We start from the raw sequence: 71,457 nt of genomic DNA on the forward strand, positions 1-71,457 counted from the left end.
ATAGTCTTCAAATGAGGAATACTGCCCTGACAGTTTAAAAACTGTCCATACCATAAAAATGACAGTTTATGGTATCATGCCTCATTTTCTATTAAAAGAAAACAGGTTAATTCTTCTTTAGGAAATTTTCATTAATCCTTCTTTTTTAAGGCATTTATAGATACTTGGAGATTTATCAGACTTGGATAAAGTTTTCTGAGGATTTAGCATTTGCTTTGTTTTCTGCTTGCTTGTTTGTTTGTTTGTTTGTTTGTTTTTTTCATTTTCCAATGCTTCTGCAGCCCCACTGCAGAATGCGATTGGCAGAGGACACCTTTGTCCATGTCCAAACAAGCTGAATGCCCAGAAGGACTGCTCGGAAAGGTCTTGTGTTGCAACCTGAACTAGCGTGGCGGTCAGGCTGGCGTCAGGAAAATGCTTCTTTTGCATATGCAAGACATATGTGTACATTTGACCAAGCACTGAGATTTCGGAGGGAAGATGACCACATAAGCAGAAACACGTCTCAGAATTTAACATCACTACATATGTACATTATGCCTTGCTTTTCTTTCAGTGGGACCCCTGCCTCACTGAGTACAAGAAACTGTCCTGTGCTAGGAGTGATGCAGGTGAGGGAAATGGAGGAGGCAGCTTGGTGCTGGATCCTTACTTGCTTTGCTATAGCAGCAGAAAATATAAGGGAATGGATGGTTTTCAAGGCAGAATTAATCCAGTGCCAGCCTGGAGAATCAGATGTTGGTGTCACCTCTCAGGTTCCCAAATGATGCCACTAATATACTGCAGCAAATGGTCTGGCTTGGTTTTCTGGATGCCTGACCTGACACTGTGATGTCTGGCAAGCGCAATGAGTACCTGAAATCAGCTGTGCTCTGTGCAGAACATAAATGATGTCTTGGCAATGACAATCCCTAGGAAATACTGTGCTGGGAAGGTTTCTGATGAAGCAATTTACATGACTGCACCTTTTCAACACTGACATCTCAGTGCTTCAGCTACCCATTTCTAAGCTGTCACCAAAGTGTTCAAAATATATCCAGCCTTATGCTAAAACCTATTAATATTTGTGAGACACACAAATGTTGAAATTATGAAAGCTATAAAAAATAATGAGAAAACAAACACTTCTGTGGTGAATAAGCCACAAGTCTTTCCTTGAAAGAAATAAAATGGAATGGATGCTCATTTACTGAGTACTGTCTCTACCGGATACTGAACAAGGCAGGAGTCCGGGAAATACGGATGGTGTTTTGCTAGATTTCGCTTGCATGGGCAGATTTAATTCATTTTTTTTTTTCTTAAATTTGAAATGCTGGATTGACCTTGAATAGCTTTCAGTGTAATTTTTGTGTGTGTACTTACAATTACACTTTATTACTAATCCTTCAGTTTTATTGTGGGTAGATGCACAAGTAATCATTTTCAATGACTCCCCAGGCTACACTGACCTTCACCATTGCTCATTCACACTACTTCGTATACGTTAAAGAAAGTGATTTAGCAATGTTTGTACCAATTAACATATTCCAGATTGAAATTGGCTGCTAATCAGGCTACCTCTGAAGTACAAATCGGATCTTTATCAGCTTAAAGGTATTTGGCAAGTGTCAAAGCCACTTGGTAAAACTGTGGTTTCTGGTGAGCTGCTGTTTACATCCTTCCCCATCACCTCCACAGCTGTTTGCTGCTGGTGCCGCCGAGGAGGGTGTTTGCAATGTCAGTAGGGCCTAGGCAGCTGCTGAACATTGAGAAAGAGGGTGCCTGTGAAGGAAGAGCCACCACCATGGCAGCAGCGAGCAGGGACAGGCATGAGGAACAGGGGCCTCCGGGACCCTGGCTCATGGAGGGTTTGAGGGGGAGTTTAAAGGAAAGAAATGCAGAAAAAAAATGAATCACTGCACTGCTCGGCTGCCCGCGCGCTCGGGTTTGCCCGCTGTACGTACCTCCCCAGTGTGGCGGGGTGGCCATCTCCTCAGGGGACCTGGCGTTGGAGGCCCAGCCTCGACGCAGGGTGATGGGGGCAGCTGCACGCCAGGACCACACAGCCTGGGCCCACTTCCAACTTACGCAGTGGAGCTGAGCAGGGCAAGTGGCGGCGCGGGGAACCCAGCAGCAGCCTCGCTGCCTCTGTGGCTTCCTTGGGAGCCCAACTCTCCCTTGCTTCTTTCTTCCTTTCTTCCTCCTCTCTTCCTTCCTCTACCTCACTCCCTGCCCCCTCACTTCTTTCATGAGCAGCTTCCTTCTGCGAATGCCCAGAAAAAAAATGATTCAATACCAGCATCACTCTACACTTCCCATTTTTGACACCTTTTCCTCTTGTTTTGTCGCTATTCTTTTCGGCCTCATATCTGCTTGCAGTGTGTATTTACTCCTCTCTTCTTATTTTTCTTCGTTGTGTTACCTCCACTTGCCATTCCTTCCTCTGCCATTTTCTGCTCTACTGAGATTTCTTCAGATTTTATTCTCAAGGCTTTATTCATCTGACCGAGGCCAAAGCCAGTTAAAGACTCCAGCTTTACCTAGGCATGTACATGGATCTTGCAGCTGTAATGGATCAAAGCAATGTTCATGCAGATTCTAGGAACATTGGGGCAATTTGTGTTTATATCTGACCATGTGACTCAAATTCCTTCCTACGGATGTCGACATGCAGGGACTCTCTGCTGTACTGTTGTCAGGATGGGTCTGTTTACTTATTATTGCGGTCAGGATCTGCTCTTGTCTTTTGTCACCTGCATCAAGTTCAGACTTCCTTTCAGGTTGCTGCAGAACTTTACCCTGCCCATATTTTATATTCACCCACACGTCTCCTTCTTCCCAAGCCTTTGCAGGTTGTCTCCTGAATGGCTTGAAGTTGCTGTCCAGTTTCTGCAGCTATGTCATGTAAAGGTGCCCAGACCAGCCTTCAGCAAGTTGTGATCCACTCTGGCAGCAAAGAGTAAGATAAGCCAGCCACAAACTGTAAGGAAAGCAGAGTTAGACCATTAAGTGTCTGTATAGCAGTTAGAAAAACATGAAATACAAGTCTTTTGTGCTCACTGATACCATATCAGACATGATTCACTTAATCATATTTGTTTTGTGTATTCACAGCATGGGCAGTTCAGAGTAGGGATTTTTAATATGCTTATCTTGATCAAGTAAAAGCCCTTATGTAGTTGTAGCACTACATAAGTTATAAACACAATTATGATTGTCTTATGTCATATAGTAAAGGCATGCCTTGATGGAATTATGAAAGCAAAATGTATTTGGGGCAGAGAAATGCCTAAATAAGAGGGCAACTCTAGGCACAATCTTGTGTTAAATAATGAGTGCATTTTAAAAAATTGAATACAGAGATGATGCTAAAGACAAATCAATAAGTACCAAAAACGTTACATAATAAGATAAAATCGAAATTCTTTGAGCATGAAGTTCAGAAATGTAGCATCTTTTATAAATTTTTTTTCTAATAATGCTAGAATTACATCCAATATAGTTTCTTGTTTTAGATTCATCAGTACTAATTATTCTGCACTTCATTATTCTGCTTTTTACTATGTAAGCCCAGATTAGCACATTATGCTAGATTGCTTTGCTCTTCATGAACTAGCAGACTATTCACAGGTAACCAGCAAAAACAGAGAACATAAAAACGGGTTAGTTAAAATGTTTTGTGAATAAAGTCTGAAAATACCAACAAATACCTTCTTTGTTAAATTCTAACTAGTTGGACAAAGCTGATGGAAAAAAAGGATCTCCTAATATTTTACTAGCTAACAGGACATTTGGATGAGTAACCCCTAATAAGCAAAGTACTTTGCTTCCTTTTCTGTTTCACGTGTCCGTTGCTCATGAAGGTTCTCCAGCCAATTTTTGACTCAGTTCAGATGAGAAGCGATCACTGAGACTTAGACATTTCAAAATTTGAAATATACATTGCTTTATTGGGTTGTAGAAGTCTGATGGTGAATTGGTACTCACATGTCAGGTGAGTGTGAACTAGTGACCCCTCAGAATGAGGGCATTCGCCTAGTTAGGTTCATATTCTACATCACTGGTTTAAAGCTCACTGAGTTCTTGCTCTTCTGCAGAACAACCACATAAATAAAGCTACTAGGGCAGTTATCAAACGAACCACAGTTAATTTTAGACGAATAGTCACAAACATATTCCGTTCTGATCACCTAGTGACTCTGAAAGCAAAGTGAACATATGCACAAATAAGGAATAGATGCATTTAATAAAAAGCTCTATGTGTTCCCACAGCTTGACCCAGCTACCCATCTTCAGCTACCAGAGTATCATAGTGGCAGGTCAAAATATTCATGCTCACTCCTCTTGGCCACGTAAGCCCCAGGCTTTTTTTTCCATTATAGTTTTGGAAAATTGTGCAGGACAAATTTGCATTTATTCATTGTTTACACTCTCCACAAGTTAATTAAGAAAAATAGGGATGCAAATATGCATCTGCTTGCCTATTTATTCTGCTTCTATTCATAGGAGCATCAAACAATCTCAGTGTGATTCTGCAGAAAGTCCCGTTAGGTTTACAGATGTCTACCAATTTCCTGGGACACAGTCAAGCATATACCTGTACAAATTGCGGCATTAATAGAATTGCCTTTATATGTACCACCAATTAAAAAGTATTCTTTTGTGTTGTTAGTGGGAATGCATTATAGGATCTATGCCTGGCAAAGGAGTGCATGAACTGAAGATCATAGATACACATTTAATGTATAACTGGCAAAGGTTCTTTATATGCTGTACTGCAGGCTCTCAGAAAAATACAGCATTCACAGCTCTATAGCAACCTGTATTTCTGTGTATATACAGATATATAAATATATGTATACAATAATTAGAAATACTTACTTAAAACACCTCTACTGCCTATTCATGTTTTACCTTCAATAGGGATTTTAAATTTCACTGAAACATGCAGCTTACAACTTAGTTCAAACCACTGATGCTAGGGGAGTATCCACTCAATCACGTCATTAAAGAAAATGTTAAAACAAATCAAAATTATTAGTTCTATAACTAGCTGATACAAGCACTTAAAATTTTTGGCTTCTATAGAAAGCTGTTTAATGACACAGAGCTTCTTGGATATTTCTGAGGCTTTCCCATCTGTTTTCTGAAAATAAAATCCACTTGTAAAATAATATAAATAACTAGAAAGGCTAATTTACATTTTTAATAAAAGGAGGGCCACAATAATGTTGGTAAACAGATGATGCGCAACAAAGGATAGCTTGTGGTAAAAGTTTTTCCTTTTTTTCCGCTAAGGAGATTACAAGGTTATCATTTGTAAAATAAGCATATTCCTGATAATTAAATTAAGAACATCATCTGCATAAGCTAATACCAATCACAGGAGAGAGAAGGAGAGTGAGAGAGAGAGAGGGATGCTGAGTTTCACACATAATTTGTCTCTGGCTACTTAGCAGGGTCATGACAGACATTTGCTAAGTAGAGAGAAAACATTTACTATTCAGTTCACCTATCTAGCTAACGCCTATAAGCCTCTATTAGCAAAAGGTGCCTCTTGGCATATTGAACTGTTTGTTGTGAAAAACTTTTACTGAGACAGCTTTAAAGGAGCTTTTGTTGGCAATCTGAAGATGGATCAGCACTGTGTAAGTAACAAAAGTACTCTTACTTTTTTTATATTAGTGTATACTTCATCGTGCAAACCTGATTCAGGTCTACTCAAGTGAGAAGGGAAATTTCCTTTGGCTTCAGCAGTTTGAAGCCATATCCTACATATTGGAAGAAAATATATTCAACACACTCAGCCTAATGTGGGCGTATGATATGTCTGTCTTCATAAAGTTTGAAAAATCTTCCCTGTACCACGTGCCTCTCAAATGCCAAGACCAAGGGCAGTCCCTGTTTTCCCAGGAGCAATGACATTGCCAAGCCAAGCAGCCATCGCAGCTCTGCAATGGTGCCTGAGGCAAAGCGAGCCATCCACCCCAGAGGAGCCAGAGGCTCCTTGCTGCAGTTACTGGCTCTGCACCCTGCTCCTGCCCGGGCCTGAAACAGGCCATGTCAGCTGAGTTAGCTCAACAAGGAGACTTGTATTAGGAATACATTAATGCAGTTTGCCTAAATGTCAGCCCAAAAGAACAGCAGCCAAAACAAAGTGGGAGGAATGCTGTGTCATGGCATGGGTTGCACGCTGACAAAGCGTGCTGAAAACAGCAAAGTGATTACACTAAAATGAAGCTGGAATGCGTTCCTGGGCAGGAGAAGGGCAGGGCAGACTGGCTGACTTGGATGGGAAATGGCTATATGTGAACTTAGCTCATCTCAGGTAACACACTTCCTTGCTGTGCATTAAAATACTTCTTAAAAATCAGGGAATAAAGTAGGAAATGCTCTCCTTTTTGAACATATGTCCATCCATTGTGTTTGCTTGCCTTTCCATTTGTTCCATTTTCTTTCCAGTTTTACCCTGGAGCAAATGCCCAAAGGTAATTAATCACGGGTTATTTGCCTATGATATTTACCGCTGGTTATCAGAGTTCCAGTGAACTCTGATACGCACTGACTGAACTTTAATTGGGATATAAATTACCATGGTTCTGGATTTATCAAATGTCTAACTCGGACACTTCAGCTTGACACCCAATGGAGAGGAGGGACATCATGAGTTTATATCTTAAGTTACAAAACCTTGTGTTTAACATAGCAATTTTAAAGCCTAAAATCTGTTAATCCATGAGGTAGGGAGCTGGCCCTAAGTAATAGCCCCAGCTGTTCCTAGGGTAACGCATTGATGTCTGTGGTGATAGATTGCTTATTCTTTGAAGGTGAGTAAAAAGAAAATGAATAAAACAATCACCAAAGCAAGTAACAAGCTAACAACATACAATTTCAAGCAAGTTTAAAGAAACGAGTGGCATTTGTAAGTGATGTGTGTCCTGCTGATCTTTTGTAAAGCCAGATGTGGAGCAGAGCTGCGATGTCTGTTTATAGCTAGGTGCACAGCCTTCCAGATGTGCAAGCGTCAAGCCCACAGACATCAAAAGGACTGACATTCACAACCATTACCTGAACACCACCTTTATGTATTTCAAAGAAAAATCAGTTGCACTACCCCTGTAATCATTATCTCGCAACATCCCTTTAACAGCGCATGGGGAATGCGGCCAGGGCTAGATGACTGTGTCAGCAAAGCAGAGGTGTTGCTGCTTTCTTTCTCCTCCTAGGAGTCACTCATGCCCCTAAAATGTCTCACAAGGTCTTTCTGTTTTGTTCATACAAGGAACTGAGTGGGATTATACAGCTATATCCAGTGGGAAAGAGCAGACACAGCCAAACCATCCAGGGGTGCAGTGGGTAAAATCTGTGGCATGCACTGGAAATGACAGAAAAGGCACTTGGCATTTTGTAATTTGGTTCCTTTGTTTGCTTTCTATAGAATAAGAAGCCATTTTTTTGCAAGAGATGCTTGAACTTACTGTGAAAGGGTCAAATGCAGCTCTGTGAAGTACCCACAAGCTGATCATGACTTTAATTAATTAATCTGTGATCTGTTGTTCAACTGGTGCTTTGTGCAAACAGTAGCCAGTGGAGACTTCCTAATACAAATTGTCACCAGTATGTGTCTCAAAGAGAAAAACTGTTGAATGTTTAGAATTTGCAAATATTTGGTATTTTCTATCCTTCTGGGTGACTGGATTCCTAATTCATATGTTGATGTTGCTTCTTCTTGAGTGAGTAATATACACATTTAAGGATTACTCATACTTAAGTTTTCGAAGCACTCGTGATCAAATGTTCAAATGAACAATATCTTTACTATGTGCTGTTCACAGAAAATGGTTTTGCATTTACATTTGTAACAGTGAATATTTCAGTGTACAAAAAAAATGGATACTTCATCACATCATTCATCTTGCTTTCTCTTTACTAGTGTGACAACGAAGCAAGATGGAATATAGGTTTTCTGTAAACAGAAGATCTACATGATTCACATTGTTTAGCAGAACTGTTAAAGAAATATCTTATCCTGTGATCCGATGGATGAGAAATTTGATTTAAGAATTAGCTCCAACTTTCTGCATTGCACTCCAGATGTGATTGCTTGATTCTGATTTTTTTTTAAATTGTGTTTCTATGTAGTCCTGGAAAAAACCTCAAAACTGTACAGCAGCTGTAAAGAAAAGCACCTGTCCATGATACTTCTGAGATATGCGACCTTCCCCATTTCCTCATGAGGACTTTGTACAATTTGAAGTCTTCTGGCTGTATAAACTGGTATTTTCCCAAGACGAAATTCAGCTTTCATGCTCTGGACTTCATCCCTTTGATCCATATTTAGCTTTTTATGTAGCAGAGATATAGATATAATTTCTTAAACCTACACTTCAGAAACCTGCAAACAGCACCATCAATCTCCTTGTATGCAGAGATCAGCACATCTGAGGAGGCTGAGCAGGAAGCCTGAGTGCAAAGCCTCTGCTGTACAGAATTCACTGTAGTTTGGGATATGAGCTTCACAACTATCATGGAGGTCAATGGAGAAAAGTAGGACAGAGTCAGACTATCTGGAGATCATAACAAAGTGTTGCCATGTTTCCTGCTGATCAGAAGAGTGAAAGCTATAGCAGAATTTATCAAGATTTGGAATGACTGGGCTTATGGTCTGCCATGCTGAGAAGAAACCATTTTATTTTAGAAAGCAAAAGATAGGAATATTATGAATTGCCCCATATTCAGAACTAAGCATGTCAGATTTCTATCATGAGTTTTCTTTTAATTCTTTTATCTTGGTAGAAGAACCTCATAGCATAGTTTCAAGCTGGACATTGGTTTCGCCTACAAGCACTGCAAGTGCAATGCAATTGCAAGCAACACAGAGCAACTGGAGCAGGTGTGCATGTGTGAGGACATGAAGTGCACCTGGTGCACATTTCAGGGGCGTTGCTTCAGACTAACTCTAACTGCTTCCATGGACTGAATGCACATGAGGGGTTAGAGCATGTTAAGGGAGCTCACTGGGATGGTTTTTGGGTTTAGTTCAATCCAAAGTGAATCCAGTGCACGTTATGATAGCATTTACTCCACACTGCAGACTGAAGCATAATAAGGAGCAAAATTTTTGCTTCAAAAGTTTCCTGACTTAAAATAAAATGCTCTAATGCTCTAAAGAGAGCCTTTTGCTACTGACATAATTCCACACCAAAATATCCAATCACTTGAATGCATTCTCTTCTAAGTCACCCTAACCAGTTAATTGAAGGTAGTTTATACAGGTAAGTGTATCTGCAGATACAAGACTGAGTTTATCTTGAATGAGAACAGCATAATTCAGCCTTATCTGTCAGCTCACTTCCCACTGCCTACTCAGTTCTAGTCTGTAAATTCCAGAGCGTGTTTGTCAGTCCTTGCCCTGTATTTTCTTACTGAAGAATTTCCATCATTCATTGTTCAGATCCAAAATGCACATCAGATAAAACACATTCAACCACCTCCTCCTCTTCTCTACCAAGCAGCCTTCCAAATGAAGGCAGCTTCATTTGCATTCCTCTTCAGGATACCTCAGGCTTGGTCTGACATCCTCATTCTCACAACGAGCAGAGCTGCAGAAAGACTGAATTTTATTTCCTACTGGCAGCTATCAGGCAGGAGGCAGCTTACAGGGCCACAGCCACATTGCAAGGGTGAGGACACAGTGACTCCACTGAGCACTCAAGCAGCCTTCATCAGCACATGCTGATGGTGAAGCTCTCGGGAGCTGGCGGGCCCCAGCCATTAGCCCAGGATCCTGGACTGACAGAAAAGGCCTACAAAGAACCTCAGTTCCGCTGTTGGGGTTCCTGGTGACGTCGCCTGCCTTAAAGATGCCGGCCTTCTCATGATATTTCTCTTCTCTTTTTTTTTTGCTCTGCTCAGTTTTATTTATAATGTGAATGCAACTAAATCAACATGGCTTTGCTGGGCTGCAGACTTACCTTCTGCATTTGCTCATACAAGCAGCTAAGTGCGAGTAATCCATCTGTCCAATTCTGAGAGGAACACTCCTATCAAAAAAAAAAAAAAGACAATTATTTTCCATTGTTTGTTCAATCCTGGTCTTTTTTTTTAAATAAAAAATAGTCATTAGTAATAAAATCTTTTTTATTATTATTTTATTTAACTTAAATCACAAATTAATCCAAAAACATTGGACCACAGAGAGCTGTGAGAGTAAATGCTACGAACTGTAGTCAGCTTCATCTATATGTAAATCCTGGAAAGATTTACATTAAATCCACATTAGAAAACTGGTCCTAAGAAAAGGGCTCCCTCCATTACACCGGGATAAATATTAAATATCCTCGCTATTTTCAGTACAAATTTGCTGAGTGTTTTTTTGTAAAATACACTTCAAAATCGAGCCTTTGAAATTACAACAAAAAAGTTTAAGGTTGAAAAATTCAACACTAACATATAAATGAGGAATTATTCAACAGCCAATGTTGTACACAACGAGGGCCTAGGACTTTATCCTTACAAAGGCAGAAATTATTTTGTAATATTTAGGCTAACAACTATTTGTGGAAACTCTTTGGAGCCTACAGTGTTAGATTTTAGGGAGATGGGGGGCTAAAACCTATCTATATCTCAGAGTTAATATGTATATTTTTATAAGCACATTCTGATATAAAATCTAAGTCAGAAGCATTCAGTGAAAACTATGGGAAGAGGAAATGTTTTGTTCTATGCAAGCAGTCACTGGCTGGCTAATAAAAAGGCTCACAGTAGCCTATTTAAACAACGTAGCAAACACTTTGCATAACATGCATTTTATTATGAAAAAGAAGTATTGAGGAATCAATTATAATGTACACAGCAGGAAAAAATAAATGCATTAACCAACTTTAATGCAGATAAAAATGGTGGCCCAGGGAGAAATTCTGTTTCGGAGAGGTCATTCATTTGCCTCTGCATTCCTTCAGCACATTTACATACCGCTAGCTCTATTCATCAAAGGTCTTCATTATTCTTTGTTGGCATGCAGAAAACAATCACTTTCATATATAATGACATAATCACTCAAATAAGACAAATGAAAAAAAGGCAGTCATTTACTTAAGATTTAGCAGCTTCTCAAAAAAAAATTACAGGATTTATGGCATGTATTTAAAATGGGGGAGCAGGTATCACACAAAAGCATAGGTTTTGTTGAATAAAAACATTGATGATGATTCTCTTTCAGTCTGACCCTCTCAGGCTGTTCTAACTTCAATTTTGCTCTCTGTGGACTCCCAACAGCTGTAGGTAACCATGGACAGCTGAAGAACAAGGACATTTTCACTGTTTCCCCCAGCTCCCCTGTGGTCAATCCCAGCACATCCTGTGTGCCCACAGCTGGGCCAGGAGCTTGTGGCGACACCAGGTAAACCCCTAAAACCACAAGTTATCTTTAAGGTTGGTTTCTGCCTTCTCTGTAATCTCCTTCTATGGCCGCATCAAGACAACAAAGATCAGCTAGAAAAAGAGGGAATTTTAGACTGAACTGAATGCTTAATCAGGCCAATTCATTGTTCAGATTTGCTGTGCCTGAAAAAAAAAAAAAGAGATACGGCCCCAAAAGTGGATCATTATATTTCTTATTTATCATGTAAAGTTCTGTAGGATCCCACAGTAGTAATGATGTAATCACTACCCATAAATGTCACACTCAGGCAATGATTCATCTAGAGCTCTCGTGGTTACAGAGAAAGATGAGATACTGGCATTATTATGGCACTTATCAGTGCTGTGTCATATCCATGGCTGTATTATTTGTCTTGTTTAAAAGAGTTGACTCTGGGGACAAGAATCAGAGCATGAACTTTTGAATCTCCACGCACTTTCCCCTACAGAGATATGTTTTGTTTGCTGTTCTAATATCTCAGCAAGTGTGGACTATATTTGCTTGTATTTTTCCAGATGAGCCTTGATACCAGTCCAGCTTATTATTATACTGTTTTGGCAAATACCACAAATATCACATCTGAGTTGCTTTGAGCCTTTTGTGATCATGCCAGTATTCACCATTATAGAAAAATCTTGCTCATTTCCTAATTACTAAGCATTTTACACTGGATGGCAAATGAAAGGCTTAAACCCCAGTGGGATCGTATGTGTCTGACCCACAAATAATTGTTTGACATCAGAAGGTTTATTATCTCCTAGCAGGAATGAGAAGCATATTTCTTAATAGGTTCCCTACCCTGGGCTGTGCAGGCTTCCCTTTGAAGAGTGTCTCTATGGTAATTGATGTTAATGAGCAGCAAGCCAAGGAGAAACACTGGGTCACCAGGTAGGAAGCCCCCCAAGAGATAATCTAATTACTCTCCAAAACAAATTACTTTCAACCAAAACAAATTACTTTCAATCACTCTGCAACAGATAAGATCAGTGGAGAGAGCTCAAAGGTGCTGACAGCTGGAGACTGAGGCTTCACGACTTCATGGATTGATCGCTTTTCTCTTTGGTCCGGTTTGCTGAATGACAATGGAGTGACAGAAAACTGGAGCCAAGAACTGAGTTCCCTTTCATTTCATTCAGATGAATGCAGAGGATCTGCCAACCCAATGCTGTTTACTGTGTGCCTCATTGATCTAAAATTGGAAAAGCTGTAGCCATGTGTGTTCACATATGTAACATGGAATAAATGTACAGATGGGGAGACTATAAAATCAATTCATTGTCTGTGTATCATCTCATCAAGGAAGCAGAAGGTAAAACATTAGACTCTTGCTTATTGGTGTACGCATGTAAAATGTGAAGCACGGCAAAGCCTGAAGTTGCTACTCAGCTATAAATATTAATTGAGATTGTTTATAATTGATTGTACGCATTATCTATATAATTACGTATAGCATATGCGCATGTATTCATATTAATTATATGTACTAATACAGTATATATATTAATACAGTATATACATTAATACAATATAGTGTGCATTACATATAATTTATTATTAATAATAGTAAGCGTTAAATGTCTGATTTTGTTTCTACTGAAGCCAATGTATTCTTTCCACAGAAGGCCTTCAGTTCTTTTTCTTAACTAAGTATTAACAGTATTTTTCTGAACATGAACTGATCATTACTATTATTAATCAGTACTATATGATGAAGTCAAACTGAAATGCAAACTACCCATGAGCAACCACTGCAATAACCACTGAAAAAAAAAATCTGTAAGATCTGTTACACTGCAAAGTGACAAACAGACATTGTAGCTCTACAGAAATTACACCATCTCTCAGTGTATCTTTCAGGAAGGAACTTGGGTAGGGTGTAAATTATTAGCAAAAGCAATAGTTGATACGTCTGCCACTACCTTTTCAGGAAACAGAGTTAAAATGTTGCTCTAAAGGTACTGTGTGGCAGACAGTCAGTATGCAAAGTGAATGACCGAACTGTGGGGCTTCATATATATATTTTTTTCCCTAAGATGGTGCAAGGAGTGTTTTTATCCATACTATTACTGCTACTTGTCTGTACATTTCAGGGGAAAAAAAAAAAAGGCAGATGGGAGATTGCTGTCTTCTAATAATGGAATACTAGTATGGCTACTGCAGCCATGAATAGGATGCATTTGTGCAGTGACCATTTATAGTTCTGTTGCTCTTCATTTCATTAGTATTGGCTATTTCCCTCTACAATATAATACAATCAGTGACACATCTGCCTAACCAAATCCAAAGCACACTGCTAGCAATACGTGACCAATTAGTCAAAATAGAGGGTAAAAGACGGTCTAATGTCTAGAAATAGAAGCTTCCCTGCCAAATGAGTCTGCAATAAGAGATAGCTGCTTGATGTGCTACAGGCTTTATCTTCTGGAGACTTCTGATAAAGAGCAGTATCTAGATCTCAGTGAGCCTTTACTATTGAAAGAAATCTTGATTCCCCAGATAGAACTACAGAAGGAACTCCTGCCCCATTCTAGAAATGTTCTGAAATTGGTCAAATTCTGAATTAGCATGGGAGTCTATCTTCATAAGCCCCATTGCAAAATGAGTGCCTAAATCAACAGACTCATATTCAAGAGCATATGAATTTTGAGTACCCAGTCCTGCCTTCTGATCAGCAGCAGTATAAAAGTTACATCTTTCTATAGCTAGGCCAATTTGGACTGATGCCTAAGCAAGAGGTACTGAGACTCCACTTTTTCTTACTCAACACTTTGGTCTCCCTTGTTTGCTTCAAGATCTGAGGTGTCCCTGCTTCTTATTATGCAAGGGTCTCCCTTGTACCTTCAGGCAAGAAAGAACCTAGGTCATTTTTGCTCTCACTTTGAGCCAATAATGACGAAGGAACTTGATTTTGTTTCCAAAATGAAAAAGGAAAAAAAAAAAAGAATTTAAAATAAAAATATCTGGAGACTGAAGATGGTAAACTAGAATACTTCTCACCATTATAAATAAGATCAGAATTGTAAATTCACAGAAAAGAAATACTGAGCTGAAATTCTGTTTTTGACATCAGGCCAAAGCACAAAGCATAAAGACAAGGCAGATAGTTGGGGATTTCACATTACTTTGACTGTGGTGTTTAGGTGGCTAAGTTATTTGCTTTAATGCAGGCATTTCACTTTGGGTTTCAGAGATGATTCAGACGTTATCTCATACTGAAGTTATTTGATAAATCTGAATTACTTCCAAACAGATTAAGACATCCATTACCTCCTAGTTTTCTCACTAGTCAAATGTGTAAAACCTAAGTAAACTTGAATTACTTTTTAAAGACCATCCAGGCTTTTTCCATGCTGATTTGTTCTGCTTCTCTTACTTTCAGATGGCCTTTTAATTGGCCATTAAACTAGGAAATTATGGCTAATTAGGATCAATCCAAATGCAATGTTTTGGATGGACTAGCTATTTGAATACTATTCTTCTAGATCCCATGTTACTTCTGCTTTGTCAAATAAAAGTTGATTTTAGCTGCATTGGCAGGATGCTTCAGTAACCTTTGCCCTTCAGTTCTTGACCCCAAATGGCCCTCAGTTACGTTTCTTGGTAGCAAATGTGCCTAGTTAAGAAACTGCAATAAGCACCATCAGAGGAAGCTATTCACCATAAACTCAGCTTACTGATTCCTAGTAAATCACGCAGCTACCCCACATCCATGGGGTAGGCTTCCTTTCAGCAGCAAGTTATTTCATATGACCTTCAAGTGGAAAAACTTCAAAACACAAGTTTGAAGTTTCTCCAAACTTTTGCATGACGAATCTCAGCTATATTAAGGATCGAGCTTGGATATCTTGTGAAGACGGAGTGGAGATATCCCATAACTCTTGGTAAAATCCAGGTGAAGTAACTCTGCTTACTTAAACTGATTTAGATGAATTGCACAAGAATGCTATTTCTTCTTTCTCCTTGTTTGTAGACCTAGAGCCTGGGCTGAGGTGAAAGAAAGGCTTCTATTAAATTTAACTGAATCACTCCACCTTCTAGAAGCTGAGGACTCAGCTATGTGCAGAGTACTCTTAACAGTCAAACTATGACATTGAGAAACTTTGTACCTGTTTGAGTTTACATTTGTTCAAACAGTTTCATAAAGGGCTTCATCATTTCAGCAAAAGTCCTTTTTGCAACACTACAATAATCAAAAGTGATGACAGGAAGTGAAACAGCATTACACCAACCTCCCACTTGTGCACTGACTTGACATTTTGACATAACATTCATCAGCATCCACTGATGATTTACATCTCTCTAACCCTTTATCAGTCGGGTCCCCAGTTTGCAAGTCATTATTCCATGATAATCAGAAAGCTTGGGACATGAAATAACAGGCAACAATAAAATTGTGGACCTTAGCTGACATTTTAAACTGTTTTTATATCTCTTTTACATACATCGTCAGGAAAAATGAGAATCACATTTGATGACATATAGGAGGCCTGACTTTAAGAGAAGATTTATTTTGATATTACAGGAGAATTTTGGTGCCTGATCTTGCCATAGCTAAAACTCTTTCCTACTTCTTTCATAAATCACCCCTCAAGAGTCCCCCACCTAGTGTCCTTGTCAACTAAGAAAACAATTTTGGGCCTCCAGTGCAATGAAGCCAGAGCTTTACAGAACAAACTCACCCCAGACAGGGCTTAGTGAAATCTCTCCACTGTCAGGTTTGGTTTAATGTGCCAGTATAAACTGGGCTTGTTGCTGAAGCCCTCGTGCTTCCCAGCTTCCTAATGATCTCCTAAGCGCTCACCTCCTGACAACTGCTGCTATATCAGGATGGAGCCATGGGATTAACCACATCTCTCTAGAACTTGGGAAGTTTGGACAGAACCACAGCTCTGACCACACACTCTTGAGAGTTGGAAGCTCCACTTTGATAGCAAACTTATTCTTGAAGTACATGATCTTCTTCTAATAGCCTGTTCTCTATCTACTGAAAGAAAGAAAAATATTTCCTTCAGGAGCAGGAGTTGAAACTGGTCACAAAGCAAACACTAGCCACTGACAAGAAAAAAGTGAAATTAATGTTTGATGGATGGCTTTGACTGACATGTGAATGACGTGGAATTACTCTTTTCTGAAAAAAAATGGAGACTTTTTTCTTGGTTTTCACAGAACTGTTGCATAAACAAAATCCAGCAGTATAAATTCCTAGGCCAAGCTAGAAAAGGACATGTAAGCCAAGGACTACCAGGAAATAACTTTGCAAATAGCATTCACTTGTCCAGTACTTAAAGCACACCTACGAACAGAACACAAACAGGAGCAGGCCGTTTCCTCACAGAGCCAAAATGACATCCAAGGTATTTTCAGACTTGTTTTAGATTTAGTGCTGTTTAGTGGAGAGCTATTGTAGATTAAGTGGAGAGCTGCTGTCCAAAGCATGCATCCATAAAATCATTAACACTTCTTAGGCACCAAACCTACAAAAGCTTTCAGAGAATATGAGGTGGATTAAGTATTTCCAAGTTATGAAATAACTATTTTCAATTAGGAAAGAAATGCAGTTTGGCCATTTGAAGCCAAAGGGACTGTGATGAGTGTTAGAGTAGGCTTTATCAGAAGATATTATTTGACTGTGAGAGTTTCAGGTCAATTCCAGGCTAAGTGCGGCTCTCAGGAACACATTCACTGACAGCAATAGTTAAGAAACATTAGATAACAGAATCCTGAGGGAGATTTGAAATTATTCCTTTGCAGGTATTTGTTAAAGAGAACCAGCGATAACATATGTAACTACAAATTACAGTAGGAACACCGCTCTAGGGCATTGATTGACTTTTGTGGAGCAAAGCAGAGACTCCTCAGGAAGTTGATTATTTGAAAATCTTGAAGTATCTGATGCATTTGGATCCTCCTAATTCACTGGGGACTATTGCACTTGTGATATCTAGGAAGAGCTTTTGTGAATGCCTGTCCTATTGTATGACACCCCATCAGCGGGAGATGGCAGCAGGAACTGTGGAATCTTAATTCTGCCCTCATTCACAGCCCAGAAAGAAATATTGTCACCTTTATGCCTCTTGGATTGCAGAAGCAGCTGGGGTGCAGAGCAGTCCTTGACATATGGTAGAGTAACCTCTCCTTCTTAGGCAGGTTTTTTAACTTGTGCTGTGCTGATAAGGCTCTTTATAGAACAACTCCCATGCTCAAATAACAACATTTCACAGTGTACTGTGTCTTCACTTCTGCCTTCCCTCATTTGCCTAACATGCCCATCTCTTCTGGACGTAAGAGAAAGGACAGGACTGTTTCGTTGGCCCTCTGCCACTGGGGCAAATAAATATTTTATTGACACTTCTGGAACTACAGCAGAAATCAGAAACCAGAAATCAGAAGTAGCACTGATAACTGCAGTTCTGCTCAGGACCTTACTACAATCTCTGTAATTCATCTTTCCCTTCTGACCTCAGAGAAAAGGGGAAGGAGCCAAAAATCTCTTCTCAGAATTATTACAGCATCACTTTAACATAGCACCTACTCCTAAATCTGTGGGGAAGCCCAAAGAAACCCCAAAGGCTCCCAACAACTCCTACAACCAAAGTCAACACCGTAATGTTTGGTAGATACTCTAAGTTATTTTAATTTCGAGCAGATGCATCCCCATCCTAGATGTATCTAGTTCATCACATTTTTGACCTTCATCCAGCTTTGAATGACATCCCTGTATGTAGTTTTTCCTTTGATCTAGAGGTGGGCTACTATGACTCCCTTGAACAAATGTGTCATTGCCATGCCCTCTTGCTGATCATTATTTGTAGCAACCTTGCTTGGTTTTATTTCAGTTACTTCCAATAATTCTATCACCTAATTAGGCACAAACCCTCAATTATCTTTTTGGCATGATCCGGGGCTCTGGATTTCCGGCTTTGAACACATAGGTAGTCTCATTCTTCCCAAATACACTAGTTCAACTGTAGCACTACAAAAATCTGAAGTTCTTATTCTGCAGAAAGTACATAGGAGCACTGAAAAGTGCAGTTGAAATAAATGATTCATTACAACAGGTGAAACCGCTTTTGCAGTTGTGTATGATTTGGTCAGGATATATTTTTGTTCTACAAGATTTTTCTTTCTTTTTTTCTGCAACCCAGAAAAGCAAAAAGTGCTACACTACGAGTTTGCTTGATGAATGCTCTGTGGAAGGCAGAAAGCAGGTCCAGCACTGGAAGGGATCATGTGATTTAGCCTATAATGTCTTTGCAAAGATAATTGTATGAACATGTATCTTTCTCCTGAACTTTGGTAAAAAGATGCCAGCAAATGATGAAAGTTCAGTGATATAGACAGGAATGGAAATTAGAATTCTATCTTAGAGCTATGATATTTTGGAAACAGTGTATATACAGAGAGATTATTCTCATTTAGCTTTAGCTAAAAATAAGGTACCTAATCTGAGCTAATCATCTAGGCTTTTTCCAGAGCCATTAAGGAAATAGGCACCTCTACAGACAATTTATCTCATCTCTCTTGAACACCTGTTTCTAGCTAGGACTATCTGGGTTGGCACTATTGGTACTCTCCAATCCAGATAAGTTCTGGAGATGCTTATCTCTGTCGCTGGCTGCAGAGGAACATGGATAAACGGCATGGCTTAGATTAAATACTACCGTCTCAGACAACTAATAAATAATTTTATAGAAAGAGATGCAATTCCAGAAAATGAGCTAAATGTTCCGTATTCTTTTGATTTGGACCTTTTAACAGCAGTCCACATAACATCAGCATTAACAACAATGAAAATAATTTTAAAAGCTCTCAATTGGTAAGAATGTTTCACTTTTTCACTGATTTGAAATATCACTTAGGACAAATAATTTTGCCATCACAAATTCTGTGTCCCTTTTTTTTAATCTTTACATTGGAATAATAATACTGTTAAAATCATTTAAAAAGTTGCAAGCATCAAGTCTTTACTATCTTTGACCTCTTCATGAAGAAAATACAATGCACGATGATGGTAAATATTATTAATGCCACAGTATAACACCAACTGTAATAATGAAATAGCTTCTCTTCACTGGGATGCACAACAAAACAGAGCAAAAGCCGTTCAGGCTCACTTCAGTCCTTAACCTCTGTGTGGGGGGTGCTCAATACCCTAAAGAATGCATATGTAGCTGGGATGAGTTACATGCACAACTGCTGTGGGGCCCAGGGTTGCAGGGCAGTGAACTGCCTTTGTGACAGTATGTAATAATGCTGCAAAATTCTGGAGAGGGAAAAATGAGGTGCTCAGACTCCTTGGTATTATTTAGTGCTTTTATAATATTGCAAACTTACGTGTTTGAAAGACCAGCACTTCTCAAGTCAGCCCATGATTTGGAAGATACATCTGAAAATGAAGTGCTCCTGATTTTCCTAAATTATGCATCACCCATGCAGAGAAAACTGAGCTCCTTTTCGTGTCTCAGGGTAACCATAAAAGAAAAAAAAAAAGATGCATTCAAAATCAGTAGTTGCTTTCATAATAATTGGTGCTATCTAACTACTTTCTCTAGAGAGGTTTGGATATAAGACCCTGGTCATTTAAACTCTAATTAACTGATGTGTTATAGTACTGCAGGACTCTAAGATACATGCGATAATAAAGGCAAGCATTCTTAAGTGCAGGCCATCATCCTGCAGAAGCTCTGGGCTATTGCATGAGCTTCCTGCACACAGTCTCACCAGGCTAAGATAATTCAGGAGCAAGAGCTATTACCTCCAACCTGTGGTTGCTCACAGGATGGATGCACAAGTGCACAGACAGAACGATGAAAACAAACGTGCAGCGAAAGGTGTAAAAGAAGTACTGGGGAGCTGGCGGGCAGATGATGGTCTCAGAGACATTACTGGGGGCGGGAAGCTCGCCTTGGGGAAATTCTGGTTTAACGCGTCCCGCGGGAGACAGAATCCTTCTTGACACCTCCTTTCCAAGCCCCGCTGGTACCCATATCCCCTCCGGGATCCGAGCAAATGCCCTGCGCCCCGTCCCGCCGCGCTGCCGCCGCCTCCCGGGTGCCAGGCTCCCCCTAGCGGCGCGGCCGGGCATGGCGGCGGCTGCGGGGCCCGGGGCGGCCAGGGGCGGCCCGCCGCGCCGATCCCCGAGGGCGCAGCGCGGCTCCGGCCCCGGGCCGCGCGGCTGCTGTTTGCGCGGCAGCCCAGCGCGCTGCGGAGCGGCCAGGGGCAGGAGGCGCGCTGTGCTTGCCGGAGGCTGCCGTCTCGGAGCAGCGTGCAAAGCATCCCACTTTAAAGGCACGGCCACTCCGCCCGCGCGCCCCGGCCCCCGCGGCGGCCGCTCTCTGCCCTTCCCGATGCCTCCCGTTCCTCTGCCCCCGCACAGCCCGCGCCTCCACCTGCGCGCAAGCCCGCAGGTTTTTTTTTTTTTTTTTTTTTTTTTCTTCAAAACATATGGCTATGTGCATGTATGCATCTGCACACGCGGGCAGCAGGAAGCTTCGAGGTGCCACGGGGAGGGAGTGCCTGCAGGGTGTCCCCTGTGAAATGATGTCACCCGATCAATATTTTCGGGGGGAGTGACTGATCCGACCAATTCCTGCTATGAAATGGGCTCTATATCGGAACTGGATTTAGCCGAATCGATCGGGCTGATAAGAGGGAGCTATAAAAGGCGGCGGGGCGGCTGCGTCTGCCCTGCATCCCGCTTCGCAGAGCGTCGGGGAGCAGCGGGGGCGATGGGCGAGCGCCGGGGACGGGGCCCGTCCCCCGCCTCGCTGGCGCTGCTCGGCCTCGCTTTGGCCGTGGGGACCCGCTCGCTGCCGCTCTCGGACGCGGGCCCGCACGTGAACTACGGCTGGGGGGAGCCCATCCGGCTGCGGCACCTCTACACCGCCAGCAAGCACGGGCTCTTCAGCTGCTTCCTCAGGATCGGCGGCGACGGCCGCGTGGACGGCGCCGGCAGCCAGAGCCCGCACAGTGAGTGCGGGGCCGGGGGCGGCGGGGCTGCGGCGCGGGCGGCGGCGCTAACCGGCTCTCCCTCCCCGCCAGGTCTGCTGGAGATCCGCGCCGTGGCCGTGCGCACCGTGGCCATCAAGGGCGTGCGGAGCGCCCGCTACCTCTGCATGGACGAGGCGGGGCGGCTGCGCGGACAGGTGAGCGGCGCTTTGGGGGCTCCTCGCGGCCGGGGCTGCGCGGGGCGAACGCGGCTTGGACCCCACCTCCCTTCGGCAGCCCGATTTTGTCCCTTGCCCCCAGGGCTGTTAGAGGAGCACAGCACACCAAAACATCGCTTCCTAGCACTATTCCTACCATTCTACTATTTCCCTTTCTGAAACTACAATACAGAGCAAAATGTAATTTACGTTTAAAGACCATCACCGGTCACCCTCCTTGGACCACAGCCACGCACTGCAGGCCACTCGGAGGCTGGGCACTTTAGCAAGGCTCTGATGCAACGCTCTTCGCTCACACTTTTCCTCCAGCGCATCAGCTCAGCATAATCATCCACCCAAACTGTGCCTGTGTGAGCGAGCTCCAGCCCTAGAACATAAAGGGCAGCACTTGAGCCTCTGCCTAACTGCTTTAGAGAAGCCTGTTTCACAGAGAAGGGAGTACTTTTGTTACTAGTCATAGTAAACACCATTTCATTCTGTTTTGATTACACTGGCAAAATTTCTGCTGATTTCAATAGGGCAAGAACTTGGCCTACTGTCAAAACTCTCAGTGTCTCTAATAGAGCAAGAATGATTTAATGAGATTATTGCTCAAGTCCATAACACAGGTGAAGCCCTTCTGCATTTCCTCACTTTTCTTGGCTAGAGTAAATCAATGCACCAAAGGTGCACAGGTCTTGAGGTTCAGACGATCTATACACTACTATTAGCTTAATTATTAGCTTAGTTATTATTGGCTTAATTATTAGCTTATTTATTATTAGCTTAATTATTAGCTTAAAGCTTTAATGTATATCCAAACCAAAATAATCAGTGAAAACTAAGCACTGGAGCTACAGACTGCATCTGTAGTGGGTACACAATTTTAAAACAGATTTCTTAACAGCATTTTGAAAGTTGTGACCCTTAACTGAGACTGTTTATTGATGTATAGTATTAATTACACAATGTTTTAAAAAGACATAATGGCCTGTATCCATATCGGCTTTGCAGACAGGATCTGTATGCTTTGTTCTCAAGCATCGTTTTGCTGGCTTCAGTGACAAAAGTCACATAAGTGAGCAGAATTAAACACGTAAAGGAAAGCTTTCTCTCGAGAGTTGCAGTTTCTCTCTCCTATAGACCGCTTGCTCCAAGATCTGCCTGTGTTGCTAGCTATACCCCTCTGAGCACCAAAAATGCTGAGGCTGCTACTGTCTCTGCACTATCAGCCAAGCAAACAAGGTTTGTGCAGAAGCTCATGCTATGCTTATCATATTATATACACAGCCTATGGTTGATATAGTTGAGATACAAGGGTATCATAATCAACAACTGTGTGATTCGTAATCCAAATTTGCTCAAGAAGTCTTTGTATTTCATCCCTGTCATCAGTACGGCTGAAAACTCATAAAAATAGAGTCAGATGATGACTGAACCGTCAATTTGTATCCTATTTGTACTTTGCCCCCCCCACCCCCCACCCCCCGTAGATATATGTGTAAAACGATAAATATTGTCTAATTCCATTTGGAGAAAATGCCTTTTTTTGTGAATTACTTGAATGGTTGGAAAAGTGCCTTTAAAAAGGCACCTTTTTCATACATTTAATTGTACTCTGTATTAGTGATGGGGCTTGAGAAAGGACTTAAAAGTATCAGCTATGTTCTAAGTTAAATCTGGATAAGTAGAGCATTCATGTAAGAATGCTTTTATCACTGATGACTCAAATATAACCAGCAATGGGCTTCTATTGACCAGAGTTCAATAACCTGTAGCAGCTGAGCCAGAAATAACACAAGAGCTGTAAGATATATACTGACCTGTAAAGGTCTAACCTGCCAACAGAAAAAAAAAAATCCTAATACCCAGGCAGTATATCACAAATGCATTTGTATGAATTCATACCTAATATAAATTCATACTAAATATATTCTTCTATAAAAATTTGAACTCACATTCTTATACAACATGTAGTTCTAACTGATATCTAATGGGAAAATTATACTGCATTAATTAGTTTCTATTGTAATTTCTATTAACGCTGAGTAAAAACATTGGCAGCTACCTTTTTAATATTTTTTTTCTGATAGACATGTTTGTGTAAGTGCTGTCCTTTACACTGATGCCTTTCTACAGACCTGAACCTGAGACTTTTAAGCAAATCTCTGATAGAAATAGAGTTTTTATACTCCAGGACTATTGGATTAGGTCTCATGACTACAGTTAAGTATTGGCAGCAATGAATAGCAGTTTATCTGAAGGAGCACTGACAATCAAGATGCTTTTTATTCTGTGCTCAGAGCAGAAGTATGTGTGGAAGCACAAGGGCCAGCATCCTACCTGCCAGCCTCCTCACATCTCTGTGTTGGCAGCTGCCAGGCACAGGGCCCGTAGGCATATTTATAATTTTCCTTTCCTCCCTGCCCTTCAGCTCAGCTATTCTACTGAAGATTGTTCCTTTGAAGAGGAGATACGCCCAGATGGCTACAATGTATATAAATCAAAGAAACATGGGATCTCTGTGTCTTTGAGCAGTGCAAAGCAAAGACAGCAGTCCAAGGGAAAAGATTTTCTTCCACTATCTCACTTTTTACCTATGATCAACACTGTGCCTGTGGAGTCAACAGACTTTGACGAATTTAGTGATTATAGCCAGGCTTTTGAATCAGATGTGTATTCCTCGCCTCTTGAAACTGACAGCATGGATCCCTTTGGAATCTCCTCCAAACTGTCTCCAGTGAAGAGCCCAAGCTTTCAGAAATGACTCCAATTACAAAGTTGATGTCAAAGAAATCGCAGAACACTACAGGCTTTAAATTTTTCATGTACTAGTATTTTGAACTTTTTTTTTTTTGTATGGAGCCAGACTTTTGCTTACAATGTCTTATACCTGGAAGATATGATTGCTCAGAGGCTGTATTCCAGAGAATTGCCTCCCTATCCATACTTCATTTGGGGAAAAGAAAGATTCAATATGAAAAAGTAAACCACCAAAGCTACCCCATTACAGTGGTGACAACAGAATTATAATTTTTCTATACCAAGCTCATTACCATATATATCCACCTGTAATTTTTGCTCACAGGAGCAAATGTAGCAAATGTTTTTCATTCACAGGGAGGTTAATCATCTTTTAGGTTCATAGGCCTTAAAGACAAACATTGGGAACAAAACAGGATTAAGGAAGATCTAGCAAATGTGGTTGGGTGAACTAGGGTAAATGCTGTCACTTGGAAAGCTGCTGACAACATTCTGGGAAAACTCTCTTTGGAAAACATTTCGGAAAACAGTGAAAAACATTCTGCTTGCATGCTGTGTTTCTTCTTCCCCTAAGACATAAGGGAAGAAAAGGAAATATTGCTTTCTTCCCTTATTGCTAAGGGGTAATTTGGAAAACTGGATCTTTGATTTCCTTTATAGGCTAATTTGTTTACTGTGGGGCCTGCATCATTCAATGCAGACTCCTCATTAACATGAGCAAGAATTCCATATGTGGGTAAAAGTGTACACATTTATGTTCATCATAGGAAATGAGTAGTACCAACAAATTAGTTTTCAGTAACTGAAGTTCTGTTGTATATAAGTACGTAGGTCTTTAGCAAATGGAGAAAAAGACTGAAAATGGATGATGTATAGGTCAAATCAATTGCATAATAATAAGTTTTCATGTTTTACCTTGAAATATCAGCAGCTCCTTTAAGGCCTTTCAGGCTTCCAATCGGTTTAGTGACTTGAATGCTGCAGAACTGGGTCAGTCGTACAATTCACCGTGCAAGGAAAGATTGTGGATATGTTACGGCCAAGAGGTAAATGTCTGATGCCTTCAGTTCAGTTTTCTTGTTGCAACAACTTGACTAAGGAATAAGAAACCTGAAAACAACAAGAAAAATAATGTGGAAAAAAAAAGGTTCAGGGATTTTGCTCATTTCTAAAGGTTCATTTATAATAGAGATTTCTGTACAAAGAAACTGTACTGGAAACACCAGTGTTCTTCTGACCTAGCACTTCATTGCCAATGCAATATTTATAATTAATTTATTGAATGCATACATCTGTTTATTTTGTTACTATTATTTATGCTCAAAATTCTATTTATATACTCTTGAAGGTGGATTTTTTAGTTGTAACAAATTTTGTGAAGTTTTGTAATCATGAAACAGTAGATTTTTAAATTTCTGTTATTATCAGTAGCATAACATGTACATTTGCAATAAAAAAAAAATCATCTTCAACATACACCTCAGCTGACTCCCTTTTGTAACTTCTTTAGCCTAAAGAATTAAGGAGGTTCCTAAAACTATTGAATTTTGGCTGCCCAGCACCCCAGTGAAGACGATGTCATTGAAGAGGTGTGACAGACAAGGATAAAAAGAGATCACGCAGTTTATCCAGGGGTAGACATTGAGTGCCAGTGCTGTAATCAGACAGAAGCTGTCTGCTCACAATTGCTGATGAGCTTCATGGTAAACAGAAAATATAAGGAAGGCATATAAATCATGTGCTAAAAAAAATGCAGAAATGTGGGTGGGATGCTGCTGTCTTTTAAAAAGGGAAGTATACTCAGAAATGCAATTGGGAAGAAAACAGGCTGTTTTTTTTTCCTGAAAAAGAGACATGGCTTTCTAGCAGAAAATCAAAGATCAAACATTTCAGTTTAGAATTGCCACAGTGCTGATTCACAGCAATTGTAGATTTCTTGTCTGGAAAACATCTCCTATGCCGAGTCACATGACCCTTTGTACCCACTGCCACACATCTGGGGGGCTCTATTCCTCATGTACCAGGAAATAGAGTCCTGTTTTTGAAGCTGCTTTACCCCCAAAGTTTTCAGACTTGGAACACTCAACTTTTTATCAGACACTATGTATATTTTTCAATAGTAGGTATTTTTCAAGACCCCTTCATATAACTCAAAAACAAGAAAACAAAATAAAGGTATTATGAATACTTGAAAAAAAAAACAAGAAAAAACAAAAAAATTTTTCTGCTAACAAACTGCTTTGATAGGAAATTGCAAGTAAGAGCAGAATGCATAAAATGCACTACTTAATTTAACCAGTGAGAGAATTTAGGTAGCTTTTATGTCTCAATTTATGAATATGCATGTATAGCACAATAAGCACGCTCACATTTGTGAACAGTATCCCGAGATCTTCAGGGAATCCATTTGCTGACATCTTTGACTCTGCATCTTCCACCAGCAGCACAATGTTTCTTACAGTAACAGCATGGTTAGAGAGGCTGGTTCAATATTTATTCAGATGGAGGGAGGAATGCCAGGGGCTAAATTACCCACACCGCTTCCTGGAGCACTTTAGTTTTCCTTGGAGTTTTCCCATCCAAGCACTGACCAGGCCCAGCCATTTTGCTTATGAAATCTGACAAGATCACAGCTTGAGGTGGACTGATTACTGGAAAATGCTTTCCCTACCATTAGACACCTGACTACACCAGGAACTTGGTGTGCAAAACCTCTAAACATCCTTGCTGCAGCTTCTGTGGGAATGTAAACACCACCACCACTGAGAATTGCACTATATGTCAGGGCTGATCACAATTTGTCAGAGACAGCCACTCAATTGCACTACTTGCATTTATAGTCATACATTTTACAGCTTTAGCTTCTTTTTAAGATGTTAGGGTGCCATATGCCTTCTTGTGAAGGCTCAGTTAGAAGCTATGATATGTAAATAAGTGTTATCAGAACAGTGAGAAGGCTGAAGAAAAGGAGATACTGAGTATCTCCATTTCCACTTTGGAGAAGTGTAAAAAGCTATAAATCCTTTATGCAAGACCCATAATACCAAAGTTAGCCCTGCTCAGAGAGCAGAAACTACATATGTGAACCATTTTGATGGTGCTTCCTATGTTATCAGTGTGCTTTGTACATGAAAAGAAAATGACATGGTAAGTTAAACAAATGTGTTTTCTTCCATCAAAAATACACAGAAGCCTATCTTCCATTCAGGCAGCTTATGACACAATGGAAGTCAAGATGCACATCCCTTGGAAGGGAACAGGAATGCAAGTAAAGGTGTCAGTAGGACTCTGAATTAGGGTGAATTTATGACACATGGTATGCTTGTCCGCAACCTTGTTGATCAGACTCACTGTTGCAGGTGTATAAGAATGTGCCCAAAATACAGCTAGTTTTGTTGTCACAAATTGCCCAAAAAACAAACAAACACGCGAACAACAAACCCCACTATTTTCAGCATATTGGATCAATCCTACTACCTACCGAGATCAAAGAACTTTTTGCCTCTAGCTTCAAAAAAAAAAAAAAAAAAAAGAGATTTAAATAGTAGCTATTAGCTCAGAGAAAATCTTCAAAGATACCTAACATTTCCACTAACATCAGATAGTTAGTGAACACTGCATTTGCAATTGAGAAGTTGAACAGTGGATAGGTTTTCACACCTGGGAAAAGCTTCAGTGTATGGGTGTGAAATCCAGGGAAACCAAAACATTCAATTAACACTCAAAGTCTTTTTTTTCATTAAACATAAATATCTGAAAGCTATCAGTATAATTTAACACAGAAATATATGCTTATAATACAAATGTTTACTTTAATCCAGTGTTAATTTGTAGTAATAAATGTTGCATTAAAGCTGTCTAGAATGACATACTACAACCTGGGGCTGTTAAGCAAATACATTAGAAAAACAAATAAAACTATTTGAAAAGCAAGTGCTTCTGATCAAAGCAAAACTATCCTGTGTTAAATTCTAGATTTTTTTCTGTTGAAAATTAGTCTTTCTTATACTTCTTTACATAGTGATCTTATGCTTGCAAAACAGCAGCTAGGTTGACTCGTAAAAAAAAAATCATTCAGAAAGAAGGTCAAGAAATAAGACAAGTTTCATAGACAGTTTAAAAAACAACAACAACAAACTTCCTTAGCACCATAAATTCTGAGAGTTTCATGGGAAAAGGATCAAGATTTATCTGTTCACAATTTTTTGTCCGATTTTTTCCATTCCACTTCTAGCTCACGCACTGACTCCCTCTGTGGTAATGAACAGTTTTCTTAATGCCAAACCAACGCCCTAGCAATAGCATCACACTTTTTTGTGGACTTTAAGAGAATTTGAATCAGGTGTTCAAACCCTCTGTGTCTAAGACCTGATCAGGAATTAGTGGGCTGGCTACTTGGCCTGGGGTGGGGGGAGACCAGACTAGATGGTCAGGACAAGTTTTTTTTCAGTGCCTAAAATGTGTGCAACTAAATATTATACTCTTTGGCTTTAAAGCTTCATGAGAATGGAACTAATAACTATTAAAAACACATAGTAGTAAGTTGCTGGACAAAATCAAAGGCAAATACTAGATTAAACAAAACTTTTGAACCATGCTCCACAAGCAGGGCTTAAGCTTGGGCAGAAGCAGCAATTTCCAGGCAGCACCGCTTCTCTGGCTGCAGCAGGCAAGGCAACTCTGAGGGTAAATGGCAACTATAAAGAGATTTCTCACAGCATCATATGGAATAACTAACACATTGCCTAACATAGCTGAGGCAAGCCATTACTAAATGGGCTGAAAGAATTGGGCATTTTGCTCGATTATGCAGGAAAACTTGAAATGGAAACACCTGAAGAAGTTTTATATTTATCTAACACAGGTTCCAGGTTGGAAAAATTCCTTCCCTTTCTTTAAGTTACTTTTCACTCGAAAACATTTATTCTATTAAACTGCTTGTGCCAGCATGGACCATGTAGCATCACAGCTGTAACTCTACTAGCCAATAAATAAATAAAAGAACTTAATCTGTAGAAGCCTTCAAACACCACCTCCATACAGCACTCAAAGGAAGGCACTTGTATGTGTTGGGCTGGAGAACAGAAAGATGACACAAGAGAAATAGAGGAAAAGGTGGTTCCACAGAAGACCAGAAAGATTTTGCTGGATCCCAGGAGAAGACAGGCAACTAATGATATGTACAAGTTATTCAGTTCATGGAAGAAGCTGGCTACAAAACAGGTCTGAAAGCCTTTCAGAAAGTGTGACACATATTTTCTCACATATTTATCTTACCCATCTGTATGCAACAAACACAAGCAAAAAAAAATCCACCAGATCGTACCTTTGAGGGAATACACTATAAGCTTTCAAATAACTCACTCCAAAAATAAACTAATTTGGGAAAAAAAAATCTACAATTGAATCCAAAGAGTATCTACCTGCACTTGGGGGCAGCTGACCAAAGGCGAGCTTGTTCCAGCCCCGGGAAGGCACGAAGGCCCCGCAGCTCCGGGCGGGCCGCGCGTGGCAGCCCCCACGCGCGAGGCCGCGGCGCTCCGTCCCGCGGCGCTCTGGCGCCCCCTGCCGCGCGCGGCCGTTGGAAGGCGCGCGCGGCCGTTGGGGCCGTTAAGAGGCGCTGGGCGCACGTGGGGCGGGGCGACCCCGCCCACCGCGCACGCGGTCCCCTCCGGCCGCGCCCCTCCCCGCCGATGACGGGGGTGGGCGGGGTGTCCCTCGCGCGCCTGCGCACTGGCGCTCCGGCCGCGGCCCCTGCGGCTCGCCGTCCGCTCCCGGCGTGCCGAGCGGCGCCATGGAGGCGGCGGGCGCCGACCCGTTCCACGGCATCGTCACGGCCGACGAGAGGTGCGGGCGGCGCGCGGCGGGCGGGCGGGCCCCGCGCGGCCGCGGCCTCTGCGGACCGGCTCTCTCTCCCGGCAGGTTTCACGGCGAGGGCTACCGCGAGGGCTACGCCGAGGGCAGCCGCGCCGGGGCTGCCGAGGGCAGGCGGTGCGGGGCGCTGCACGGCGCCGCCGCCGGCGCCGAGGTGAGTGCGGGCCGCGCGCGGAGACCGCCCGGCGCGGGGGGCCCCGCGGCAGGGCCCTTGCGGCGGGCGGGGTTTCTGTTTCGTTGTGTTTGCGATTGAACCCGCTGGTAACCTCATGTCAAAAAAAAAAAAAAAAAAAAAAAAACTACATAGAATTCAGGAGGTGAAAATGGAATGGTTGTAAGCTTCATCAACATTACACTGCAGAAAAAGACATAAAAGTGTAATAGAGGAGTGCTCCAGCCTATTAATGTAGAGGAAGCGACGGAAAACAGAACTAGGCTGTAGGTGGTCATGTAAAATGAGTGAAAGACTGACCTGGGCAGATCTCACCTTGGTAAATATCTTGAGCAAAGTCAAGGTGCTGATCTGATATCAGCCCTGCCAAAGGGCGGGTTAAAGGCAAATAGTGTAATTAAAATGCCTTAAAATGTCCTCAAATATGGTCATATCCTGGGACAGGGTGGCTTGGACAGGTATCGCCTTGGGCTCAAGCAGAAGTTTGGCCCCCTGTGGAGAGACTCTGCTCGTGTTGCTGCGAAGCCTGTGCCGCAGTGTCCAGGGAGCAGCTGCGTTTTATCACAGCAGTTGGGGCTTCAGACAACTCTGAAGTAAACCTGTCAGTCCTCTGTCAGAGGGGAATGAACTGGAAGCTCCAGCACTTAATGGGATATTAATCCCAACTCCGTGCTTAAGCCTTAGGAAAGATCTCCATTGTGTTGCAGTTTTGAACTTGAGTTCCTCAGAGTCTGCTAAATTTTGCTTTTGCTCTACCATTTCTTTATCAACATTAAATGATTTTTGAAAGGGATTCCAGCTATTTGCTATTTGTGCTGCATTTCAGTAGTTCAGGGCTTATGTAATTCACTGTAATTACCCTTATTTATCCTACTGTAATTCACTGTAATTCGCTGAACTTTCTAATATGGAAACTTATCTGTATATCCTGTTATTTGTTTTCTAGAGAGTGAGCTAGAATGCAGTGTTTTGTTTTTGGCTATATATATACACATGTATATACTTTTCCCCATGGCATTCTTTGAAATCCACAGGTTGGCTGCTACCTTGGGTTTGCACAGACGTGGCATTGTCTGCTCCACAAATGCGCAGGTGAAAAGAACAGGTAGGGTTACAAAAAATGGTGTCTTAATACTAATTCAAATCAATCAGTCTGATTGATTGATCTGATCAGCTTTGAAGCAACCTGATCTGATCTAGCTTTGAAGTTAGCCCTGCTTTGGGTAGCAGGCAGATGAGGTGACTTATAAGCATCCTTTTCAGCTCGTGTTTTTTTTAGGATCTCTGTCACAGAATAGGATATGTTTATGAAGTACTAATAATACTCCCCACTTTATGTCACTGCAATCTTGCTTACAATTATACTTTGGTGTGAAATTGCCTAAGTGTTAATATTTGCCTCTGAAAGGAGGAATCCCTGTGCTTCATGACATTTTAAAACTCAAAACTTTCACTCTGAATTCATTGTCTGAAGATGAAATTATTTTTTTTCCTAAGGATACTTTAATTTGAATTTGGTAAAACCTTAGGTTTCTTAAGAGTCAGTTTTCTGAAGATTACTAAATACATAGTTTAATTCTTATCCTGTATTTTTATTTCTGTTAATTCTTTTTAAAATCTTTATATGACTGGAGAGATACAGTGTCTTCCCATCCTGTTAACGAATTGTGTTATCTTTGAGATGCTTTAATTAAACCATAGGCACGACACCATGTTATGGGAAGACGCCGGCTAGTGTGTCATTCATGAGCAGTATGTAGAATCTGTAAGGACCCGCAGTGCCTATTCACTGCTCAGTCTGGAAGTATTTTATCCCCTCATTAGCACTGTTCCGTCTCAGAGATGCAGGCACCCCCTTATCCAAGACTGACATTCCTGTTACGCCGCGAGCCTGGCTCTGTGAGTGAGCTGCTGTTCGCTGTCCCTACGAGCTGCAGCTACAGGCTCTGCGTCCCAGAGGCAGCGAGACGAGCAAGGGCATCAGGATCTCATGAATAATGCACAAGTATTTGATAAGGGTCAAAATCTTTGCCATCCCTACCAGGAATTTGATGGTCTCTGCCTACCTTTTTTTTTTTTTTTTGACTGCAGCAGAAATCCATCTTGATAATATATATAATTTCTCCAGTTTGGCTGAAAGAATTGCCACCATATTCTCATCTATCGTGATATGTGTTTTAGTGAACTTTCCAATTGCATTTCTTTATTTTACTCAGTCATGTAATTGGTATTTACAGAGATTCTTCAATATTTCTTAATTTTTGGAAGGTAAGTCAGAGGGGGAAAACTTTAGCTGTGAAATAACTTAATGCCTAGTTACAAGTTACAAATAGATACGCAGCTGTCTATTCCCATGTATGCGTGTATGTATGTATATATTTCAAAGGAATACAGCCTTAGTGAGCTAAATGGGGGGAAAAGAAGTTTAATAAAAAATAGGAATGGAGGACTGGTTCTGTACTCTGAATTATAATATGTAAATGTCAGTCTTCATTATAGCAGATGGACAATTAGTAGACTAATTTTTTGTTTCTTTTCATTCTTTGTAGTAAAAAGATAAGGGTTCTGGATTCATTAATAGGGATGATTCGGAAATTCCCCTATGAAGACCCCAGTTATGACAAGCTTCAAGAAGATCTGGAAAAAATCAGAGGAAAATATAAACAGGTTTGTAGAATTAAATTGTTACTTTAGCACAAAGCGTACACATTTCTGAAAAGATTTAATCTCTAAACCTGCTTAAAAATAGTTGTTGTGCAGTTAACAATTACCATTCTCCTTTTGGACTCATAGTAAAAGTACTTAAAATAAGTTGGATTTTTTTCAAATGATTGCAAATCCAAAATAAAAGAAAAAATAAATTCTTTAAAAGGAAAATTGAAAATGTCATTTGCTAATGACTCAAACTACAAATGGGATTACAGGAATAGCAGGGGAGGAATTGGGAGTTTTGGGCACTTCCTGGAGAACAGACACTTTGCAACACTTACATGTATTCTTTTTTAGGTTTGCTCAATACTGAATATTCAGTCTGATTTTAGAATCAGTACTGAAAGATCATCACTAACATTTTGAGTATAGCAGATGAAGATAAACTTGGATGACAAAAGAAGAAATATTAAAAGAACACGTAACTGGGGAATGTTTTCCTAGTCTAAACAAAATAAATAAGAATAGTGAACAGGTGCTAAACACTAAACAGGGAAGAGAAAAACGTTGAGCTTTTAATAGGATTCTCGTATGTCCATTTACAGTTATCATCTAGGATTTATTTAGGATCACTGAAATAACAGGGTGTAAACCTGTTAAATATCTGCTTTAATTCCTCACTAACCTTGCACCAATAAGGATTAATCCGTAAGAGGAAAAAGTTTTTTGCAATGTTTCCTTATTTAAAGGATGTATATGATTTTAAAAAAACTGTAATGTACTTACGTTTACACCCTGTGTATGTATTGTACTACACTATGTGTAGTAAAATATAATCTGTTGCCTGCTGAGTTTGCAGGAGGGAGCATCTTCGTGAATAAAGCGTAGGACTGCAAATGAAATAAAGCTGAACAGGAGAGGGGCTAAGATGTTTGTTAATGAAGCAGCTGTGACTCAAAGCATGAACATGGCCCTGTCCTTGGGTAGGTGAAGGAGACGGGAATGTCAGAGCCACCTAGTGGAGGAGGTTGTTACACTGTGTAAGAAATAGATGTAAGAAATGCTGCTTGAGAGAGTTTATAAATATTTACATAGGTAGGATTGGCCAAAATAGAGAGCACAGAATATATGTATGTGTGATTCAGCTCTTCTAACTATGTGGTGGACTTCTTTGAAATAAAGTAGTACTGAGGTAGGATTTGCTTGTATTTTTTTTTTCCTTCATGGTGAAAATGTTGGAAGGAATCGAACTATTTACTCTTCATAAATCTGCTGCACCTTGGTTATGCTCTAGGAACTTGTTAATCACAATTTTTATGCAGTTTTTTCATATATTATAAAATCTTTGAATGTAGAAAAGTTTTTCCAGAAAGTTATGTTTAAATATTGCTTTTGTAAAATTGTACCATCTTATTATTAAATTTCACAATTCAATAGTATTAGTAAAAGTTCTCTGCCTGTTAGTACTTATTGGCCAACATCAGTGAAAAAACCTTTTAGTGGTGTGTGGGGGGGACGGGTTTCCATTTCTCTTGTGAAACCTGGTTCGAGATTTTGGAAGTGACTTGACAGTGCGGCAGATACTGTCAAAAGATCTGTGTTTAGGAAGGCTGGATAAACCTTGTATGAATCACATTAATCAGTTTTAATAGTTCTTTGCTTTTTTCTTCTAAATAGCAAGCTGGGAGAAACAGATACAGAAAAAATGTGATCTTGTAGCTTCTAATATTGGTTATTAATAAAGTTGGACATTAAGACTCACAGCTCTGTGCTACATGGTCTTACAGGTTTGAATTTTTTTCAGAAGTACTTTATTTGAGAGAAAAAAAAGAAAAAACAAATAAGATGGAAAATTTCTGAAAAAAAAGGAAGTTACTGAGATTTTTTCTCAGAGAACCTCTGTTTCTGCTCAGTGGTTAGGGAAGAATGTTTAAACATCCAACTCCCAGTTTTCTGACTTGTCTGGGCTGAGTTCTAGCTTGTTTTGTTTGATGCGTGATCCTTCCTCAGCTGGATGAACCTGTGAAGCTGTAGAACATAGACTGTTTCTAAAACGTGGATGCAAAGCTCAGTGAGTAAAGCACACGTTTCAGTTTGTTTCTTTAGGGATTGTAGAGGGTGGCACATTTTAATGTCTATTTCTAGAGATATCTATTAAATATCCAGAGGTAACATTATCTGTTGTTTTTCAATTTTTCAGTAGATCAATACTACTGTTTTACTCTAAACTATTACTTATAGTTCGACTGTAAATGCAGTTTCCTTCATTGGAACAAATGAAGGAAAAAGAAGGTTGTAAATCTACCTGCACCCTAATACTCCACAGTACTTTAGAATAGGACTTGATACCCTTTTAAGAGATACGACTTACCCTTCTGAAGGAGATCAAATTCCTCTGAATTTGCAAAGTCTTAGTATTTCTAAATACTGTTGGGGTTACATCTTTTATCCTGTATGCATTTTGTTGCTTTCTGAGTGCATTTTCAATGTGAAGTCATAGACTCTTTTCTGGTGTCATCCTCAAAACGGGTACCTTGTCTTTGGATGGCCTGTTCGAACACTCTGTGTTTTTCCAGTGGTTTGTAATTACCCTGCAGTGTTGCGTGCTTGAAAGGCAGTGCTGATGATACTAATGCATGGCCTTTTCTGGAGGGAAAACCATGGTGAAGCCAGCCCGGGCTGCTGCTCGGGGCGCTGCTTTCCCGGAGCAGCCTGCGGCGACGGCGGCGGTGGCTCTGGGCGCCCCTGCCAGCTGCTCGTGTGCCTCGTGGTGCTGAGCGCGCGGCGCGACGTGGGCTGGGTGTGACAGCCACCTGCCTCCACCCGCGTTAGCATCCTTGTGGCCCAGAAATTCATCAGGATTCACCCAAGACGTTTCGGAGAAGGTGATAACAAAGCTGACTCGGGCAGAGCAACGTGTGTGTGGTATTGGTTCTCGTCCTGTTCTTCTATTAAAGAAAGGCTTTGTTTTGAAACAAGAAGTTTCATATTTCTTGTAACGTTGTAATTAAGTCTCCATATCCTTGGTGCTATCCATCATGGAGGTGAGAGCCTATTGAATATTGACCTTTACAACTTCCGATGGCAATGGATCCTGTGGTCTAAATTACGTTCTATAACTGTAGATTTCATAATTTGGAAAGCGACCATGAAGTTCAGTATCTGCTCAAAAAATAAAAAGAAGTGCTTTGGGCACTATTTTGAAAGCAGTCTTCGAGTTTTTAACTGTGTGTGCTCACGTTTGGAAACATTGGTTTCTGTGACGGAGACGAGGAGAGAACTTGGAGCTCCTGATTCTTTGGGAATATCTAGGCCGCACTGGGCAGTGAGGTGGTGCTATCTTTGCTAGAATTAAAGACAGCTTAAAAGAGCAGAATCAGTCCATCCAGGCTGGAGCAAAGCGCTGATCTTGCTAATATCACAGTGCTGTTTAATACCCAGATGAGCTCTCTTTTCATACTGAAGACATTTGCTATAAAATGTTTCAAATTCCTCTGTAGTCGTTCATGTACCTACGTGATTAACCAACACATCGTTCCGTGCGTCTGGTTTTAGTGTGGCAGAATTACCTGAAGGTGGTTTCTGACGAGAGATAGCAAGCAGCTTTTGTCTGGAGATGGTAGAAATCTCGGCTGTAGTCATGCAGGGTTTGTGGGGTGCAACAGCGACGTAGGATCTGAAGCATTCAACTGAGTCATTTATAATCTCAGATCATGGAATTTGCTTTCAGTGAAATTTTGAGGCAGAGAAGAAGCTGATCCTGCACTGTCCCCAAATCAACGCCAGTATTTGTCTTTTTTTTTTTTTTTGATTGTTTAGCAGTATGTTTTGCAGCTTTATTTTAGTATGATACGTGACTTTTTTATCTTCAGCATCCTCCAGATTGGGGGCAGTAATGACCGCTGCGTGGAATGTGTCTTGGTTGTAGGAACTGTGAGTCAGCACCCCTTTATTTTTTTGGTTGCAGCCATTGTTCCCGGAGCGAGCTTTACTGCTATTGTCCACTGTTTGTCCAGCTCACGTTTACTGGACTGTGGGAACGGATTAGGGTTTCATGGCTTTTTTTTCCTTCTTGCATAAACTCTTGATCAAAGACATTCCTTGGATGACAAAACACTGTATACTGTGTCACACAGTCCTGACCAGACTGCACGAACAGTAGTTTAAAAACACATGCCTACATTGTTCTCTTTTTTTTTGTTGTCGCAATGTATGTGCAGACACTGAATTTTTAAGACCCCCCCTTTACCACCTCAGAAGTAACTCACATGCAGAATGTGTTTTTGGTAAGCGCTTGACAGTTTCTGAAATAAAAAGGAAGAATGAATATTAGTACTTGGTAAAATTAAGGATCTTTGTAATAGCACATCTTTTTTAAGGACAACTGGAGGTTGCATCTGCTGCATATTTCCTTCTTGAGGAGACCTTGGGCATTGTCCAGTTAGCTAGCACCGTTGTAATTCTAAAAGCACATGGACTTACAGCATCTTTCGTGCTTTTTTTTTTTTGTCATACTCAGAACAACTGAGTAATACAGAGAGTTGAGTGCCAGCTGGGAATTTATAGGCCCGCTTTGTGATAGGTGCCTTGTCCAGACTGCCTGTTTACAGCTGTAGCTCGTGTTTCCTTCTAAGCAAGTTCTGTTCTGTGAATCATGAGGCCGGACTTCACAAAAAAACAGTAGCATCGTTACTATGAGAAATGGTGAGAAAGAAACGTTATCACATTACAGAGAAAGATGCGGAGAGGTGTTTTCAGGTTTTTACATACAATCTCTCCTCCCCTGGCAGAAGCTGGGGAGAAGCCCCCACAGGTGTTTGCAGGGGCGCTCACTCTGCAGTTGAGGAGCATCTGTGGCCTGATTACAAGTCTGATGCGGTTACAGGTCTGTCCAGAGTCAAAAAAATGAAACAAATGGTATGATGTTTATAGTTAAGTCTTTGTGTCTGTACATATAAAGCGACACGGCAATCTGACATAAGAAGGTCCAAGTAAGTTAGCGCCCAGCCTGGCTGTGTGTGGCTGGCGGCTGCAGCCTGTGGCAGTGAATTGCTTTGCGACCATGCGAGTAGCACTGGCATCATTCACCTCGCCTCCAGGCTTAGCGAGATGCCTTCAGAGGGGCTGTTGGAGAGAGGAGGAAACTCTAAGTGGTGGCTCAGCCTCCACAAGCTGAGCTGCAGCCCGGCTGTGTTTGAAGTCTCCGTGACTCCACCCCGTTAGATGGTCTCTTTGGGTGTCTTTTGAACTAACCGTAGTGGCCTCCCACCAGTGTGACCCGAGTGCAGTGAGGAGGTGCCCACTTCCAAGGGGAAGAATTACAGCTCCGTACCCTCCAAGTGGACGCAGCTGCATACGGGGAGCTGCGTCCCGGCCGGCAGTTACTTCACGTACCTCATCCTACGGCTGTGATTTTGCGCTGGCCACATGGCTGCTGCCCAGCTGAAGTGCCAGGCAGGCCGACCGGCGCCGCACGGCAACTGACTGATTCTGCTCGTGTCTGTGATTCACAGGCAACACCTCATTCCTGCTTCCTTTGTACTTACGGAATCAGCTGTCATGCAAAATTGAGTCAGGAGGCAAATGCTGTATTTCTGATTCAAGACAGGAGAGAAAAATGCACGACTTTAGGTGGACCACTGTTTTTCTTAAGGCAGAAATGAAATCATACTTTCACATACTTTCTTAGGCTAAATATTTGATGCATAGGTGAGAAGCCTGACTGTTCTCCACCAAGGACAAGGAGTAGCTTCTGCTGTGTCTGGCTGTGACGATGAGGCAGCGTATTCCCAACTCCAGGCACTTACGGTGGAACGTGAATTGGGACATAGCACTAACTGAACCTAATCTTAGTTTTTAAATAATCCTATGTAACTGTTCTACCATTTCTCATTTTAAGCCTTCTCTTTACATTACATTTTCTAGTGGGTTCTGAATTTTTTTCTACTTTATCATCAACATTAGCGATAAACAGAAACATGTAATAGCTGTATATGGGGGGGGGGGAAGGAAAAGAAGCCACATTAACCTTACTGCTTTTAAAACAAACTGTTCTCCATAGAGGGTTCTAGGACACAAAACCTTGCACTGATAAATAAATACAAACAAGCATTCTGTAGCATCAAACACCTACTTTATTTTACCTTTATTGAAAATAACCACCAAAAGGTATTTTGCGCTCAGTAATTACCTTAGATGTTTAAAGGAAAATCTTCTGTAAAAGTATATTTTGTTTTTCAAAATACACATTACTATGACAGGCACTCACTTACCCATTACTTAAAACACCTACAGTTTCATAAAATAACGATAAAAGGATTTATTGCAACTATTAACTAAAAGATGCATTGCAACTATTAAAGCATGGACAGTCAACACTAGAAAAAACATGTTGCTTACTCGTTGCATCAGGTAGTTACTACCATTCAGCATTTGTGAATGTAATTAAAAAAAAAAAAAAAACACAACAAGCAGACATTGGGTTTTACCAATTTTATTTCTAGACTTTAGGTTTTTTTTTTTTTTTTTTGCTGGAAACTTGTCTGTTACAGGTCTGTGGGTGAAAATGTGCATTTCAGACCAGTGATGCCAATAAGTACAATATAAAAAATGTACAAATCTGAATTGCTTGCTTACTACAGATTGTTATAATATAATGTGAGAAATAAAGCATCTCTGTTGGCACATGAACCCACTGATCTGGATTTGGCCTTTTAGTACATACAATATTTAAAGGAATTTGCAGTACGCACTGCCACTCAGTGTAACACATAATATAACCAGTAACCACTAACTCAACATCATCAGGTTTGGTTCAGAGACACAGAGATGCCACAAACAGAAGTGTTCATGAGGTAAGCAGTAAGAAATGTTCCTGAAATTTGGACAGAATGTATCCAGTCCTCCTGGGTCCTGCGACTGCTAGTAGCATTGCAATGCTTCGTTTATGCACTAGGTAGGATCTTAACTGCGTCTGCCCTCAAAATTGAGTTCTAATTCTGTTTTGGTTTAGCAGCATACAGGCAACAGCTAGATTATTCTTCAGCATACAACTCTGTTAGCTGGCTTATTTATGAGATTTACAGGCTTTTTTTAAATTAGCATTATGCTATAATTAAAATAACAAAACAAAACAAAAACAAAAAACCCCTAGTATATCATAACAGATTAAACACACAAAATACTTAAAGAGTTCCAGAAGATAAGCCTATCATGCCAAATGATGCGTCCCAACTGGTGGGAAACCACATCAGTTGGCACGTAAGAGTTACATTATAATGCACCTTTCATATATCAATGTGGCTAATAACACATCTTAAAACTACTATGATAATAAACCCCAGATCAGACAAAGAATCCAGCTTTATAAAATGCATAACAACAAAAAAACTGACATTACTTGATCTTCTGAAATGTCTGCTGTTTTTAAGTTAATGCAACCTAGTTGCAAATCGCGAGACCCATTCAGAATAACGTTCGATGCATTTCAGTTTGCAGTAGAACTACGAGGCACTGTGTACGAACATTAAAACCTGGTCTAGACACGGTTAACTGAAGTATGAGGTATTGTGAAACAGGAACCTTTTTTGGAATAGAGCAGTAATCACATTAAGTAAAAATTGATCACATAAAAAATCTACAAAAAAAATGATGTCAATAATATAATTTTCTATGAGAAAATTAAAACCTATAACATGGCAGTATATGACATTGTATAACAAAAAAAATGATCCACAAAATAGCAGCAAAACACAATGACAAAGATACAGAAAAGCAATGTTAATTTTTCTTTCAAACCATGCTGGGAATTTATCCATAGCAGCTCAATAAAAATGGAGCATCCACTCCTTTTCTTTCTCTTTTTCTTTTTTTTTCTTTTTATTGTTTTTTTTTCCTCTCTTGTTTTCCTTTTTTTTTTCTTTTTTTTTTTTTTAAACAATCAACACCTTAGCGGCAGTTTTCTCACATACATTTTACCATCACATTCTCCTCGAGCGTCAACTTCAACAGCTATGTCCACGTCCCTTCAGCTACTTTCTAAAATAATAATAAAAAGATACATAGCCAAGATGTGCAAATTTTCTAGTTGTAGCTAAATTAAAACGAAAAAAAAAAAGGGGAGGGGGGACATACTGGAATAAGAACTTCTTTCAAGTACTCCAATTCTCATGTTGTAACTATGGCGTTTCTCATGGTTAGACTGCTTTTGAAAATGAGTAAGAAGGGGCCAAGTAGACTGTTTTGTTTTGAGTTTGTTCATTGAAGAGTGTCCTTTTTTCTTTAGTAAGCTGTTAAAACTGCAACATCAAGGGTAGAAAGATTATGCTTTTTTTTAAAAAAAAAGGGGCGATTGCATTATTTTAAAAATCATACTGGCCTTATGAACATCCTCTGTAATAAATATTCATTCTTTTTTAGCCTTAACTATAAATTATATATTTTAGTGTTCAAAAACCTTCAGTTGTAAAATATCTAGAGACAATCCTTAAACTATGTGTCCTATACGTGAACCTTTAAGGCCCCTAATTAACAAAGATGAGTTGGCACCAAAGGATTTCTAAACTTCGACTTTTCTATAGAAAAGGATAGGAAGATATCCTGGCAATTTGTGAATGCAATGTCTCTCGCTGGAACACAACCTTCGGAAAAAAATCACCTTTCCTCTAACACCATAGTTAAATGCACTTGCTTTGCAATTCCAAGTTTGCGAACAAGCACTTATATATTTCCAAACCATTCCATTAAAAAAAAATTCCCACACAATAAAAGAATGTATTTCCTATATATCCAATAGACTGAAAGTGCTTTGAATGGAATGGTTTTAGAATATTATTAAAAAAAAAAGACTAAACTGTGGATTGAACCTGACGATAATTAGGTTGAATATCTGTGGGGTCAGACCAGCATTTTTACACAGGTAACTACAAAAATATGAAGATTACAAAAATATAATATATTATGTCACTATTTCGGTTTCTCTTTATAATAGAGTATCGTATGAGTAGTACGTGGGCCTCTCCCGACAATGCTAAGCTGGAACCCTACAAATGCCTCATGTACAGGCAATCCACAGGCAAAAAAAAAAAGATTAACATATAATAATGCTGTATACTAACATATACTAACTTATGGGTTACGTTAACCATTTATAAGGTGAAGAGGATAAAAAAAATAAAACTAAAGGAATAAAATAAACATTTACAGATGAATTATAAAGTGACTAAATGCATAAGCAAGCAAGATACAGAAAAGCCTAGAACTGCGTTAAAGCTATGCTTTTTTAAAGAAAAAAAGAATATTTCATTTACTATCAAAAAAAAAAAAAAAGATAACCCTCTTCTACTTTAAAAATGGTTGGTTGGTTGTTTTATATGTAAGAAATCAAATCTAATACCTCCCCTGGAGACATTTTGTGTGTTAATGCCTATTTTTACAACATACAGACAAGAACACTTTTAATATAAAAACTAGTTGATTATTATTGTATAAAATCTTCTATTTTTGTAGCACAAACCCCTGGGGGTAATGCAAATACTATTTTTTTCTTTTTTTAAGACAGTTTTTTGGGTATTTTTTGTTTATTTGTTTGTTTGAAGTCACAGATGGAAGGGAGACAGAGCAAGGAAAAAAAACAAGAATGGTTTTCCCTTCTGGTATAAAAATGTCCTGGAGAAAAGGGTTTCTGGGGTGCAGATCCTGACGCTGATTCCTTCTCAGATGCCCTTTCTTTCTCTGCTTTTCTTGCCAAGCAAACCCCTTAGCAGAAGTCCTCTTAAATGTTCACATCTCGCACATCAGTAGGTGTGCAGGAAAGGTCTGCTTCGTCCTCTACAGTCTTTGTTTCTGAAGATACGTTGTGTTGCTGTGCCTGGCGTAGACTGGATTCAAGGAGGGATTCGATCTGTTCTTGGCAGGCTCGTAAACAATCCTAGAGAGGATTAAATGGAAGGAGAAAAAGACCCAGGGTCCTTTAGAGATCACAAGCCAAGTACCATTTCTTGAAGAGGCAAGAGAAACACGATCAAATTCTCTGGGACGCAGCAGGCTGAAAGGAGCGGGGGAAGCGCGGGAGGAAGACTGAGCAGCGGAAGGATGGGCCAAGGTACCAAATTTTCTGCAAGCCGCCAGCTTGGATCTAGACCGCAGCCGCTTGGCTGGAGCTGCTCTGATGCTGTAATGATTGCTGCTCTAACCATAGAACTGCCTTGGCAGTGCACTCTGCTCAACACAAACAGTGGTCTTCCCAAGCATGAGTCTTGACGATACCAAGTTGTTGGATAAATATGCTAGCTGGGTAGATGTACAGGCCCTAAGTCCCCGGCCAGCAGACACAGTCACTCCAGCAGTGGGCAGCTTCTTATGTTAGCCAATTCATTTCCAACTCAGAAAGCATTTGGAAAAAAAAAAAATCAATAAAAGGGACAGCCTATATGAGCCCAAAACGCAGACCGATCCTTCCTGGCTGCCCCAACGCGTGGTTCCTAAGGGAACCTTCCTAGCACAGCGCCGCGAGGCTGAGGCGGTTCCCTCGGCGCTCCCGCGCGCGACGGGCTCGGCGCTCGCACCGCCTCCGCGGCGTTGAAAGCCCAGAGCGGATCACGGCTGCTGCGGGAAGGAAGGGCCCTTCCCGCGACAGTCAAGCGGCCAGAGCCAATTCCGCACACGGCAGCGCTGCAGCCAGGCTCAAAGGGCCCGTTAGCGCAACCTGTCCAGCCTGCTGCTGCGCAGGGCTGTGTGTTCCCCCATGAGCCGTGTCGTGAGGACGCAGAAGCGGTGCCTTCAATGGGGAAAAACATCACCCTACATTTTGCCACAACTCCTTCAGACGGCTGTTTACTCCTATCTTTATAACAAACACCGTAAGCTTTTTCTCAACATATTTAACTCTGTGTAGGAAGGACTTTGAAGTTTCCTTTCAGTCCTGCCTTCTCTGATTTAACCTATGACATGTGTTAGCCCTTGCGGTGAACCCAGTCTTCCATGATAAATTGCCGTCAAAAGTGTTAGGATGTGCATGACTGAGAATGAATGTTGTTTTCCTGAGAGGGTGACCTGCCTGCTGTTTTCTTTATTTCCCGGTTTCAATTCTGCCTTCATTCAGAGGCTTCTTGTGTGATCTACCAGCTTTTCACCGGTTCCACTGCCACAAGAATCTCCACTGCCACCAATAAGGGCACATGGCATTTGGGGTAAAATAAGATTAGAAACTCAAGCAAACAATTCTCCACAAGCCCTTTCTGAGGGAGAGGGAGGTTAATCCTACCTCTAAGCAGATCAGACCATCAGTTACAGCTCACTGAAAACACATAACCTATGACCTTTCCTGGTTTAAACCCTAGTGTAATATTTCCTCTTGACAGAGACACACAGCGTTTTAAATGACAAAAAGCAACGCCTCATATCCTAAAGCCATCCTGCCTTCGGCTCCTACATACCTCTGGCCTCCCCAGGAAGACTTGTGCCAAGCCCCTTCGCCCCTTCCAGGCCCGCACGGGGCCGGCCTCGCTGTAACTCCCTTCCCGTGCGGGGCTCTGCGCCCCGCTCCTGCCGGCAGCGAGCTGGGTCACCGCGGTACGGAGGGACAGCTCGCGGCCTCGACGGCTCGCGGACGCCCAGTGCCTGGGAGGCCAGTCCTATCCAGGTGGTATGGCCAGTGCTACAGACTGAAAGGTGGTTTATTTTTCCGAGCAAATCACATCCTGGTTCCGTTCTTTTTGTTTTGTTTTGGAAATGCTACCATTTGATGATAGCACCTTTGAGCTCTGAAGACCAACATGCGAAGTAATTGAAGTGAACTAAGCAGTTAGCACGCTTTGCAAACTGCTAAAAAGGATTTCTGTAAGTAAGTACCTACTCTTCTGCCTCTGGCGTCCGGTCATGAATAACTACACTGCACTACTTAATTTAAAAGTAATTTTGACGACTATTTTTTTTCTGTGAGATTCTGAGAGAACATTATGTTACAACGCTACTTTTTAAAAGATATATAACCTTTACAAATTATTATGAACAGACTGTGTCCTAAGCTACAGTTCAGTGCACAGCAATTTTTGCAATGTCTTGGGCGTTTTTGTCCAAATCATTTTTGCTCAGATAGCTATCGGCCGAACAGTTTGTCTGCAGAAACAACTCAGAGCTGGCAGAAATAACTGCAAAATATAAAATTCACTGTGAACAATCCCACCGGGGTAGTTTTTCATTCTTAGTACTTCTCAGTACTCAAAACCAAATGCAAGACTTGTGTGTTACTCTGATAACTTCTCCCAACAACTTTTCTGCTTCGCTACCCAAATTTTCAATGCCCACAGTTTGTTCAAGGTCATAAACCCTTCCTGGATTAATTAAGCTTCTCAGTGAAAAAAAGACTTGCTAGCTTAACTGATGTGGTCAAATACCTTTAACAGACACAGCAGACACCATCCGACTCCAGGGTCAGGTACAAAAGGAAACAAACAACAACAAAAAGAAACTGCTTGGAAATCCTTTGTTCCTGCCTGCCCTGTCCTGGGCAATGAGCACATGTTTGAAGGTGCCTCTGAGTAGGAGACAAATTCCCGTGTCCTAACGGACAGCAAGGAAACCCAATCTCATCCAGTCTAGCAAATTTCTGGCCTGGAAATGAATGTCAGGTAAAATTCCATCTGTTTGGATGATGGGGTCAAGAATAGAATGATGGAAGACAGCCCAAGACTTCTAATTGTGATTATCTGACTTCTAATTACCCCTGATCAAAGGCAAAATGGGAAATTGGACTCCCACCAATATAAACATGAACCATAAAGGAATTCCAATCAGGTGATATTCATTTTACTTTAGATTCAGCCTTCTTTGAAACTAAAGGTAAAAAAGTATGCTTATATAACCTGAAATCCAGCAGACCAGCTGCTCTAGCTAACAGATGATCAGGCAGAATGTCAGCCACATTCTTATAATGCATGCTCATAATATTTCAGGACACCCAATATAAAACATATTCGGTTGCACAGTTGGACAAGAGGACCCATCCCTGCAGGGTAACAAGCTTCACACAGGTGTTGAGGTTTCCTAGTCCTGGTTGCATAGGCATGTCTTCCAGGACATCCCAAGGCAGGAAAACTGGGCTGAGTGTGAAACCAAGCAGCTTTCCCTACTCGAAACAGCAGTGAGAGGTGTTGTTCTCTCATTCTGATACGAACCCAAGAGTGGCAGTAACGTCACTCTGAAACACCACGCAGGAACTAACATGGAAGTAATCCTTCCGGTTCTGGGGTACTTAACTTCGGTACAATTCTGTGATGATTCTGATTTTCTATACATAAAAATATTATTTCCAATTCCTGCTACTCTAAAGCGTAAAGCAACAGACGTTAGAGAGTTAATTCTTCTTAAAGCTCTTAATTTTAAGTTCAGGTCACACAGATTGTGGCCTTGCAATGACTCTGGACAATAAAAAGAAATAACCAGCAATTACCCTTCTTGTTAAAGATACTTTCTTCTCTTTTAAAAGAGCTCCAACATCAATGAAGTCAAGTCACATAAGGACATGCTGTTGTTCCTCATGATGAGAAAATCTATATTAATGCTGTGTATCAGGAATTATTAAATAATATTTTTGTTTGCATCAGATATTCACTATCAGTACAGATAGCAAGCCTAGGACTTTTCCTAAGTACCTGCTTTGAATATCTTGCACTGGATAGAAGCCAACTGCACCCTGAAACACCTACATTGTTCACAACCTCACTGAAAGCGTTACAGGTGCAAGCCCAAGTGAGCAGCAGGATGTTTACAGCATCTTACTTCACCATTGCAGTTGCTCATAGTATTTAATGTTTCAGTGCGGGATCCATACTACTTTTGCTGTAGTAATATAAAAGGCAAAAATAACAAGCTAAATACTGAGGCATTGTTCAGGTGAACAAAATCATATGCTATGGTACAGTATTTGCCAGCATTTGCTTCCCACAGATATTCTATCAAATTACTCTTTTATGAAGAATTCCTGGTGATGCATTCATCTTTCCAGAAATTGTTCAATCTTGTTGACAAAAGTCCAATTATACTAAATTTGTTTTGAAGTGCCTGGACTAAGACAGCTCTCCCTATATTCAAATTATGAACATGTAAAACAATTTAACAGCATCTCAAAGATTGTGCCGCTAGCCACAGGGTTGTCTTTATTTGACTCATTGTCCAGTGCTTGGAGACCTCACAAGAACCTTTTTAAAGCATCTATTTATTGGTCTTCCACATTGTTACAAAACAAAGCTCAACTCTGCCCCAACTTCACACACCATTATGACATGGATCATTGACTTTAGGTCTTCCTTGTAGGCTCCCTTCCTGGCCCATTCACTCATGAAAGGTTTATTGCTCACTAGTTACTGATGTGCATCTCCTGGAAGCTGCAGGGCAAAAGGAGAGTCCTGTGAGGACCATCTACCTTGTCAGAAAGTCGTGGGACAAACGTTTGTTCCAAAAAGGAATTCAATACCAGCTACTGTGCAGGTCTAGCACGTAATAAACCAAATTAGATCATTAGAACTCTTTTAAGAAGGGCTTTTTCACACCACTTGTCACAATAAAAGGTCTCAAGAATGGTCAAAGATAAGGTCAGAGATACCAGGAGGTCTATTTACTGCAATCTTTGTAACTATTTCCTTATTTTAAAGGCTTTGTTTTACACAGACTCCCGCTTTAATTGCCTACCACTAAATGGAGCCTCTGCAATTGTCTTAAAATAAATCCAAAGTTTCCTTTGCTTTGTCAAATATACCTGTCTTACGAAACAGCACAACCGTTTTTATCAACGAACCGCAGCAGCATGATCGCTAGTTATTAGGATGTAATAACAGGATATAATGATGGTTAAATAACTACGACAAACGCACGTTCAAAAACTACTGTGAGGCTTAACTTCCAGCAAGATTTGCTGCCAGATCAGCTACCAGGCAGCAAGCAGCCTTTTGCTCTGAAACTCTGAGGCAAGAAATCAAGAGAATCCAAGAGAGTCACTTACCGGGTCACATTTGATAACTTGTGATAGGAAATGTGTGAGGCATTGATAGGAGAGGAAAGTGTTAGTGTCCCCCAGATGCAGGCCTTGCACAGCAGCTACCACACTGCCAGCTGCAATCATGGAAGGTGGGTTTGAAATAAATTTAACATCTGTATGAAGAGAGAAGAAGAAATAAAAACACATCAAAATGGTTTCTTTAGGACAAACCTTCTCATATACATACAGTCTCTTCCATCAGCACGGGCAGGCCTCAGTTGCCAACTAGTGCATCAAAAAAGGCAGGGAGGTTATGAATAGAAAGGTGCCCAAACCTGTACACACTTATCTGCAGGGGCAACTGTCCTTGAGTGAGTAGCCCTTCCTAGCAGTAGGCCCGGGAGACCACTCATCCCATCGAGATATTTCTATCATAGCAGGGCCTCCACTCTTCAGATGTTTAAATACTTCATTCACATGAATAATATTTTTCAGGTCAACAGCACTATAGATTTGAGAAAACCTGTTCACATTCTTAGTGTTTAAGTGTTTGGCACGACCAGATCCTAGATACACTGTAATAAGGAGACTCTGGGCCCTTTAAAGCACAAACCTTTACACTGACATTAAAAGAAATATAACTTTAATGAACAACACCAACAAAAAGAAAGGAAAAAGAAAGACTGCTTAACCCCGTCAGGAGGCAGATAATCCATATTTAAATTAAGGTTTCATCTTAAAAATGCTTTGTCTCAACCTAGTCTCTTGTCAGCGGCTGCCATCCATCCTGGCAACAGGGATTTAATGTAAATGTGGCATAACTAAGTGACGGGGGTCCCAAGAATTGGCGGACAATCAGTTACATTCTGATGTGACACCATGCTGACAAGAGGCTGGGCCCCCTTCCAGACTGCAGTGCTGTAGGTCTCTCCACAAAGCCACTCCCATGATTCCTTAAGGGGCTATCTCTGCCATTTAGCTTTTTTTTCACCCTTCTTAATAAGAATAATCCACATTTTAATGCTAAGACTCTTTCTGCTAAACAGGAATGCGTTTGATCCAGGGCAGCGTACACCTTGGAGAAGAATCAGAAACAAAGCAAATAAGTGGCACAGGCAAATGCCTGATTTTGTGCAGGAGAAAGGGGAAATGCCACATTATACACAAGAACCTGAGATACATTCCTTCAGCTTTTATCAGAATACAACTTCCTCTGGGTTGAAAAAATATAAACCATCTGTCAAACTCTTGAATGAAATCAAAGGAATGGATATCTTAGAGGGCTCAGTGGAACAGTTTAAGTATTAAATCATGCATCTCCTTTATTATGATAAAATAACTTTTGTGTAAATGTTTTACCAGTGAAACTAAAGGCCTTCAGGACTCTGTGAAAGTCCTCTCTGAATCTATTCAGACAATCCCTGACAGTCCATTGTAGCCCAACCAATACCCCACCTTCAAAAGGGCCGTTTCACCCACCGGCCTAGGAGCCTCCAAAACGAAGCTCATAGGATTAGTTGTGGCTGAATTTTTTGTGATGGAGGCAACAAAAGGCCCAACTGTATCTGAGGTCATCTCGCCTTTGTTAGCACGTGGAAAACCAATTTCACTTTTCCCCTTTTCCTAATCCTCCATTTGGTGACACATACAAACACATGCACCTCCCAGCAAACCTCTCCCTTCCCAGGTAGCTGGATTGTTTGGTTCTTGGCTATACACCCCTTCCGAAGAGCATTCCCTTAGGGAGACACTGATACATAGGTGCAGGTAGACTTCAGAAACAAGACAGAAATTTCCCCCACACCGAGTCGCTCCCAGGGGTACAGTGTCGGAGGGCCGCGCCGCTGTGTCCTCATCTCCACACGCAGAACACCTCCAGGATGCACCGCTAGGTGAACCCGTCCTGCCGGGATCACGTTTGGGATTAATATTTGCGTTTTTTTTATTTAAATAGAGCGGTAAACAAGAGCATGAATTCATAGACACACCCTCATTCTTTCCAAGGTGGAAAAGTGATAATGAAGTTTAAATGACCAGTTTGTGTCTGTCCCTATAACCACTCCAGACAAGCAGCATGGACTGCCTTTTTGTTGCAACTCAACAAGGAATTATTTGTGGCAGAGGCCACTAATTTCAGCATATTAATCAGGGGGCCCCTCTCGCCTGTAATTGGATGCCCCCAAGTGAAGAGTGTGGCATCATTGTCAGCCTCCATCGCCTCATCTTGCGCTATTGAGCGCTCAGGAACAAGGGGGCTTCGGTGAGATGAATTAGACCTGACACAGCCACAATGGGGCAGGGGGCCCCATCAATTGAAGCACACATCCCCAGTAGCCTATCTGAGACTTCATCCAAAAAGAATAAACAACTTCAGCGTTGTTAAAAAGAGAGAGAGAGCGAGAGAGGAGGGGGAGGAGAGAGAAGAATGCCAGCCACCCTGAAGGGAGGACAAAGCAGGCATATAGGCGCTGCAGCGCTTTAAAAAAATTCCTAACAAGGCGAGTCACCCCTTTTCCTTTTTAAATGGAGCAGCAATTCCATCCGTCTGGAGAGCTGGGGGCTATGAATGAAAATCTTTTCATTGAGGCAAATCAAAACTGCGAACATAAATCACTTGCTGCAAGATGCAACAGGTTCCAACTGGTCACATACCTTGAGACTCCCAATTTTATAAAGGCCGGAGAATAGGAGAACTGGAGCGCAGTTGTTTCAAAGGGAGGTCTCTCTCCGTCCGAAAGCAACAACAATGACAGCAATAATAATAATATAAAAGAGGCCTGGTATGTTTTGATAACCAGAAGAGCATAATGAAACGCTGAAGCTCCAATATTTGTTGCTATTCATTGTTATGCTTGTATAGAGCTGCAGCTCTCCCTCAACACTGGTCTTAACTTGGGCCAAAAGAGGCCTGTTTCCTTTTGAGCTCTCCCTGCCTTGCTCGGCCATGCCAAAGCCTCATTCATTAAACTCAATTATGTGTTAACTTCAAACAACCCCTGGTAATTTTTTTTCTTTTTCTTTTTCTCTCTAACCTACCACAGCACAAAGACATCCTTCGGTGAAATATATTTTTCAAAACTAAACCAAATCAAACAAATCCACTTCTGCTAGGCAGCCAGCTGAAGAGGGAGCTTGGAAGGAATTCCCCTCAACTTCACCTTGCAGAGTCACCTCTCCTTCTGCAGCAGACGCATGTGCACACGCGCATCTCCAACCTGCCGCTGCCCTGCCAGGCTAGCAGCCCGACACGTCCTTTTCTGTGGAACAGAAAGCGCTGTTTTGCCAGGCATTCTCATGACACCTGCCTTTAGCAGAGGACGCAGGCTCCATTCAAGCACCACATACACTGCTCCTGCCCCCGAGTGCACAGGAGTTTTACGGTGCTTCCAGTGGACTTTGGCTTGGGCCCCGCACCATGCGGGCAGGCACAAGGCGTTCGCAGCCCTCCTGCATTCGCTCTGGCAAGGGGGAACGCAACACAGCCCAGTAACAGCAAAGCAAAGTCCAGATGCCACACGGTGTCTTCACGGCCCAACAAAGAGGCCGTGAGGAAACAAGACATACAGAAAACCCTCACATCCACAGAAACAATAAAAATACAGAGCCCAGTGGCAGCCTTCCTCAACACTGCACCCCCAGGCAATATTCCCAACAGCTTCAGTAGGGAGTTGACGAGGGCCCCAGTTCTGGTGAGCTCAGCACTGTTGTTTTAAAACTAAGGAAAATTCCCAGAACATGGTTCCCATTTACTAATCCATTCTCCAGCTGTGGTGTGTAGCAGTGTTAAATAAAGGCTCTGGATGTGCTTCCTAAATGAAACGCAATGACACCAACAGTAGATCAAAGTACTGGACTTTTAGCAAGTCTCCAACCTTTGAACTACTCCTGTTTTCATCTCTGTCATTGCCAACACAACAACCGAGGTTAAATATCCCCAAATCCAAAGGGGAGGCCGGGTAGCTTTCCTTTTAGCTAACAATTGAGGTAGCTTCTAACTTAGCAAATCATGTATTTGCAGTCCCAGCAGCCCTATTTAGTTTAATCTGTCATGAAGAGTATGTCTGATTTTCCCAAAATGTTGCTGCAGGTCCTCTGAAGGCTGTTTGAGTGGGGCAGCACTCTGAACACGGAGCATTATTCCAGGCTGGCTGACTTACGAATTGCCTCTCACTCTGATGTTAGGCCCAAGATGAAAAGCAAAGCCACTGTTTACAAATTTCTCTTTTACAGTTTGTTCTATCTTTAGGCCTTACAATAGGGCTGACTCTATGAAAGCAACATTTTCTTCTTTTTGTAAGTGCCTGCAATTTTTCTCAAATCTTTTGATAAAATCCATCTCTCTGAAAATAAAGATAAGACGTAATTTTTTGCTCACCAACTACACACATCCCACCAAAGTTTTCAAGTGTGGGCCACCTTTTCTCAAGTCCAAATGCACATTTGATTTCCTTTTTTTAGTATGTTATTAAATGTTAATATTCAGTAAAGCACTGTATCTCCTTTACAGTAAGTCTGTCAGCGTTAGCAAGCTGCCTGGCACTTCTCTTTACGTACTATTGCTAAAAAAATTTGCTTTGGCTGCTTTTTCTTATTCTCTTGCCACTCCTGGGTTTGTCTCGTCATACTGAAAGAAAAATGCACTGAACATATTTGTTCAAATGGGGCATCTTCTGTTTTGAACTTCCTTTGTGCCCCCTCCTCCGCTCTGTCCTGCGGGAACAGCAAGATCTGGAGAACAGAGAGACTCTCCTAAACTTTCTTCCTTCCCACTCGTTCGGGTTGAGCGGCTAGAGGCAGCGCCCGTACAAACGCACACACTCCACATGCAAACACGGAGCTTCAAAGAAAGCGCGCGCAGGCGCACGCAGTGCCCTTGAAACCAAAGATCGGGCCTCTGCAAACCCGGCCTAGCCAACAGCCGGCGTCTTTGGCTCCTCTGGAGGCCGCCCCTGCACATGGCTGCAGCGCAGCACGTGGTCAGAAGGGTGCAGATGGCAGAGACTCGGTCCTGTGCCAGGAAAGCCTCTGTGCCGCGTGGCCCTCCTCCAATCCAGCAGCCACAGAGGAGGGGGAAGAGGCAACTTGAAGAGGGAAGTTTTAAAACCCCCACGCAGAGCTATTCACAGGCGAACTCGTTCTTGCTCTCTCTCTGCGCCTTTAAAAAACGTCTTAAGAATGAATCCGCACAGAGGGATTCCCCATATGGGCAGTAAGTCTTTTGCAGCCCCGCATAAAACCTGATACGCAGAGGTGAACAAATCGTGCCACTCTGAGCGCAAACCCAACTGCAGAGCTACCAAGAAGGGCTGCTCCTGCCCCTCCAGAGCACAGGATCTCTGCTCGTTCAACTCAGAAGAGTATCTTCTGAAAAACTTACCTCCGCAAAGTAATCCACCTTCTGCAAACAACCAGGGGCAATAATGAGGGCTTAAATTACCTCCCCACAGCTCTGCAGACTCACTCTAGCCCACAGCTATGGGGAGCCTTACGAGCTGGGGGGCAGGTTTGTGTAAGGGAGCAACACGCCTTGTTTCATGTGCAGGGCTCATACCTGTAGCGCACAGAGCCACAAAAGTCTGAGCGTGTTTACGGATGATCTGCTTGGTGTCCTCTGCCAGAGGCATTTTAGTTAGGAAATGTTCAATGAAATCATGGGGGGTCATTGCAGCCAGATTCCATTTCAGCTTATTCACCAGCAGCAGCTCCATTTGCTGCAAAAACAAGAGGGAGGAGAGGGGGAAGAAGGGGAGGAAGAGGAGGGAAACATGGTTAGCTCCGCTCACGCACAAGGCTGCTGCACCAGGCAGCTCGGGCCGCCCCCGCACCCATCCGCGCCACCGCCAGGGGGCGCCCGCGCCGCGCCGCGCCGGGCCGAACCGAACCGCGCCGGGCCGGGCCGGGCCGAACCGCGGCGGTGCCGGCCCCGCGCTGCGGCCCCCGCGCCTCGTGGGGCGGCCGCGTCGCCCTCCCGCCGGGCTCTGCCTTTGGGGGCCTCCTGCCGGGGCTTGGCTTTTGCTGAGATGATTAATCATGAAATTACCAGTAACTCGTCGGGTCTGATGGAGTTATCGGTGTAAATGCAGAGTTTTTCCGCGGTCAGAGGAATAGTTTCCTTCATTTTTGAAGCCACGAACATGCAGGTAGCTCCGAGCAATTGCAATCTGCTCTTCTTGAGGGGTTCCAGCGACAAAAATCTGTCCAAATAATTCATAGCCAAGGGGAAAACTTCCTCTTCGCACTTCTGCTCCTCGCAAACCTGGAAGAGAGGAGAGATCGTTGAGTAACAATTTAGTATGGGTGAAAGCTAGTCCTGTCCTGCTGCCCTTGCCTTCCCTCCCCCTCACAGCCTCTGCAAAGCGAGGCTCATGGACAAAACGGGGAAAACGCAGTTGAGAAAAAACGTGTAAGTAAGGAAAAAAAAAACAGAGGCGTCAAAGAAAATGAAAGAGAAAGTCACGAGTGACACGAGTGACAAAGCGGGGAGAAATGTGGCGTTAGAAACCCGCAGGCGAGTCCTGGTTTGAGGGAAAAAAAAAAAAGGAGGAAAAAAACCGAGGGGGGGAAATAGATCTGCCCTCATCTTCTCGGCCCCTGGAACAGAAAAGAAAAAAATGGAGAAAAAAAAGAGAGGGGAGCATGAGCCCCCATACCCGGGAATATGTGTGCACATGTAGGGTTGCCCACAGATTTATTTCTGTTATTTGGCTTTTTTTTAATAAATATATCTTTTTAAATTGCCTGTGCGCTGCCGATCCCCCTCTTTCTGCTCGAGACACAAAGGTGGCGTCCAGCCGCATTTCCCCAGACGTCATCTTTTCAAAAAATATTTAAAAATATTTAAAAAATCCTCCGAGCCCCCAAAAGCGGCTGAAAACGCCGCGGCGGGGGCCCTTTACCGAGCCCCGCGGCGAGGGGGCGCGGGGCGGGCTCGGGGGGGACACCCCGAAGTGGAAAGCGCCGAGCCCCCCTCTCGCCGTGCGGCGCGGCGAGGCGCGACGCTTCGCAGAGCGAGGCAGGGCGCTGCGCTTTCAGAAATTAATTAAAAATAGAGCGCGGGCGCGCAGCGCTCGCCAAGGGGCACGAAAACGCGGCGCGGAGCGCGGGGCTGCTCGCGGACCCCCCGGGCCGGCGCAGGGGGCTCCCCGCAAGCGCCCCTGGGCGCAGCGCGCGGCTCGGGCGCCTCGCAGGGGGCACCGCGGCCCGAGCCCCGCTCGCGCCGAACAAAGAAAAGTTGCCGGGACGTTCGCCCCGAACGGCCGGGACCCCGCGGGCCGGGCCGGGCGGCCCCGGCAGGGGGACCCCCGTGCGCGGCGCTCGGCCCCGCGCCCGCCGCGGCCCCGCGCCCGCTGCCTTCGCGTGCTCCCCGGCGCCTCCTCATCCCCCCCCCGGTTAATAAACGCTTTTGCTTTGCAATAAAAGAACAAAGATGGCGCGTAATACTGGCACGGGCGGCACTTGCATACGTGTACAGGGATATTAATTTAGAATAAAATATCCCCGAAAAAAAAAAAAAAAAAAAAAAAAAAAGGGAAAATAACTGGCAGCATTTTCCGCCCCCTCCCCCCCCGGGGGCCGCCGCGCCGGGGCCGCCCGCAGCCGGGGCGGCGGGCACGGAGGCTCCTCCGGCTGCCCCACAGCGGCCGGGGCGGCGGGGAAGGCGCCGGGTGCCCCCGGCCCCGCAGCGCCCCGCGCGTGCCCGGGGCCGCCGGCCTCCGCCGTCCGCGCCTGCTCCTCTCGTGCACCGGGGAAAAATAAATAAAAAATAATTACAAAAATAATAAAAATAAAGAGTACAAATTACAGCGGCGTTAATTGAAATCGCCGCCCGTCCCGCAGCTACGCGCAGGAGCCTCCGAGCCACGCGTGCCATGCCGGAGCGGCTATTTCGGGCGGGGGGCCGCGAGCGGCAGCGACCCGCAGCCTCAATTCGTTATTTCGGCGCCGCCGCTTGCGAGGAAATCGCCGGGACATACGAACCTCCAGCATCCAAGTGGCGACCATTTTCCTCATATATGGCAAGATCTCCCTCTGCACGCACTTGAAGTAGGAGACGGAGGGCGCGCAGGTCTCCTCGGCCTTGAGCATGGTCTGCAGCACGCGGTCGTTGAGCAGGTTGGCGTCCAGGTGGGCCCGCCGGATGGTCTCCACCTCGCAGCACAGCAGCTGATGCTCCATGGCCGCCTCGTGGCTCCGGGCGGCTCGCGGCGAGGGCGGCGGGCGGGCGCTCACGGCTCGCGCTCTTCCCCGTCCAGGAGTCAGTCCCTCGGATGCTGCTCCTGCTACTGCCGCTACAGCCCTCTGGAGGCTGCAAAACTTTCTAACTTCCAACAAAACTCTCCTGTATGGTCGCTGTGACGTTACTGTTGTTAAGCAGAGATCAAAGCACGGGAGAGAATGAGAGAGAGAGAGAGAGGGAGCCAAAAGCAAGGGGCAGAGCCCTAAAGCCATCCCATAGGCTTCAAGTCCTTCCCCTTTGCCTAGCTTATAGCGAGCAGGGCTTTAATGCAAATGCAAATGAGACAAGGGCTTGCTTTCTTCAAGGGCAAGGGAGAGGTGGGGGAAACCCAAATTGTCTCCTCAGTGTACCCTGCATAATTTTAAAAATGGAGAGGGTTCTGCAGCGGGAGCCAAATGATGAATGGGGCTAGGCCACACACAGACACGCACGGATACACGCACGGGGGGACCCGCTCGCGATTATTTTACAGGGGACGCCGCGGAGGGGGAGCAGGGAAGTGCCAGCATGCCACTATTAATTACCAATTATTATTACTGCTGCTACCAAGGAGTACCTGCAGTATCTGTCGCCTAAAAACTCACGCTCCCCACCCGGAGCCCCACAGTCTTTGTAGTTAACCCCATAGGAGAAACTTTCTCCCATTTCCTCATTCCTATTTTTCTCAGCCTGCATGTTGTTGCTGTACATCAAAATTTTAAAGAAATTAAGGCCTGCCCTCCTCCGCCAAGATGGTGCTTTTCTCTTTGCTTCCTCTCTTTATGTCTCGCCTTTCACTTTTAAGTTTCCGCCCTCCGAAGGGGCACAGAGGTGGCAGGGGACTCGGTGGGAGCTAATTCCAGCCGCCCCGAGCGGCCGTTAACCCTCGGCAGGCCAAAACCCCAGTGCGCGCAGGCACCACGGGGAAGTCTCTCTGCAGAGCTGCAAAATGGTGGCCGTAGCTTCCTCCCGCGCACACGGGGAGCACCTCGAGCGAGAGCGGTCGGGGGAGGTGCCAGCAGCCAGCGGGGCTGCCAGGGCCTCGCGGGGCGCGCGGGGCTGCCGGGACGCGCTGGCCGCGTGCACCCGCTCTCCCAGCGCGGTTCAACCGCGTGGACGTGAAAACGCCTCGGTGTTGAGCTTTGTTTCTCATAAAAAAAGTCTCCATTCGACCGCTGGCTTTCTGACGCGCTGACGGGAGCTTGGGGCCTGCTGGAAAATACCAGCAGTGAGGCCAACGCGTGGCTCCAAGGGGGAAGCAGCTCGCCTTGGACCGAGATGGCCGCACGTGCTCTAAACTGGGGCTCGCGCCCTCCTCTGCTCAGCGGGGCGCTCAGCCCCACTCTGGCTGACCCCGCGCTAGCGCAGCGCTACAGCAGCGGCACCTACCCGGGATGGCGCTAGGGGAGCATCGCCCGCGGGCCGCGGAGCACGGCAAGGATCCCACGGCCATAAGCAACATGCTATGGAGCCACACTGCAGCTCTCCCCGGTGACCTATGGGGAAAGCAAAGCCAAAGATCACAGGGCATGCATGTTGTTCGACAGTTGCGTGTTTACGTAATCCCGTTGCCGAAATGTCTGCCTATCTTTCCAATGAGCTTGACCACGTGTGCCTACACTGCCCTTCTCTGCGAGGAGGCTGTCAGTGGCCGGGGATCTCAGTTCCCCTTGGGGGGCCCAGCCTGGCTGCTTCCTCAGCAGGGAAACAGCCCCCCAGGCCTCTCACACTGCGGACGCGGGCAGCACAACTTCTCTTTTCATGGCTCAGGCTAGCTGGGGAAGTTTGCCATTTTTACTAAAAAGACACGCAACGACCCTGCGCCGCCTGAGCGTGCTGAGCTCGGCCAGCGACGGACACCGTGGCTTCCAGGTCCAACCAACATGGGTGCCCCCAGCAGCTCCCCCAGGCACGGGCGGCTGGGGATCCCGGAGGCAGGCTCGCACCCGCGCTGGGCCTCCTGCAACCTTTGCGGCTGGTGCCTCTGCGCAGCGCCCGGCCCTGGGGCCAGGACCCCCCTGGCTCCCGCCGCCTGGGTGGGTTTTTCCTCGCGGCCGCGCGGGGCTTTCATTCATAAAACGCCGCGGCGGGCGGAGGGGCCGGGGGTGGCCGGCCGGGAAGGAGGCAGGGAGGGAGGGAGGGAGGGAGGGAGGGAGGAGGCGCCGCCGCCACCGCCGCTGGCCCCGGTCCCGGGGGAGCCCCCGGCGCGGCGCGGGGCGGCGCGGCCGCAGGAAGCGCCCATTAGCATGAGCCAATGGCCGCCGAGATCTGTTACCGGGCGGACCGGGCAGATCTCGGCGAGCCCTGCCGGCCGCGCCAAGGGGACGGGCTGCCCCGCGCGCGGCGCCGCCGCCCGCGCCCCGGCGGGGCCCCCGCGCCGCCCGTCCGCGCCGCGGCTCCGCGCAGGGCCGCCCCCGCTCGCGCGGACCCGAACGGCCTCGTAACGGCTCTCACAGCCGCAGGGGGCGGGAGTGGCCGTTAGAACGGGTGTGCGCGCTTAACGGGCGGGCCGCCAGCACGGGGTTCCGCTGCGCCCCGGGCCGGCCGCGCTTCCGAGGGCGCTTCCTGCGCGCCCCGCCAGCCCCGGCACTTTCTCATGATGTCAGCCCGGCCGGGGCCGGGGCCGCGGGGCGGGGCCGCGCTGCGAAGCGCCGGGCCGTTAGGGGCCGTTAGGGGCCGTTACGGCTCCAGGCGTCGCGGGCGGCGGAGGGGCGAGGGTGGAGCAGAAGGTGGTGGGTCGAGGACGGCAGAGGAAGGAGGCCGCTCCGTTTCCCTGTTATGGTTTTGCTATGCCAAAAACGAGCTTGTGGAAGCAGAGGCAAGAGAGGGAGCCTGGAAGACGGCGTCCAAGTGAATAGACATGCGTGCACAGAATCCCTCCGGTGACAAAAACGCCTTAGTTCCTCACTTTCCCTCCCCGCTGATCTGGGCGCTGCTTTGCGGAGCACTTGCTATTGAAGCCCTCACCGACTCTGCTTTGATAATGTATCAGCACGGACGTGACCAAGGGACATGTCCGTGTTGGGTAGGGGTCTGTGAGCTGTAAGCAACACTCCCAGCACACATAACATAAATATATGTATATTCTGTGTTCCTCAAAGTGACCGTTCCTCTGCATGATACCGCAGGGCAACTTAAAGGCATATTATAAGCCCCACTGGAATTCTGCTGCAGATCTGGACATGGTTAGCAATGCTGAAAGTGCAGGGTTACCATTTCATACCTCTCTTTTCACTGATACTATGAAACACCAGCTCAGGGTTTTTGCGGTTGGCCTTACGTAATTCCTGGGAAGTGCCAGTAAATCGGCACAGAGTATGTAGCACATACACTGCAGAAAAGTTATTTTAGGAATGTCTTAAGTACCTTCTTCTCATGCTTGTCTCCCTGTGCCAGAAAAGCCACATGATGCAGTAGTACTTGGGAACCAAAGTATCAGATGGGATACAATGGTAGAATAGCTCCATCAAGACACACTTGCTTCCTGATTACCTGCGTTGGCTCCAGAGTTAGTTGCAGAGATCAACAAATGTCTACATGCGCTTTTCCATACAGAATAAAGACCTGATGATAAAAGTTTCTCCTTGTACTCTCTGGTCTAAAAATACAAGATGCACAACATTTTTTTCTCACCAGCTCCGCCACCCATTCTCTTGTTTTTTTTTTCCAGAGCCAAGAACGTAGCCCAACCAGCCGCATGCCATATTTCTCTGCTTCAGCCTGCTGCCCTATCTGCTCTTTCCACACCTGTCTGAAAATGGCAGATCACGCTCTCTGAGTAAAAGTATACATAATCTCTTTGGGGACAGATTTGCGGGTGCTGAGCACTTCCTAACTCCAGCGGACTCAGTGGCAGTGCTGAGGTTCACTTCTCCTGCAGAGGTGGCCCACGGCTTCCTGCAGTCTTCTCACTGTCTTTAATTCCCGCAGAGCTGGTGGCAGGTTCCCCAGTCCTCTGGTGAGGCTCCACTTCTTGGTGCGTTTCACCTTGGTAGGGAGGGAGAGGTGCCTTTTCAAAATCCAAGTGCTACTGACATCTGACATCCACTTAATATTGTCCATATTCTCCCCTCTCTTTTGTTGACTTTGGGAAGTCAAGTTGTTGACTTGAAGTTCTTGTTGACTTCGTCTGAGTAATTGATAAAAGACCTGATTTAAGACACTTCACAGAGAGAGATGCAATTCAGTATCACTAAGAATGCTGGAAAGTGCCCTTAGCTTCTGGCATCCTGTATGTGGTATCCCGACCTCCCTGAGTCTCTGAGAGCAGAGAGGCGCGGTAACATGGCCTGCATGAGCAGCAGCTTTGCTATTTGCTGGGGAGGGACCCTGGAGGCTTGGGCAGCTGTGGTCACCTGCAAGATGTTTCTGTCTCTTGCACCATTTTGGAAACCTCAGCCTCGAACATTTTACCCTTTCTAAAGTAGATTGGCACTTCTCTGAAGGACAAGTTTGCATTCTTTCAATCTGTAGTAAAAAATCATTTGGCTCAAAACCAACTCTAAAACACTGGATTATAATTTTGACCTGAAGCACAGATGACAAAATGATAAATTTGCAAAACTCAGGCATTTTTCAGAGCACATGAATTCATTGGGAGTATTACCATCAACATCAAAGATGCGGAGCAGGATTGAACCTGTAATGTATAGCACTAATGACTACAATCAAATAAACTTATATTGCTTGGGTTTTCTGCTACCTTTTGCCTTGTGTGTGTGCACTTTTATGTGTGTGCCAAATGAGTGCAGAGTGGATCTAGAATGCTACCATTCTGAATCTGTGGCAGTTACACTAAATTGGCAAGAACTGAAATAATGACAGAGGGTGACAAGCCTTGGGGAATTAATCTAGTCTACTTGTTTCCATAAGTCAGTAAAGGAAGTGAGGAACTGAAAACCTTGAAAGATGTGATTATAGACTTGGTGTAGTCTTCAGAAATATTTACAGTTAATTTGATCTGCTTGTACTAACTGGTATCTTTTTACTTGCTTGTGGGGCAGCTCAATTTGATTAAAAATTAGTATGGAATAGTATATCTGTAGAAATGCATAAGCCTTCAGTTATATCTTTGTGTATTATTCATCTTTATTATTTACTTTTGCTGTGTTTGGAATAGTGCACCATGTTAGCAGGTAATTGTTTCATTCCTTATAGTTAGTTCTTGCCTTACTGATTCTTCATGGTGCTAGAGCTAGTGACAGCAGAGAATGTAAGGTATGATAATAGCCTCTTATTTAAATCAATTGAATTTCTTTTGTTGGCTAATTTTCATTTATGTTTACATCATTACTAAATTGCTCAGTTTTACAACCTTAAACTGTGGATATTTGTTCCTGGGGAAAAAAAAAAAAAAAAAGAGGACTCATCTTTCTACATGTGTATTACATTTCAGTCAGATTAGAGTAAAAGGTCAGAATAAAATATGAATGTCAGTTTTCATTAGCAGCTGCATCAGAGATGTTTTTGTTTCCAAAATATGAAATGTGGTATGGCCTAAAGATTAACTCAAAGAACCTGAGAGTTTGTATCTGTGTAGCAGCATTGGTGTCTCTTTCAAAAGAACAATCAAAACAAGAACATTTTAAAGAACAATCACAATCAAAAACAGGTGTCATCCCATTTTAAATTCCCTTCGTAATTTTTTGATTCCCAGGTCATGCCTGGCATGGCTTTGTGTAAGAAGGGCTTCATCTGTCGCTGCCTGTCGATAGGATCCCAGTCATTCAGAAAACTGTCAGACTCAGTCAGCTCGTGTAAAACCTCCATGCACTTGACCATGGCATGGGGCTCTTTCACATACAGCTAGGAAACTGCAGAGGATGCTGACACAGGATGCCCTAGCTCTGCCTGCGCCAGGTGAACGGGTAGGGTGAGGTTACGTAAGACTATCCGACAGTGAGTCTCAAGTGGAAAACAGTATTGCATCCAGATCCAGCCCGAGAGGAACATGAGCTGAACACCGAACATTTATTTCCAATCTAAAATACACATAGAATCTGCCAGGCACGAGCCTGTGTTTTGTGCACGTGTGTCATGTATGGGTGTTGAAGGCAATGTGTCCTGAAAAAGGGCAGGGAGTTTCCTAGGGAATATTCTGATGAGAAGGGGCGGATCTGGAAAAGGGGAATGGCACATTTTTACTCGAAGCATGCAGTAAAGCTGCCCTCCCCTTCCCGCCTTATCTCTTCTCTTTAAAATCTAGAGTTGGAGCATATTTTGACCACAACCAAAGTATTTCTTCAAATCACATACCTGGCTTCAAATGCAGGCTGGGGCTGGAGCTGCTTACAGAAGCTGAATGTGCTCAAGAAATACAGAGTATATTTTCCTATTTCTGGAGCAATCCAGGGATGTAACACAACGATATTCATTGACGGAAATTAGGCTAGATGGCAAGTAATTTAGAGACTAATTCAGGAAAAGCCTTAAACTCATGCTTAAATTTAAATATGTAAGTACACTGGAATTACTCATATGCTTAAAAGATAAATATATGTTTAAATACATTGCTGAACTGGAGCCTAAGGGTACAGTTTAAAGCTAAACTAAGCTAGATACTAGCTGTTGCTGAAAATAGTTAGTCATCTTCTGGTTAACATCAGCAAAGTTGCTCACTGTGAACTCACACAAAAGCACTTGGTACCTCTTGCGACTAAGTTATACGTCCTCAACACCTCCAAAATGTATTCACCTTCTCATAAAAATGCAAACAGAAAGTCTCACTTGATAGTAAAGATCAATGAAGATATACCAAAGTATAACTAACTAGAATGCATTTATGTCTTTTGCTAATGGGCTCCTTCACACCAATAACAAAGAGTAAGGGATCAGAAAAAGCAAATATGCCACCAGAAGCCAGCCACAAAACAAGCAAGAGGGTATTTTGAGATGCTCATCCTTAACGGCAAGAGGGGAGCGTGGAGGTACCCCAGGCCGCCTGCTGAACACCCAGCCTCGCTGACACCAGCTGCAGAAAGATCAGGAATTTGCCACTTCTGCTTGGCCATAGCCAAAAACTATGAAGGTTTTGAAACAGCACAAAGGCTGCTGAAAAAGGCACTGTCTTCTGGAAAACTGATTGATATATTTCTGGAATAAAAAATGTAGAGATTAAAGGCTATTCAGAGGGTGTGACATGAAGACAGGTGATGCCTTGGCAAGCTCAAAGTGTCCTGGAGGTTGTGGCGCTCGGACAGAACGTGCTTGCAGACCCATCTGCTTTATTTGAGAGCACTGCTAGCGAATCTTGGTGTCTCCAGGCAAACATTTAGAGGCAACAGAGGTCTGAGGACCCAGGAGGTTCTCAGGTATCTTTCTTGTGAGCTTTCTGTGGAAGGAGAAAGTTATTTCTATCATGTTCTCTTGCACTACGATAGGCGCTTGGCTGGCTGTGTCTGATGGTTGGTGATAAGACTCTGCAAAGATGTATCATATTTTTAATCAATTTTTTTTTCCATTAGTTTTAATGTACTTACCCATTAGATTACAATCACTCAGCACAAATCCAGCCTCCAGCCGTCTCATTTCCCCATGCTCCTGCCATGTGCTCAGCTCTGCTGCCTTTGGTCTGGCTGCACAGTCCTGAAGGCTTTTGCGCTTTTTTGGGGGGGTGGGGGGATGTAATTAGACTGACTGGAGTAACTAGGCCAAGGAACATCAAGCAGTAAAATAAAGTCTTGATGACATATTTGAACTCTTGTAGACCATGGGTTATCTGATCTGCAAGGTCACTGCTATTCTCTGGGAAAGTTTAAAAGAATCTGCTCCTGTTACAAGCTTAAAGGGCCCCTCCCAACAATTTTAGGATGCAAATTCAGTTTGTCTTTAAGTAGGTGAATGTTTCTGAGCATTCAGTATGTTTTTTTTTTTTTTTCATTTCTTTGGTTTTAACTGTTCATCAAGAGTAAACAGAGTTGTTTTAATAACCAGAAGGAAAAAGTGACTCCTGCTACCAAAACCAAATGAAATGCATAAAGGAAAGTCATAATGTAGAAGTAAGAAACTTAAAAAGAACTTTCAAATTCCTTTTAATAATTTAAGCTGTCATCAGTACCAGAAATAAAGAATTATATTTCAGACATGACTTATACCAGGCATGTCTTGAAAAGAAAAAGAGAAAGACAAATTGATAATACTTGAAGAGTCTGTCCTTGGGAATGAAAGTGTGCAGGATTAGCACAGTATCCATTAGGATACTGGGAAGCCAAGTATCTTTTCCACTATTCATTTTGTAAGAAAAAGAAGAGTGGCTCTTGATCTTTAGCAATTCTAACAGATGGACTTGGGGGATCAGTAGGAAAATAACATCACTACGGACTTTGTCTTTCTGTATTTATGAAAAGTCAAGCTGTGCCATGCTCAGAATGTTTGAAGCTATTCTATTACAAGGATTTGGTATTAGTATGATTAGGTTAACAGTATTCTTCTGTAATATGCATCATAAAGTCCTGTCAGAATGAAATTTAATGCTAAAAACATCGAATAATAACTTTCACAGACCATAAAGGTTTAAGGCCACAGTGTGGGAGTTTATGACAGAGGGACCCTGAAATGCTGCACACTCTGACATCAGCATATACTTTAAGTCAGAGGTATTCCCTCCCAGCCCAGCCCAGGCTTCATTTGCTCCACAGTATGATGTAAGGTCTTGCTCTGACTTTCTGTTCATATACAGACTGCCTTAGCTTTGCTCCGGGGCTGTTACAATGAAGGCAGGAATCCGAGAGGAGGGGATTGAGGAAGCTATTCTTCCCTTTCACAGGAATCTGAATATATAAACTCTTGGCCACTTTATCCTTGTTGGCGGTGGCAAACTCTTGTCCCCTCTTTAATAACCCCTCCATTTCCCTGACATTATAGTAGATGCATTGTCGGGCAGAATGAGGTATGACTTGCCTTCACCAGGGTCTTTCATGCTGCTCTGTGCACTATTGGGAGCAGGGATAATTCATGCCCTCCCCTCAGGGATTACAAGTTTAATGTCCTTAATGAACATGTAGTTTATCCACATAAAGTAATGCACTACATGTACCATTAACATTTATTATCACCCAGCAGGTGCATGGATTCAAGTCCAGTTATCTGGCTCTGTGGAGGTATCTTTAGTTTAAGGTAGAATCCTGGTATTTTGCGATTATCTGAGACTGATTTTACTTCTGTGTAATCCCATGGATTCCCGTGAAGCCATTTCAGACTTCTACTTGAGGAGAAGGGAAAGATTCTGTCTCTGTGTGTGCACTCGATGGAGTTGGTTTCATAGCAAAATGCGAGCTGGGTTCTTTGGCAGGAAATTTTATCATTCGCCATTGATAAAAAGTTTATGATTAATCACCCGTTTGATGGCATTACCCTTTAATGAAGTTTGTGAGTGCCAAAGAATGGGGACTTTGGCTTTTTTCTTTTTTCTTTTTTTTTTTTAATTTTCTTATCGCCTGTTTACGGCTCATTGGTGTGACATTTGTAAATACTTGAGCTGCTCAGGTCCATAATATAAACTTTGTATTGAATGTAAAAGCTCCTGCACTGATTTGCACTTGCTGCAACTGTTCCCATTTCCGTAAAGGGGATTTAAGGTTATCTTCTTCCTAGATGGTGCTTCCACAGTTGTAACTATTTTAATAAAAACCAAAAAGGTATGTAATAAGATGTGTTGGGTTCACTTGCCTACCAGTGTTCCCTTCCTTTACTTTGGATTCATTTCTCAGCCTTCGCTGGAGCTCAGGAACTCCCACAGACAGCCCTGGGATGTTCTCCCGTTCTCCCATGGAAAACTGCCGATGCTGATCACCCATCTACGGCACAGGCAGCTGTCACCAGTGCTCTACAGCAGCCTTCCCTTCATAGGATCCCCCTGCCTCTCATCAGATACAGCGCGCGGATACGCAGCGAGCTCCACGGCACAGGGGCCGCTGCTCAGCAGGGCACCTGCATCAGCCCCGTTTCGCCCAAGCCAGAAGGGGAGAAGTGTCCTGGGATGAGCAAGGAGAATCTGAGTTCTGAACAGCGTATCAGAGAGAGGAAATCACTATAAATTTCCTAAGAAATAAGGAGCACTGATGATTCCTGCCAGGCTAAGGGATTTTCAGTGATGGGTCCACCGAATTCTTTGACCTGCTTCTGATGTTAGGCCGTTTTATGTCCTTTGCTTTACTACCAGTTCGAAGGCTTTTCCCTGGATCATGCCACGTGCTTTGATGCTAAGCAGCTCTGTTGGTAACTGTGGTGTAGTGCTGCAGTGCCGGCAGCTCTCTCCCATTCCCATAGTGCGGTGAGCGTAAGGGGAAACAATCTTGACAGCAGGCCCAGCTGGCCCCTACACGCACAGCTCCTGCACAGAGAAGTGACAATTCAAGTGCAATGTGTGGAATTTGCAAGTGCAGCCTCCCTTGTTTCTAGCCCACCCTCTGTGCTGTAAAAATATTTTTAACTGGTGGTTGTTATCCTTGCAGCAGAAATGTAACGGCAACAAAGTATTATTTGAAATATCAACAACCAAGGAGGAGGCCAGAGTGTTGCCTCAGGAGGGCTGTCTCACAAACCTGTGAGAAATCCCAGCTCTTTTTGTCCTGAGGAGACAGGCAACAGGGGTCAGCTACGAACAGCCCAATAGCTGGGTGATGAAGAGGCTCATCGCCTCAGGCTGAGGAGGTCACCACCACCAGACCTCTCACATTTGGGCTTTTGCCAGTAGCCTCTGCATAAAAGATGGAGAGAGAGGTACCTCTTCCTCTTCTGGCCACTGCATTTTAAGGAATAGAGCTCTGGGATGCTCAAGTGAAAAGGGCAGGGATCTGCCTTTCAGAGGGAGCTCCGTGTTCCTCACCCCCTGCAAGTGCAAGTTTTATCTTCCAGCTTGAGGAGCAGTCTCGTGAGGTGCAGGAGCTTAACGCTCCCCCTCGGCGGTGGCCCTGCTTGTGCGATGCTGGGCCATGGCACACGGCAGTCACGCGGCCACGCAGTGCCGTCGCGGGCGCCTCGCTGCCCTGCGCAGCTGAGGCGCTTCAGTGTCTGTCTCTACTCTAAGGACTGTCAGCCCCCAAATGTTCTTTAAATATCTGAGTCCTACCGTGGATCCAACCCCTATTAACTTCAGTGCTGCCGTACTGAATGCCTCAGAAACCCATCTAAAACTCCCGGCGTTAGTCACTTGCAGAAGTCATTCATCATGTAGCAAGTATCAGCTGAAAAACAGAAGAGTGAGTCCTTCGCTGGAACCAGTCTGAAGATAAGGAAGATAGAAAACTACCATGCCAGATGTTGACTTTAATTCATGCCAAGTAGTAAGCCCATTAGGCATCTCAATTCACCCTCAGGAAAACTCACTTTTTATGATATATCTTTTGTCCTACAAACTGCAGGCAAGAGGTAGAAATGGGTAAGGAACAGGCCACAGGTCTGTTACACCAATTTGTGCTGTCAAATTCAGCATTTTATCACCCCTGACTGACAGTTTCAGACAGCACTGTCCAACTGTCCACTTGGAAATGCCAGTAAGACACATGCACTTTGTGCTCCAGCGTACCTCTTCTTGCTAGGAAAGCCAAACTCTCTGTCTCTTCTTTCTTGATGTTCTGACTAGGAACGTTAACATGATTAACATTCTCTTATCTTCTTATCCACAAACCTGCCTCTTCTTTAGAAACCCTATCTGCTCCCCTCACTTCTGAGCTGCCTGCGCCCAGGACACTCTCTGTCCTGGCTTCCCTTACGGCAGTTATCTCATCCCTTTGGCTCGGCTAAGTGAAAGAGGGAGATGCAACTGCATACAGGTATGCAATTTTGGACTAGCTCAAATAATATCTGATGTTATAAAAATAACAATGTCTGATGCTAGAGATGAAAAAAATAAGCTATTGTCTCAAGATGTACCAGCAGTACGGTGCACTGTTACGTATTTGGAATAGAAATTATTTTTCACTCATTTTCACCCCATCCTGTGAGCCTTGACTCGCCCACAGGTTTTAATCGGGGGACAGGTATCATCTGCAGGAGCCCCGTGGTGTGAACTGTTGCTCAGGCTGCGGAACTACAGGCTGCCACACAGCCCGTACAGGACGATAGCACTATCAGATGGAAAGGGGTTATGTGCAAAGCGCTGAGCATCAGTCTCAGTTAAACATCTTTGCAATGGTTTCCCACAATACTTAGCAGCCTTTTAAACATATTATGATTAAACAATAGACTCTGCAAGGATTTCTTACTATCAGGAGAAATACAAGAATGACCTAAAGCACCGTAGTAGAAGCCGAACACCATGACAGGCAGTAACTGCGTTTATGCACCTCCTAAAAACAGCCTTCCAGATTCCAAAGTATTGTAAATTCACTTCTGATACTTTTGTTTAGTTCCTTTCAGCAGAGTGCTGCAGTCAGTTTTAGGAAAAGCGGTAGAGATCTTGATTATTAAGTCCTGTTATATGTATGATGGAACTTTGCAAAGCGACATTTTTTTTTCTCAGCGTGCACAGAAAAATCACTTATCTTTCTGAGATTCTTAGAAAAAGACTTGATAATCAAGTGACTGCAGTGAGATCTTGTACCTAAGTCTGTAAAGACTTTAATAAAATAGGACAGTTGACTATGTCTTACCTGATATTCCAACACATTCAGCATTAAGCTCATATAGGGGAAGAAAGCCCACTGTATGGCACCTTTCACCTCCTTGTCTATTGTGCAATTTTGCTTCTTTACTATTTTGCGAAGTTCTGCAATGGGTAATGGACCTGCTAACCATGCAAGTTAGAAAGTTTCACTCTGTGTTATCAAGATCATTGGTTTCCTCGCTTTCCTAATTGCGAAGCACTTTCTTTATCATGAAAAATGTAGCTTTCCCTAAATAGCCTATCCAAAGGCTAAGCAAGTGCTAAGCAAAAATAAAAACAAGGTGACGGGAAGTGAAATGCAATAAAATAAATAACTCAAAAGTAAAGCCACTGCAAAGCCTGAATTCTTCCAGGAGCAGAACTCAGGAGGCATTGAGCACTTCAGAGACCTGCTTGTAGTGATAAAGCTCAGCATTCCTGTCGTGATTGAGGTGCAAAAGCATCCTACAAGGCCACTTAGGATGGCCTCTAGTCATCCTTCCTTCTTGGGCTACATTGTGGCAAAGTCCAAAGATGATTCAACAAAGAATGAAGCCACGAAACCTCAGTCACAGAGATGAAGGAAGGAAGCGCTGGCAGATGAGAAGGACAGACAGCAAAGGTCTATCTGAGATGAGATACCTGCTTACTGGAAGGCTGTTAAATGGCGTTCTTCCCTCGTTTCATTCCCCAGACACTACACATGATGCCACCGAGGCTTGATGCACACACTGTCAGCAGTGATGTAATATTGACAGATAAATACAGCTATTGTATTCAGATATGTTCGCTTTACAAAGCAAAGAACATACATTGTAACAAGATATACCTAACGCTAGCATGACATTGACTGCAATGTAATCATTGTCTTGGATGAACTGAGAACACAAACAAAAATAGATTAGCTAACAACTAAATTGTATTTATCTTGCTTGACAGGGCTAGTTCAATAGTGAGTCATGTTCTGATCTAATATCACTGCCATCTCTAGGGTTCTGGCAATTGTTACCGCTGGGAGCAAATGTTCAAACAGTCTGAAGAAGCAAAGGAGCATCGGCCCCGGCCGTCTGACCTCCCGCAGACGCAACACCCCAATTAGCTGCATACTTCCCTGAGCCACCAAAGTGGGCGCCCAGCCGCCCAAGGCCACTTCTGCACGAGCAGGGTTATTTACGGAGGCAGAATTGCACCGCGGGGCGGTGGAGTTCCTTAGCCTGAGCCCGTACTGCATCCCTCCCACCCCGTGACCGGTGTGAGAGGAGCGGAGAAGCTCCCATCTAGCTCTGCTAGTCTCAGCAGGACCTTCCATGGCCATGGAAGGAAAGCTGGTACCGTGGGTTTCCACCGTGGGTTTCCATTTGGGGACCCTGTGCTCACCAGCCCCGCGGTACCTGCAGCTCCGCAGGCGGCTCCCCGGGCTGCCTCCCAACCAGCCAGCGCACGCACGGGCGGCAGCAAACCCCACGCAGCCCAATGCTCAGGACAGGCCAGTAGCCCAAGTATTTCCCCAGGGGCCTGGGTGGGTTTTGCAGGCCACGCTGCAGCCAGCAGCACGGGAGCTGCCAGCCGGGGCATGTCTCGGCGAGCGGCTTCCTGCAGTGCCTGGTGCTGGTCACCAGTGTGCGCGAGCGGCAAGCTCTATCTCTGAGCATGCGTCTTCTAAGGATTATAAAAGCTTTCTGAATTTATAATGCAGAGTAATTATCCTTTTTGAAAATAGCAGTCAACTTAATTTTAAATAATGAAACTCTGCACCAAGGTCAATCAAGTTCCAGGTGGAAACGTGCTACAGAAGACAAATATTCAAAGCAAGAATGGGCATGAATGTGATTGGGCTTGATTCTGATCAAGTTTACATTTGTTTGAATGCCCAGCCCAAAGCCTGTGAAAGTCGTTTGAGTGACGGAATAAATCAGCTGAAGTCAATGGGATTATACTACTGCCAGCCCAGTATGGGTGAGATCAAACCCAGATCACTATCTTTTTGTGGTTTTCCTTTTTACATATTGACAGGGAGTCGGTGTTAAGGGCCATCAATTGTTTTGCAAAACACCCCTCAAATTCGGTGGGAATTTGCCTGCGTGTGGACTGCTGGCAGGATATGGCCCATAGGGCTACAGGGAGGCTGAGGCTTCCTACCTCTAGATGTGCAGTGCATCTGTGTGTTTTTGCTGCCAGAGGTAATCAGACAGTTAATAGCTTTTGCATGCAGAGCCAATTGACTGTGTGCGATGGGAGAGCTTAGCCAGGCATGAAAATATAGAAATGAAAGAATATGTTAAACCACCACATTCCTTGGGGAAATGTAAATGGATGACAGTTATCACTTACCCACCTTGGTCGCTTGTTCTTTCATCAAAATCAATTACTTAACTTTTCTTTTTGTGCATGATGATGCCTTCATGAAAAACAAGTCTATGGAAATACTGAATACCAGTAAGTCAGAAGAAGTGAAGGATGCAAAACTTCAGTTTTCCCATGGCCTGAAAATGACTCCCTCCCTGGCTTAGGGCAGCCACAGGTATGCTGTTAATTTTTGGTCCTCTTGCCAGAAGGCTATAAAATGTCTTTTCATCTTATGTTACATAAGTATCCAGCAAATAAGACGACTGTTATTACAAAGGCAACCACACTGAAAAAAAGGTTTCATTTACTCTGAAAATCTCCATTAAAGACTTCTG

The 71,457-nt window shown here is 43.4% G+C and overlaps 3 protein-coding genes across 3 annotated transcripts; 2 read left to right on the forward strand and 1 right to left on the reverse strand.

Moving 5' to 3' along the window:
- The first annotated feature begins 21,129 nt into the window (after window positions 1-21,129).
- Window positions 21,130-24,316, forward strand: FGF19 (fibroblast growth factor 19). The gene is made up of 3 exons (XM_088525938.1): window positions 21,130-21,370; window positions 21,443-21,546; window positions 23,981-24,316. The coding sequence occupies exons 1-3, from the start codon at window positions 21,130-21,132 to the stop codon at window positions 24,311-24,313; spliced, it is 678 nt and encodes a 225-aa protein (XP_088382064.1). The 3' UTR covers window positions 24,314-24,316.
- A 5,787-nt stretch (window positions 24,317-30,103) lies between these two features.
- Window positions 30,104-33,484, forward strand: LTO1 (LTO1 maturation factor of ABCE1). The gene is made up of 4 exons (XM_088525677.1): window positions 30,104-30,337; window positions 31,390-31,460; window positions 32,905-33,022; window positions 33,362-33,484. The coding sequence occupies exons 1-4, from the start codon at window positions 30,104-30,106 to the stop codon at window positions 33,428-33,430; spliced, it is 492 nt and encodes a 163-aa protein (XP_088381803.1). The 3' UTR covers window positions 33,431-33,484.
- Window positions 33,485-39,748: 6,264 nt separating this feature from the next.
- CCND1 (cyclin D1) lies at window positions 39,749-56,391 on the reverse strand. Its single transcript, XM_010223706.2, has 5 exons — window positions 55,956-56,391; window positions 54,019-54,234; window positions 53,530-53,689; window positions 48,003-48,151; window positions 39,749-42,932 (listed from the first exon to the last, which is right to left on the reverse strand). The coding sequence occupies exons 1-5, from the start codon at window positions 56,151-56,153 to the stop codon at window positions 42,777-42,779; spliced, it is 879 nt and encodes a 292-aa protein (XP_010222008.1). The 5' UTR covers window positions 56,154-56,391; the 3' UTR covers window positions 39,749-42,776.
- Between the last annotated feature and the right edge of the window lie 15,066 nt (window positions 56,392-71,457).

The sequence above is a fragment of the Tinamus guttatus genome, unplaced genomic scaffold, assembly GCF_059628265.1.
Source record: "Tinamus guttatus ecotype Peru unplaced genomic scaffold, ASM5962826v1 Tinamus_guttatus_pri_ptg000240l, whole genome shotgun sequence".
Classification (NCBI taxonomy): Eukaryota; Metazoa; Chordata; class Aves; order Tinamiformes; family Tinamidae; genus Tinamus; species Tinamus guttatus.

Bases quoted from the DNA above. Each gene is read 5' to 3' on its own strand.
- FGF19 (XM_088525938.1), top strand. From the start codon at position 21,130: ATGGGCGAGCGCCGGGGACGGGGCCCGTCCCCCGCCTCGCTGGCGCTG. The intron at 21,371-21,442 runs GTGAGTGCGGGG...CCTCCCCGCCAG, and splicing joins CGGCAGCCAGAGCCCGCACA to GTCTGCTGGAGATCCGCGCC. The intron at 21,547-23,980 runs GTGAGCGGCGCT...CCTGCCCTTCAG, and splicing joins CGGGGCGGCTGCGCGGACAG to CTCAGCTATTCTACTGAAGA.
- LTO1 (XM_088525677.1), top strand. From the start codon at position 30,104: ATGGAGGCGGCGGGCGCCGACCCGTTCCACGGCATCGTCACGGCCGAC. The intron at 31,461-32,904 runs GTAGGGTTACAA...CATTCTTTGTAG, and splicing joins TGCGCAGGTGAAAAGAACAG to TAAAAAGATAAGGGTTCTGG. The intron at 33,023-33,361 runs GTTTGTAGAATT...ATTCTTTTTTAG, and splicing joins TCAGAGGAAAATATAAACAG to GTTTGCTCAATACTGAATAT.
- CCND1 (XM_010223706.2), bottom strand. From the start codon at position 56,153: ATGGAGCATCAGCTGCTGTGCTGCGAGGTGGAGACCATCCGGCGGGCC. The intron at 54,235-55,955 runs GTTCGTATGTCC...CCTCTCTTCCAG, and splicing joins TCGCCACTTGGATGCTGGAG to GTTTGCGAGGAGCAGAAGTG. The intron at 42,933-48,002 runs GTAAGTGACTCT...AATCCTCTCTAG, and splicing joins AAGTTATCAAATGTGACCCG to GATTGTTTACGAGCCTGCCA.